This window comes from Tetrao urogallus (assembly GCF_951394365.1).
Source record: "Tetrao urogallus genome assembly, chromosome: 1".
Classification (NCBI taxonomy): Eukaryota; Metazoa; Chordata; class Aves; order Galliformes; family Phasianidae; genus Tetrao; species Tetrao urogallus.
Window position 1 is genome coordinate 74125099 of NC_136813.1, and position 58165 is coordinate 74183263.

At 37.2% G+C, this 58165-nt stretch overlaps 1 protein-coding gene across 1 annotated transcript; it reads right to left on the reverse strand.

The window, feature by feature from the left end:
- Positions 1–2983: 2983 nt before the first annotated feature.
- CTPS2 (CTP synthase 2) lies at positions 2984–54965 on the reverse strand (the record flags this gene model as incomplete). The annotated part of the gene is made up of 17 exons (XM_079545467.1): positions 2984–3053; positions 8089–8233; positions 11500–11596; positions 13202–13257; positions 14390–14486; positions 36705–36748; positions 37347–37409; positions 38718–38812; positions 39544–39632; positions 42936–43068; positions 43302–43453; positions 44743–44823; positions 49048–49131; positions 50468–50584; positions 52429–52529; positions 52824–52994; positions 54800–54965. 17 exons carry the CDS (start codon positions 54963–54965, stop codon positions 2984–2986), a joined length of 1761 nt encoding a protein of 586 aa, XP_079401593.1.
- Positions 54966–58165: the final 3200 nt, after the last annotated feature.

The window sequence follows — 58165 nt, forward strand, 5'->3', positions numbered from 1 at the left end:
CTGAAGTCCAGGTTTGCAATCCTACTTATTGCCCTGCTTCCTCCACACAGGATGCAGGACTTCACTCATCTCACAGTTTCTGCAGCCAACCCTGCCCCCAACCTTCATATTTCCAACAAATGGTTCCAATAACTAATGCTGCTAAACCTTGTACTAACCTTTTGATCACTTAAAAACACCACTTCACCAAGACCAAAGTGAAACATAAAGCTAGCAATTAAAAATTTTCTTTATAAGAAAGGGGCATTCCAGGCATTTGGGCCCACCAGTTACAGGCCCAAACTCTGTGACAGCTCCATTGTTGCAATTCAGCTCATGGGATCCAAGCTGATACAAAGTACAGCATATCTCATTGTCTCAGTGATTCTGGCTGCTGTGCTGGCTTTCCAAGCCTATACTTGTCACACAATGGTGTAAACTTGCAATTTCTAAATGAAAACACAGTTTTGTTTTACTGGGAAATGAGCCCCGTGACAATGGAGGGATCAATGGATGCAAGAAAACAAGGGTAAACTTTAATTCCTCATTACATTCAGTACTGAACTTAAATTAGTATTATGCAGCTGGATCCCAGAGTACACTCCAGCTTTCTGACTGGTTCTTCTACAACCTTCATGCAAGTGCACAGCTTGCATTTTAAAATATGAGCACATTTCCTTTCTCTATTATAAAATTTAAATACAAAAGCACCTTCTACTATCACTTCTGCAACTTGGTAGGTCAGAATTATGTTTGGTATAACCTTTTTCAGGGAAAACAGAGAAAACAAACTCGAACTGTGGTCAAAAGGAGTCACTTATAAAGTGAAGTGATATTTATATCCAACATCAATTATTACAATCACAGAGCTGAAACAGAGAAACAATTTCTTATTTGTACATACTGAGCAGCAAAAAAGAAAACTTTATATATACACACACAACAAGCTTAACAGAGAAGCAAATCTGAATCTGTTTTATCTATGAACAGTAAAGAACAACTTCCCCGTAAGTATTTTATGCATTTCTACCTCATACAGAAGAATGAATGTATTTTTTCTTACTGTCCTAAGATAGAAACATTCAAATCTTCCCTTAAAGCAAAAATAACTGTGAACTAGTGAACTAACACATATTCGCCTGAGATCACTCTGAAATATAGGAGAAGATGAAAAACGATTAATAGCTGAGTGCACAACAATTTATATCATTTTTTAAAGCAAAATATCATTCATACAGAACAGGTTTTGCTAAAGAGAATTACTGAAAACAGTGCAGGAGGAGATACTACAAGGACCTCAAGCAGCTTACTCTTCCACTTTCTTCACTTTGTGTTCAATATTGACTTGTTTCCAACTTTCTGTAACATAAAAAGAGAAGGGAAGGAAGAATGAAAGGAAAAAATAATGATTAAGAGCATTTCTTCTTTAACTCAGCTTAACTCATGATTGTTAGTTTCTCTCAAGTCCAAAGCAGTTTTATGACAAGTACTATAGGTAGATGAATTTCATACAGGTCAAACAGAATAAATAAATTTAAAAAAAAAAAACAAACCAACTAAATATGATCTACATGCATATCCAGCTCTGATTAATGTGGAGAATCATTCCCATGGAAAAAGAAAAAAACAAACAAAGTGAGCCAATGCTTCTATCCTTTGTTTATATCTGGATTAGTTATTTCTTTTTAGACTAATTATGTTGAATATACTTGGTAGCCACTAGTGATATGTTCAGAGAAAATGCACTTGACTACTTTAAAGCATCATATAAGAACATTCATGCAAGCACTGAGAATGTCACAAGTGCAGTGGAAAACAGAGAATTATCACTTGTAAGTTCTACTGAGAAAAGCAAGATCAAAGCTAAAGGGTCTATCCTGTATTATACAATCTAAAGAAATAGAGCTATGACGATGTTTGGAGGTAGGGAGGATGTGGGCAAGAGTGAAAAGGAACATTATGCACACTTATTTTTTGGTCATTCTAAGACACACGTCAGTATGGTATCTGTATGGATCAGATCATGGAATCAGTAAGCATTCTGTTCTCCTGTCATAACATAAGATGCAATTTCTAGCACCTCACACCAGTTTTTTATCGGTCATGGAAATGCATCATTCATATGCAGCCTTAATCACTTGTTTAGTAATTAAGCACAGCTGCTTAGTAGCTAAACCACACGAGTGGAATAAAAATCACAGGAGGCAAAGTTGTATTCTGCTTACAGAAGTGCTCTGAAATACTGGAAAATGTTAGTGTACATGGATGAGAGTACCACACCAGCCACAACTCAGATCAACGTATCAAGAAAATTAAGATTTACACCCAGATTCTGTGTTGGTCAGGTGGCTCACAGAAAATCTGATCTCCAAATTGAAAAGGACTTTATGGCTACCATCTTTGCAAGTGAAAGAAACAACCAGACCTACAATAAACATCAGTACAGCAAACAATACTACAATTTCATAAAACTTTCGTGTATCTATCACTACACAGATTAAATCCAACTATTTATCTTGGGATATGTTTTGTTACATAACAAGGCAACAAACAAAATTACAGATGAATGTTAAGACAAAATAAAAAGTCATGTTAACACAGTGTACTCAAAATGGTCCATACCTGCAAACTGAAGTAACAAAAAAAAGAATTTCTGAGTGTACTTTCATTGTATTATCAAACACTAACACAACTCACAACTCGATTATGTACAGCATCTTACCTATAAGCTGTACTCAAAACACTTAGCAGACTTTAATAATGCAATTGCAGAGTTAAGCAGAAGAGAAGGAGAACAATTAAGTGCTGCAGGCAAGGAAGAAAACATTGAAACAGAGAAACAATTTCTTATTTGTTTTCTGATGGGATTTGAAACAAAAGGGAGAATCAAGGTAACTTTGTCTCCTGTTGTAAGTAAGGAACAAGTAAACGTCATAAAGCAGTACCAAAACAATTCATTTTACCTCAATAGCATCATCCATTTCTGTGTTCTCATACAACCATTTTAGCTTGTTTCTGATTTAGGAAACTCTTTCTCTGGAGAGCTGTCATCACTGAGGTCACTGTAGCTTTCGCTGTTAAAAGCAATACATAGTTAGAAAACATGAACAGTGACACAAGTTTGATTTCAAGCCCTCCCACACAGATGATGTACATGACACACACTTTCCTCAAATGTATCCCATTTCCAGAAAACTATTTTAAACTAATGTTCAATTCTGGTATTTTAGAATGTATTCCTCTACAGGAAAGGGCTTAAGTTTGAAGTCTAGGAACTGATGAGGAACAATATTTCACCATACTAACAGGATATTCAATTCTTTTCTTTCCCCTGCTTGGATACTGTGTGTTCATTCTACAGTTTGCTGTGGTGTTACACACATGCGATCGTGATCAACAGCATGGAGAACAACAGGTATTCAGTGTTAGACTAACAGAAATTTCTCCTTCAGGATAAAGAAAATTATACTTTAACCAAGAGAAAAGTTAATACTATTTACTCAGAAATCTTCTATTTAAATTAAAATTATGATTCTCACTCTTGCATTTTCACCGAGGATCATTCTGACACTTTTTCCTTTCATTTTATCCCCTTTTGCTATATCTTGAGAAAAGTAGATTTTTTTTTTATTTTTTTTTTTTAAACAGAACAAGCTGCCATGCAAGTGATCATTTTATAAGTGGCTAGAACAAGGAAACAGTGAAGGACAGGAATCACCACAATGACTGAAAGAAAGAAGTGCCCACAAACCACATTCGTAGCCAGCTGGACAGGATCTTGTAGAATCTTCAATATTCAGTGATACCTATCAAGTCTCAACGTTTATTTCAACTCTGCACAAAATGCACCTCTCCACAAAATACTCCAGTCTTAGCTTCCCCCCACACCATGCTTCACCTCTACAGTTTGCTTTCCACATATATGACTTTCCCAAGATTAGAATTCAGCAAAGGGAGCCCAGGGAACTAATGAGTACAGTAATAGCGCTGGCCAGTTCTCTGATACTGCAGAGAGTAGCATATGGTTAACAGAATACAGGTGGAGATCTCTAACCTCATTCGTGTGGGAGCACCAGTACCAGCACTGGGTAGCACATCCACTCCAACCACTGCACAACTGCCTTGCCACATCGTGCTCTTATCATGCAATTTTCTCTCTCAGCCAACAGGACCTCAGTCATGTAACCCCCCAGCTCAGGTCGGGATCTCCCGCTGGGCCATCAAGAACATAAGCAGCCTATGACCTACCGAGACACAGCTTATCAGTTGATCTTCAGTAACTGCAGTGTTTCAAGGGGAACTATGTAATGCCATAGTTAGAGATCTTTGATGTAAACTCTAATGAGGAATGGTAAAGGAATTGCACTCATTCATACTGGTACATGACGAGTACTGCTTTCTAGCCCAAAGTTCACTCTCTCCATTTTGCAAAAACACAGTCAAAGATAATGTCAGCCATTTTAACAGAGTGCGACAAGAGAAATGGAACCAACTGCCATCTCATTGAATTTCTACCTCTGACTGCTTGGAAAGACCCCCACAGTTACAACAAATCACTGTAGCAACTTTCATAAAAGACAAGGTCGGTATTCCAACTACTCAAACAAGTATTAAGACTTTACCTACAGCATTCTGCCCTTTCTTTGCAAGACATTCACGTTGTTGATGCAACTCTTGTAAAGAGTGTGTCATATCAGACTAACTACAAATGCTTGATTTGATCACTCCACCAGCTGGCAAACAATTACACAGTTCAAGTGAGGAAAGTGCTGTTAACAGTATGATCAAGCATGCCAGATGCACACACACAAACACAACATCACTGACACTGTACTTACTTCTTTCTGAAAGTACGCATGGAAACACATGGAATAAAAATTCAGTATTATTAAACATGATTATATTTTCACATCAAAGCAAAATAGCAAAAATTGTCTACAGAACACAGAGTAAAATTGCTGATTGCAGAGGCATGCAGTTTCATGATAACTTTGGATTAAACCCAAAACCTTCAGAGAAGAGCTCCATTACGTTTTTCTTTTGTTGGCTCTGCTGCCTAGTGGCATAACAAAAACACGTGCCAGAGCTCCAAGCATCTTTACAAGGCCCCTGGAAATCTAGGTAAAAATGTTTCAGCACCAGTAAGGTGAATGGAGAAGAGCCCAAGTTCATCCCCAGGAGAAAGATGGTACAGTATAACATTTGATTCCACAACCCAATGAAGGGCTCTGGTCACTATGTTCTTGACTATTTTGCAGTAGCACCCCGAACTCTCTCCTAATTTAGAGCCCTGCTGGGTGTAAGTCAGTTTTATTTCTCACAGGCAGACCACAGTGGCAAGAAAGATAATGCAAATACTGAGGTAATGGTCAGCCCTTGGGTTACAGACTCAATAACTGTCATTCTCAGTTTTTGCTGTTTGAATCATTTATCTAAGCATCCACAGATAGTTGTGGCATTGTGTTAACAAGAACAATTTAGGCTCCCATAAAACCTGAACCACCTCAAGAGATGAGCTGCAAACAGGCACATGTGAATCTTGGCATATATATCTTCAAACCAATAATGATATATCAATTTCAAAAGATTTACTGTGATATAAACCATATTCAGCTGATAAATAATCTGAAGAGAAACTCCAATCACTGCCTCTCAAGAAGAAACATGTGCTTCTTTCCAGATTACACTAAGTTGTTACACAGATATTAAACACAAAAATCTACTACTATTATGTGTGATGTATAAACCTTACCTAAATGAGCTGGCTATGAAAGTAGTGAGGAGAAAAATAAATAAGCCTGGCCTCACAGGGCCTTATATTTATACTTCAGACCAAGAGAAAATCAGAACAAAACACTGAGTACGCACAGCATCACTACATCTAATCAATCATTTCAGTCTTCTAAGACAGTCCACTGAGTGCGTAGAGATGAAGAATTGTGGTCACTTCAACCCCTTTCTAATCTAGACATAGTTAATGGAAATACAGTACCTTAGCTTGTATTTTGCTTTGCAGTGAATTGCAAGAAGAGTTGCAGTACACATACAATCAGACTGGAGTTAGCAAACATTCTCTGCTGAGAAATTACATTATGGTTTTCTGCTTTGTTTCAGTGCTTTTCCTCAGATCCCCATCTTTTCACAACATAGCAATAAAATCAGCTCTTTGCATATTTGCATGCCCATTATTACCAAATCCACGCCCATTGCAGAGGTTTTTGTTCTACTGACAGAAGTTTACATTTACTATGCAGTCTAATGCATGGAAGGAGACAAGATAAAAGATCCAGTATGATATGAGAGGCAGCTGAAAGTTAGGGGCACAAGAGCTATCTATGGAGTGCTACAACACTTCACCTCAGCAACCAATCTCAGCTGCAAAACGACAAGAACAAACACTCACGAGTAACTTTAAATCTGTATTTCTCAATAATCTGCTCATAAGCTCCAAACTGCCTGCTTTCCATGTTTTTGTCACAAAACACGGGGAACCGTAAAAATGGGTGCTCCTTGTAAGTTTTATTTGTTTCACTTGGAAAATCTTTCAAACTCCTTTGAAAACTAAGTAGTTAACACAGTTTCAGAGGAGCATTTTTCATCTTTTTTTTTTTTTTTTAATATATAATTGACCAAAAAATCCTTTTCCAGGAGTGTTAGCAATTTAAACATCTGTTACAGCAATGCTAAACCAAGTAAAGGCAGGAGCTAAGCTAAGTGCATTTCCTCATCAATGCAAATCAAAGATAAATGTAATCACATTTAGTATAGGCTGTGGATGTTTGAAAGAAATAATTGTTATAAGCTTTCTAGAACCTAGTAAAAACAAATCTATCAATTATTATTATTTACCTCACACACACAAAAATCTGAATGATTAAAATTACAGCTATTAAAACTTTGTGCAATAGTTACAATTGCAGTCACCTCTATTCCTCAATGCGTATTTTCAAGCTTTTGTCTCTATAGAACAGTACTATCCACCATCAGCATTTGATTCTATGCTTCCATAAAGCACAATTCAATTAAAGAATCCCTTCATCATATACCAAAGTCTCCTCACTTCCAACATGCCAGACTTCTGCACTCACATAACTGGGCCTGGGATAAGGTTTTCATTAGGACACAAAATAACGAAACCTGCAACCAAGAGGCCAGAACATATCTGGTCGGATAAAAGTTCCCAATGTCAGCTGAGTCTCGTGCACAGAATTCCATTCACACAGCATCAAGACATCTTCATCTAAGCTTGATATCACCAGCTTCTTACCAGCCAATGGAAACAAGTACTTCTAGGGTATAACGCCTCTAAAGCACTCAACTATTAGGATAAGCTACTTGACTATTTAACAGAGCATATTCTCTGCACAAGATGACTTGGAGTGACTAGTTCAAAACTGTCTGTGATGTTCTGTGTGAGCTTTTTTGGTGGATACTTTTTTGTTTGTTTGTGGCAGTCAACAGCATAACTACAACTCACGTACTCAGTATAGGGTGAGGTGCGCAGAAAATCGTCTCCTCAAATTTGATTCAAAGTCTTGTTATGACATATCTTAGGTTTAATGTTCAATGACATCATTCCTATTCTGAGGTCTAACAGTTTAAATAAGAAATCCTTTCCACTCAGCAGGCGGAGAGTGGTTGCGCTGTAATGAGCAATGAAATTCCCTCCTGAAAGTTCTTCCTATGCAAATGCTTCTATTTTAGCCTTAAAGTGTTTTCCTTTTCTAATGCTCACTTTCTCTGGGCATAGCTTTCTTTTTTATTTCTGCAGCCATGAAAACATAACTGGGTAAGAATTTCATTTCATTGTAAATTAACAGAGTAGGCCAGAAACCAAAATTAACTTCACTTTGCTTTGCTAAAGGTTTTTTACTTCCTTCTGGTTGTAACAGGGATCAAACCCTCAGAACCTCTGTACATGAAGAAGGGAAGGAATAAGCTGTTTGCAGACACATTTACACCAGAGTTTATGCTGAGCATACACAGGAATAAATATATCAATATATGAAGAAATCATTTTTCTTTCCTGGTCTTCTGAGCTGATGGACAGAATACTCCTCCCTCCAATAACGTGGTTGAAACTGCAGGCAAATAAATAAGAAAGATTACCTTGGAGACAATTTACATCCACGCTGCAAGTATGCGTTAAGTGTTCCAGTTGCTGCAAGCAACAGCCCAAGGTATGGAGGTGAAGGTTTCATAGGTCTTGAGGAAAACTCTGGGTGGAATTGAACTCCCACAAAATATGGGTGATCTACAAGACAGATGTCATAGAGAAAATTAAAGGATCCAAGAAGAGGATACTAGAACAACTGCTGGAATAAAAATTTCTTGAAGATACCACATAAGAGTCAAGAAATCAGATCAGCATGTGTAAATTTAAGGATAATAACTTCAACTTTTTTTTTTTTTTTTTTTCCATGGAAAGCAACTGACAATGGCGGCAAAAGGTTTGTAAAGCAAATCAATGAAAAATCATCCCGATTCAACCTTAATGTACCCAACGATGTAATTAAAAGGTAGATTATAAATATCTACAGACATGTACAGGAGAAAACAATGCTATGTAGGCAACCATGATTTAACCATTTCCCAAGCTTTTTTCCTACTGTTCTGGTATCCAAAATTTATATTTATGCATGCATATTCAGAACGTGCACCTACATGCATCTAAGTGGAAAATGAAAAAGTTTGTAAAAGGCTAGGCACTACAATACAGCAACTATTTACATACTAAGAGATGAACACGGAAGCTATTTACACCGAAAATTGGGGAAAACAAGTTTCAAACAATTTGGCCTGGAAGGGAACTGCTGGATCAATAACACTGTTTTCTGCTATTGAATAAAGCTGCATCATGTAGTCTCACATACAAAGGCCAAAAGTCCTCGTAACAACCCCTAGGATTTTTTGCTCCCACAGGAAAGGTGTTAGGATAGTCTCTCCTTTTGCTTAGGAACCTCTTCCTAATTCAGAAGCCATCTTTTTTACAGACAAATTGCATCCATTTCCTACAGTGCACTGCTTTCCCACTGTATGTTCTGTGATGAAGGACGAGAATATCATCAGCATTTAGTGTCATTTATTACACTAATCAGTAGTCTTCTCTTCAATCTTCAGCTGCTTCTCCAGTCAAAGCAACTCATGAATACTGCTTCTGCACCCCTATCTTTCTTGGAAGGATAAGGATGGAACAATATTTTTGTGCTCTTTCATGCTGTGCACCTGTTCCTTCTCTAAATATCAGCTTAAAGGAGCCTAATGTTAACCATATCTACTACCAGGACACAAGATGAAAGTAAGTACAGATCTTTTCTGATTGGCCAATTTCCAAAACAATCCCAAACATTCAAGGAATTTCTCTGCCATATAGAATAAGTGATAACAAGAAAGTAGGGGGTTTTATTCTCTGAAGATAAACAATATAAGTATACTGCTCTTTGTTCTGTTGCTATGCCATAAAAAGAATCTGAGATCCTAAATTTATCCTAAAATTTCTCTCTCTCTGCTATGCAATTTAATTCTTTAAAGCAACAAAATAAGACAAAGCATCAAATATTTCCTGCAGGGATATTTTCCTAAAAGCTTTGCCTAAGCTATCTAGTATGCTGTTATTTCTGTGCTTCCACTTCAACCCACCCTCCTCTCCATGATGACTTTAGTAATCAGCCTCCTTGCAGCCCGTTGTGAAATAATTCCAGGTTTTACTGCTGCTTTCATTCTTTTTACAGTAACATGCAATTTAAAAAATCCTGCCTGATTTATTTAATGATGCTCTTTATAAAAGTTGTTTTATGCAGGACAGATAAAATAGTCTCCCAAACAGTCTCAGCTTGCATAAGAAAATTAATCTGCCATGACAGTTAACAGTTAATGAATTCATATGTACTTTTTGCTCTGAGTTTACTTTCTATGTACAGTTGCTTGATATTTCAAATAGATGTCTATACTCAAACCCTGGTTCAAAATGACAAGAATGTTCTTCAGCATACTATGGAGTATAAAAAGAATTCTCAGAAACATCTTTTCAGAAATAGCACTCTATAGAATGATAGTGTAGTTTTATGGTAAGTTTCTGTGCAAGCTTATCTAAATCAACGGCATTTGAGGTCACTTAAAAAAAAGCTTGTAAAGTAGCCCTCATGTTTAGGAGTCTGATACTCGCTTAGCCAATGGTGACTTAACAGTGAGGAATTACTCAAAGATTCAAGCAAAAGCTAAGAAGCTGTCTCTATGAGCAGAACTATGTAAACATTTAACAATAAAAAAAAGCAGCATGCTTTCTTATCATTTTGAGAGATCTTTTCGAAAAAGCATCTAGCCATACTTGGTGTAGCAGTCCAATCCTATCAGATTTTCACAGAATTAAGCCTTTTTATTTATATGAATTACTTCTGTGAAAGACAGGAGTTTGCTTTCTGTATGATTTTCATACTCCATTTTTTTTTCTGATTCTAAATGGGGGTAACTGAAGGAGACACACATTGAGTTTGGAAGGTACTTCAGTTTCTAGTCCTATCTCCTACTCAAAGCAGGGTCAACTTGAAAATTAAGTCTGGCTACTGACTACTTCACTTAGTCAAGTTTAGAAGGTCTCTGTTTGCAAAGATGGGGATTTATACAGAGATGTTTCTTAGCTTGGTTATACTGCATGTATACAACTCAGATAAAATAAACCAGTTATTGAAACATGACTGAGAATATCTGAGGGTACTTAAGGCCAATGTAATCACAAAGCTGTTTTTCACCTTTAAAAGGCCAACATGATCAGGGGAGGTCCCTGATGGCTAGAAAAAGACAGTCATCAATCTCATCTTCAAGAATCATTAACCTAAGGAACAGTACAGTCAACTTCAACTTGGCAAATAGCAAGATTACAAAATAAAAGCCACTCCAATCCATTTTCAGACACAAAGGATAGGAAAGGAATTAAAAATAATCAGTCTCTGAATGAGCAAAGAGCTGTAGCTTTCCTTTACCCTGACTTTAGCAAGACTTTTAACATGGTTTCCTAGCAACCAAATTGGAAGCTATGGAAGGAATGGGTAAACTACAAAATGTCCTAAAAATGGCTAGACTGCTGGGTTCAAAGAACAGTGGCAAGAAGTCCAACCAGTTGCATATTTGGAGACAATGAAAAATTTGACTGGATATGGCTCTTAGCAACCTGATCAAAGGTAGCTGTTTTGAACAGAGGGTTGGAATACACAACTTCCCAAACCATTCTGTGATTCCATGTAGCACTGAGCTAGAATTACAATATTTTGCAGAAACTGTATGTATCTCTCTGATAACCTAATTCATGCAGAATCCCTGAGGAGAAGACAGGACATAAGACAGTGGCTCTTGAAAGCCACTGAATCTTAATTTATTGTTATACACAAGTGGACTCAACAGTAACTCCTAACATGATCCTGGCTGTTTCAACAGGTAAGTACTGACTTACTTGCCATTTACTTACCTATAGCTTATGTAGTTTTAACAGATACAGAAAGTACTACAGACAAGTGAGACACTTACTCTCCAGTTCAATCATTTCCATTCTGTTTCCTTCTGTATCATGGCCAACAAATTTCAAACCTTTCTCTTCAAAGCAGTGAGTTAATTCTGGGTTCACCTGAAATATTGAAAACAGTTGTAGTTTTATTTATTTTTTGATGCAACTTTTTGATATAACTGTAATGCTTTTATTATGTATGCAAGAACAAAAATATTTGGAAAAAGAGCTGAGAATTTTTGCTTTCTTTGTTGATACTCGGGTAGTAGCTTTCAAAAAATAGGCATGCTTACATTAACATGAGATGAGTCAGTAACTTAAAAACTTAACAATAAATACAAACAAAAGATTAAAGACAGGGTCCCTTTTGCTCACTATCCTCCTGATCCTAAAGAGCATGTGTTCCTCATTTTTGAAATGGCCAACTATAGCAAGTGGAAGGCTGTTCAGTTCAACTGTCTATGGCATAAGCTGTCAAAAATCACCCAGACAGGAGCTCTAGAATAAAATGTTTCATCTCCTTGGTAATGTTCTACTTACTCCGTTAATATTCAAACAGAACACCCTTACCACCATTGCACTCTTTTCCCAGCTTAAAGGAAACTTAGCGTTGTTTGAACCAGATTTTACCATGCATACATCTCACAGTTTAGGCCCCTTTAGAGATACCTTCAAATGCCTTCTGAACCATTTCTGAACTAACACAGCATTCCCAACTACTGTCAGTTTCCCTAGACAATAGCATTTTGAATATGTAAAGATGCCTTTCCTCAGATGTTCTCACTGAAGAGGACCTATACCAGAGGCCAGTAGAATTGGGATAATTGCTTGGAAGCAAGTGATCTGGATTAGCATCTAAGTTATAGATGCCCGAAGTCTGCCTATATTTAGATTATAGCAGAATGTGGACTTTCTGAGCATAATCTAAACCCAGTCAGCCCAGGAGCAATACACTTAAAGATTATAAACCTACACCTTTCAAATATCTCATAGGAAGTCAAGTCAGGTAATGGTTAAAAAATAGTCTAAGAAACAATCTTGTCATTACATTATTCCCCTTTCTTTAAAACTTGTAATAACACCTCTGCAATACCGTGTCCAGTTTCAGGCCCCTCAGCACAAGAAAGACGTATTAACAAAATACTGTGAAATCTATAGGATGTCCACTGGGACGTTTAGGGGACTGAAGCACATATAATGCAGAAGAGACTGAAGGAGCTAGGTTTGTTCAACGTGGAAAAGAGAAGGTGAAGTGTGGAGGTGGTTGTTGACTTCAGCTATCTAATGGGATGGTATAAAGGAGATGTAGCCAGACTTTGCTTGGAGGTGCAAAGCAGAAGAGTGAGACAATAAAGACCCAAACAACCAAGGAATTTCTGGTAGATATAAAGGAAACATAGCTCGCAATCAATTGCTAAGCATTGGAACAAATTGTCCAAAGATATTGAGCAATCTCTCTCTCAAAAGAATTTCTCAGCAAGACAGGACAAAACCTTGAGAAGTCTGATCTAATTTCAAAGTTAGCTCAGCTCCAAGCACCTACGTAGGTGAACCAAAGCATGAATGTTCCTCACAATATAAATGACTATCTAAACATTAGTAAGTCTTGTTCTATGGTTATGTAAGAAATCTCCCACTGGCTTTAATAAGAGTCATGTCTACCGAGTGAAATACAGTTTGTTTAAGCTTAAAGTTTGGAGCACAAAGTCCATTAGCAGTGCTTACCTCATATCGATGCCTGTGTCGTTCCTCCACAAACATTTCATCACCATAAAGTTTCCCTGAAAATACAACAAGAAAAACTAATACTAATGCATTGCTTTAACTAATTATAAATATAGCTAATAATTTAAAACTCAGAAGTTTTTCATGTGGAAAACTTTGTAACAGGACACTTCATCTCACTCAAGCTTTCTGGGTTTTTTTGGAATCATTTTAGTTTCTACCTAAGTTTGTTCAGGATTCATACTGAGTATTCCTCAACTAGAAATAGCTTATAAGCTTCACAGTTTAAATTGTAAATGTCTAAATAATAATGAAAACAGACATTTGAGTGAAAAAGTAACATGAAATCCCTGCTGGTTTTATAACAATCATATGCAAAATGTGCAATGAAGTTCCACAGCCTTTTGCTAGCATTCCATCTTAACGGATTATACTCGGCAAATGGCATGCTCCTACTGACAAACAGAACATTGCTTTTCTCTCTGGTTTCTGATCTTTTTAGCAAATGACTCTTGCAGCTCTCTTGAATCCTCTACATCACAAACCAACAAGAAACAAGTTCACGGTATGCAGTAAACCAGAATTTAATTACTTCTCTCACAGCGACAGCCCAAACTCTGCTTTATCTTAGCATCATTAGGAGTACTGCCTCATTTAAGGTGTTGGTACAAGAACAGAGCTGCCAAAAATTACCTCTAAGATTCTGAAGAGTGATAATGCTGCAAATACTAAATATTAAAATCAGATTTTTTTCATTAAATGTACATGCATACTGCAGTGTGATCTCCTGCTGAAGTAGATATAACTTCTAAAAACTCAGAAGGATAGTTCCTGTAGGTTCAATATCACTAAATACGGTAATATTGGGGCACGGCAATACAGAAAATATATTTATTCAGAAACAAGAAATTCTATTTTACACAGTTTTAGTATCACCTGTATTAATGCTGTATAATAGAGTCCCAAATGGGCTAATAACAGATCTAAACATCATTGATTATTTCAAGCAGTGTAAAGCACTGGGTTCTAATTCAGCTTTTCAATGAGACTTCAGATTTTCTCATTTCACGGAAACATGATCAGAGTGAATAACATCAAGGAAGCTGCTTGCTTCAGGTTGTAATTCTTTAATAAAATCCTTTATCACCCTATACAAAAGGCAAGTGAAAGAACACAAGCGTAACTTACTTAAAATAGAATTTTGTGTTTTGAAAACAGTCCTCCTCTTCCCTAGTCTCATTGTTCCACCCATATCCCCAGGATTGTGTTCTGGCATGTCGATGACCTTTAAAGAAAAATTGTTTAAACACTGTTAATGTCCAGCAAAGAAAAAGAACAGCACAACAATCACATAACAGGCTTCATAGATTTATAAGTATTAACATCACTCAGTTTCCTGCCAAGCTTTTCCAATTACTATTTGCCTTCAGTTTTCCTAACACTTCATTCTCTCTGTTTACTAGGCCCTTTATTGTACTTTTCCTTATACTATTCTTTATATTCAATTTTCTTTCTTATACCAAGCAGCAGAGAAAGCTGTCTTGTTAAGACAGTGGAGCTCCTTTTTTTGAGAGGAAGAGGGTACGGGGCAGCAAAGAGAAGACAGCACTCACAGCAAGGCTATATAAAATTGTAAAAGCAGAGTACTAGAACTGGTGACCCCAGCACACGTGTTGTCTCAGATGACAGACATAAGTAACTTAACAGAGGGAGAAGATTAACAAAACTTCCCTCCTAAATCACCGTTACCAAAGACTTGGTTTGATTTGTTTTTTGCTGGTTTTGTTTTTCCAGAGTATGCAGTAACAACACTAGAGGCAACCAGAACAAACTTGTTCCCTCTGAATGCCAGGCAGCACTTCTGTGCTTGTGCAGGTGACAGAGCATCACACAGGCTGTCCAGAGGCTGTGGAGTTTCCTTCCTTGGAGATCTCCAAGAGGCGCTTGGCCATGGGCCTGGCATCCTGCTGTTCTGGGTGTCCTGCTGGGGCAGAGGCTGATGGACACAGTGGTGCGTGCCAGCCTCAGCCATCCTGTGACTCTGGATCATTCTGTTTCTCAGACTGCCTAAGAGTACACAGAATACTGGGCTGCCATACATGTAGAACATACTATTTAACATTTAGAGAAGAGAATGTACAAAGCCTGTTATTGTGGACTGAAACAGATGGATCAAATGGCTGCTTGTCGGTTAACTAACATGGTGGAATTCAGTGGCTGTGAGAAACAACAGCTTAACAGAAGTAGTGTAGTTTAGTTTTTTCAGTTTGAAAAACCTTGACGAGTCTCATAATTGTGCTTAGAGAAATTCTGTCTCAGAGAGGTAAAATTATTCTGAATAGTACGAACACATGAACTGAAACAACCACCCACATCCCTGTATTCTCTATGTACACTTCATGAGAAACAATTGACAAGGCGAGGTTCTAAAAATACAAATATTCACACATATGGGTAATCTGGAATTGGATTTTTATTAACCTTAATTTGCCCTCTGGGAGTAATGAAAATGTTTTCTGATGATACACTTCATAAACTGAAGTTATTCAATTTAGAAGAGATGGTGGAAAGTGCTTAGCCTTTGGCCTTATGCCAATGCATTTCAGCTGTGCAATTATCTCTGCATAACCTTATACCTTCAAAATGTTATTTATAAACTATATACTCATTATAAAATGTCATGAGCAGAAGCTGTGATCAAACCCCTAGGATATTACAAATCCTCTAATTGCCTTCCAAAAACATGAAGATGAGGATTGTGCAATGTGCTCAGCTTAAAAGTATACATACATATATATATATATATACATATATATACATATACACACATATACACACACAAAACAACACCAGCCCAAAAAACACACAAAAATAATGCAGTAAACCCACGTTACTTCAGAAATGGTGAAACTATCTGGTTTCCTTTCATTTACTTAGAAATAATGTTAGAACGTTTACAACAACCTGTGTATATGTCAAACACTGCCCTCCAAAATCACATACAAGTTTTCCAGGAGGTGATTTTCCCCCCGCCACCACTTGCCCAGAATTTTAAAGTTGCACTCCAGACTCTTGTCAAATGGATATGAAATGGTCACAAGCAGCTAAAAATGTTTCAAGTATGCGCTCCTGTTCCAATCACAAAGGTTCCACTTCAATGTCTGTTTAATGAATATTTAAAGTTGTCAAGAAAATTATTACTAGGTTTTCCCCTGGTTTTCTCATAACAATTTAGATTTCACAATTTCCTTGCTATTTATTATTTGCTGAGCTAAGATCTTCTATGAAAACATTATGAGAGTAACACAATGAATAGAAGAAAGGATGGGGATACAGTGAGGGAGAAGGATACAACTTAAAAGACATTGTGCAACTCGAACTTAGCAGTTAAAACACCGGTTCCAAATGAAGTGGATCTGCCTATCCAGGTCACAGGAGATTTCACTAAATTACTGTGCTTAAATGTGTTTTTCAGGAAAATTCAAAATCAGCCATTATCAAATGGCATAATGCCAGGCTACAAAAGCACAGCTTTATCTGCTCTGCTGATGTCTTTTGCTAAAATTTGGATCAGAATCTAACACAGGGCTACAAGCCCAACAAAAATTCCACTAGAATTTAGAAGACTTCAGCATTTCTCCCAGTTTGTCTTTGTCTTCTGAAAATACTGGATCCTTCTCTCAACATCTACAGTAGTGTGGTCGGCAACACACAATCAGAAGGGGATGCAGCCATTAAAGCTTGCACTATTATCTGATAAGTTTTAATTGAGGTATATTTCAAGAAACATTATAGAACAGTTCAATCTTGTTTTAACCAGTGGCAGATTTTCTGCCAATATAAAAGCTCTAATGAGTTTCAATATCAAGCAGCTTATTCTGTGCATCCAGGTTTTGTTGTAGGTATGTTGCATTATAAATCAACTCTTTCTTCCCCAAGATATAATGTTTATGATAATATAATTCTTTAGATATTAATTTTTGTAGCCAGGTAAGAAAAGGAGTCCTATATGAACACCACAGCTACTTTGAAACAAGATCTTTCTTCCTGATACGCTCCACGGCACTGCTCAACTTCAGCAGCTACCAGCACACAACTCTCAACATTTATACATTACATGAGTTTGCAATAACATCTGTGCAAGCAGCTTTCAAAGAAAAAGCACTACTGCTGCTCTACTAACCAAGGCAGTAATAAGAATCAGAAAACCAATTCATATTACAGAAAACTTTGCTCTATTTTACAGAATTTATTTGAACAGATAAAAGACAAATCATCAAGTGGCTGTTACTGTGAACAACTGACTGGATTCTTCAAAGAGATTGTGCTTTCCTCCATAAAATAAATCTTACCATGCATTAGCTCTTTGAAGAGTAAAGAATGGCAAAGGAGGAGAGGAACCACAAAAGCATTAGTAGGGAGGATGCAATACAAGATAAGACATAAGTCAGTCTTGTTTTTGTTTTTCAACCCAAATCTCTCAAAACTGTTAATACCACAGGGATTTTGCAGGGATCACATATTACACCCCTGACAGTCAACATCAAACAAATAATGAATCACTGACACAATACACCACATCGTAAATGTAAAACAGTCCAAGGGTCTTAAACCACACAGTTGATGAACAGCAACTTTAACTATCCATGAAATACAGTTTTCTTTCAGAAATCTACCACTTGGGTTGTTTCGTTGTCATTAGAAAACATATAAAAGTTAATGAGAAAAGCCGAGACGCTCAACATACAGCAGTGAAGGCACTGAAAATGCAACAACTTGTATCACTTTACTAATCACTTCAGGAACATTAATGCTTTGTCTCTGTTTTGTTTCAGGTCCTGCAATGTCACAATATCTCTACCTTGGCTACCCTGGGTTTTATTTTGTTTTCGATAATCTCTTCCCCATCCCATTGGGAGACAGGGAGAGAGTGAGTGAAGGACTGCATGATGCTAAGCTACCTATTCACCACGGTAAGCAAGCATTTTTTCATTCTATTTTGCTTATTTTAATAAAAGAGTATGTTTATTCAGAAAAAAACTTCCCTGTGCTTATTAAGTTTTAAACAAACAGCAACAAAAAATAGACAATTTATAGAGAACCACTGCAGACAGTTCTGAAAGCCAATGTTACACTAGCCCTAGTGCCAAAATCCTGTGACAAATTTAATTAGCTTATTAAGCACTCAGCTGAGTCCACTCTGCAGAACCATGCACACAAAAGAAAAACAGCTCAAGACAATCACTGTAACTTTAATTGAAGCAATTTGTTCTGATGAGCAAGTCTGTTTTCTTTTCAGCTCTTTTATATTTAAGCTACAGCTTTCTTAGGGTTCTTATTTTACGTTACAGCTCTCTCAGAGTTGTATTTCAAATACAACTCTGTGAGTTAGATTATCTCACAAAGAGTACTTTGTCATTACTGTCTATCCAACAGCTGTGCACAACCCAGTTTCAGAAAACCAAAAGGACTGATATATCAATTTCATAGCAAAGATTAATTACCCTAATTAAATGTGCCAGCCACTTCAAGGATGCTTCAAGTCTCATGCTCTACATTACACTTAATTATTTCCCGATTCATCTAGGTGGTGATTATCCACCTAGATAAGCTTTAACTGGCCAAAGACCATCTTGTGTTGAAGAATCTTAATTCTAGCAGATTATTTCTGACCTGCAATCTGAATTCCTTTTATTTAAAGCACAAGCCACAATGTGCAACATCCATACCGTCTTCCCCCTCTGTACTCCCTTCAAAAACCTTATAAACTTCACTGTCCAAATTGTAATGTAGTTCTGCATTCCTTACATCAATTCTCTAGCCCTCAACTTGAAATGACAAGAATCTCTTGGAATTTGCTTTCCTTATTTGCACCTACAGAGGTATCTGGAACCAAGTTCTGCATGATTTAAAAGAATTTAAAAGAATTTAAAAGTTGCTTGCCTAGCTGCATCCATACCATCCACTACAGGAGAGATAAAAGGTGACTCACTTCTATCACAATGTGCCTGTGAGTACCACTAAGATTCCTGGATTCAACAGTGGGCCCCAACCTAGAGTTAACATGACAGCACAGATATACTTGTGCACTTTTTGTTTGCTAGATCATTAAATCAAAGTAACTACAAGTCCACATATTCATTTTTATACACAGATATAGCAGACACTTTTAAAATATGAAATCCATCTCCAGAAAGTAAGAAGAAAAAGAGAAAAAAAAAGTAGATATATGGATGCACACGGAGAAACCCCAGCAAAAAGTCTAGGGGAAAAGGAGGCTGAGGAGAGACCTTATTGCTCTCTTCCAATATCTGAAAGGTGCTTATAGCGAGATCAGAGTTGGTCTCTTCTCACTGGTGACAGGATGAGGGGAAATGGCCTCAAGCTGTGCCAGGGTAAGTTTAGGTTGGATGTCAGGAAAAATTTCCTTACAGAAAGGGTTGTTAAGCAGTGGAATAGGCTCCCCAAGAAGGTGGTTGAGTCACCATTCCTGCATGTGTTTAAAAACCATTTGGATGTGGCACTCAGGGACATGATTTAGCAGCGGGTTGTTAGAGATAGGGTAGTATGGTTAGGTCATGGTTGGACTCTTATCTTTAAGGTCTTTTCCAACCTGAGCAATTCTACGATTCCAAAAAAGCAAGTGAGGACAAATAGGTCTAAAGATCATTATTTACTAACAAGCTTGTACAAGCTTATAGGAAATATTTTACGAACTAGTTCCAAAGAAAGTAACATCTATAGAGTACTGTCACCTCTATACTACGCAAATCAAGTAGGTATTTAATTAGTATGACATCAAGTGAACACACCCAAAATAATTCAGACATCCTCTGTGAAAAGTGTGGGTGGCAGGAGAGAGATCACTTCAGCAGATAATGCAACAACCCCCTCAAATGCTACGCACAGATGTTCACTGAGCAACCAGCAGAAGCACGCCAATATTGCCACACCACAAAAGTTCTAGGCTGTCACCAGCTGGCACAGCATCATACACAACATACAGCCAGCACAGCAGGAACTCTCCTACAAAGTATCACGGAGCCCGTACAATTTCTCAAAAGTAAGTGGTGTCCATACAAGAAATCATTTTTATCCTCCCTCCCACACTTCTAGTAGGCTGGGTCTAAAAGGGCAAAATGAGGTTAGATAGCATATAAAAAGTTTAAGTTAAAAAGAACAAGTCTTAAAAAAAAAAAAAAAAAAAAAAAAAAACAAAAAAAAAAACCTGCAGAGTTCCTTCTCAATTATTCAGTACCTTACTTTGCATTAAAGTCAAGGATGGGAGGCAAATATAGAATTAAGCTTTCACTTCTGGGTGACCTTTTCATTTTCCTTCTACCTCTCTGTCAGCAGACACTTTTTTTAAAATGTGCTGTGGGGGGCAGGTATTTATTTAAAAAAAAAAAAACCATCAGCTGATAGTCTTTATTCGTTATTCATTAAAATGACACAGTTACAAACAGAACTCATATCTCATTAAATACATCCTCCCACATAACTAGGCAACTGATCCGACTCCCTCACTTTTTCTTCTTACACTCTGAGGCAAGTGTTTGATTCCAGTTCTCACTCCTGGATGTCTGTGATGTTATTATGAACATAATGGGAGTCCTCAGCTGTTGCATAAAATCTCTTCTTTACAGGTATGAAACAAGCATGTTTCACCACCTCTATTCGGTATATGAGAAAACAACCAATAGAAAACTAGTAGAAACAGATACCAGGACTTCTGTGACACCAAACCTTGCTCCTTCATTTTAGAAACAAGGCTGCACTGGCTCTCTAATGTCACCCAAAGCAAAGAGATGATTAAATATCCTGTCACTTAAGCTCCAGTCAAAGAGAGGCAGATGTGTTAGAAGAAGGTACTAATACAAATACATTCAATACATGACAGGGCCAATGTTACCGAATTTCAACAGCAACAATTCATTTGTGTTTGGGAATTCATACTGTCCTGTAAGTGGTGGTAACAAACAAGAACGCAGAACTTGCAAGGAATCTGGTTATCTCTACTTTAAATACATTGTGTCGAGAAAGTTTAGAATACCTTCCTAAGACAAGGAAAAAAATGTTCACAAAGTCAAGCAGTGCAAGAAAGCAATGGTTGCTGACCTATGTTGTTTGCAGAAAAAGCATGTCTACTGCAATTTATCAAAACTTATTTTTCAGTTTACAGATTAAGCAATAGTGAGGTTTTGCCATTTTTGCCAGGTTGCTGGACAACTGTTAGGCTTCCTTCTCCTCAGACCACAGTTAATAGCTTCATGGAAAATTAATCTGATCCCTACATGGGCTCCCTGTAATTAGTCAGGCCAAATGATAATCCCAATGAGAAGCCACAACTAAATAAAAACATTATCTTTTAGCCACAATATAATAATCACCAGGTGTTTATATATAAAATGCATAACTCCACACTCTTTATACGCTGATTTTAGGACTTTTTAATCAGAGGAAGTGATGGATAAGAAAAGGTGAAGGTGCAGACATGGTGGGAAAAATTCATTTTAGTAACATCTCAGAGGAAAACCAACATTTGTCCTTTTTTTTTTTTTTTTGATGCTTTGCAAGTTCTGACGTACAAAGGGCCTCATAGCATGCACAGGTATCCTTGGTTCCAAACTGGTATTAACCTTAAGGCATAGTCCCACATGGCACTTGGTGCACACCTTTACAAGCTAATGGCAGTTAAAACTTCCTTATAAAACCTTCTCCATTCTTGGTTCCAAATCCAAGGAGTTAATTTTAAGAAGCAGCTACTTAAAGCTGTAGTTTGTTTCAGGAAAGAGGTGAACTTTGCTGTACTACTACTACTGGTGAGAGAAAAAATGCCTGTGTTGAAGATAAGACTCATCATCAATCTAAATTTAACTGGCTCTATGGTTGAACCTTACTTTCAACTTAACAGAATACAAATCTGTTTATTTGAAGTCCTGTATTACAATTCACAAAAACTGAAAATTTCCAAACTATTACTGATATTATTTATTGAAGTTGTGATCATCTGACCTTGATTTAATGTTATCTAATTAGAAACACAAAATTAGGCCAGATACATAAGCATTATGACTTCTGACTATAGTTTTCATTAAGCAGCAACATATTCCTGCCAGTAGGCTGTAATTACAAATAAGACATTTAGACAACTGCTCAATATTCTTAGTGCTAGCTAGTTCTCTCATCAGCCTGTCTATATTTCCTTGACTTAATCTTAGTTCTTAATCACATCCCAGGGTAACACTTGACTTCATCAAAAGGGAGAGGGCAAAATAAATTTAAAAAGGATTCTCTATCAGTCTTTTGCTTCTATTGTTCCAAATTCCCCTATTAGGAATGACTGAAACGATTATCCACGGCAATTTTACGAGCTTTCTGACAGTGCCTCTTTGGAAGCAAACCACTAAGTATCTACAATATTTACAAATCGCTTCACTGTAGCACTAACAAATAGGCGATTTGTATGCCACAGGTAAAACAATTGCTTTACAACATTTTTATTATATTTCACATAGGTAAAGAAAACATCAAACATCTCAAAATAAAACCAATAAGCTCTCTGTATGTGGCATTTCACACTTACAGACTTCTGTCTGAGAAGCAGCAATTAAGTGCTCTTCCTCTGAAAGTGAGCTCTAAAGCTCTTACCACTAACCACATACAATACCTGTTTACTTGTCTCTGCATTTTGTACTGCTGAGTGACTAGAGCAGCAAGGCTGATCTGGCTGTTGTAGCAACAGTACTGAAGAGATTTAGAGGTGCCTACTAAGGAAGCCTTAAGAACAGCCTTCATTTCTGCCTCCCTAAGAACACCTCTCATGGTTGCTGATGTTTCCCAAACTCATCATATCCTGGAGAAAAGTAAGAGCTTCTTTCCTAGAACATAGAAGCTGTGGTGCCTCATCCCTGGAGGCACTCATGGCCAGGTTGGATGGAGTCCTGGGCAGTGTGAGTTGGTGGTGGGCAGCCCTGCCCATAGCAGGGGTTGGGTGGGCTTTGAAGTCCATTGCAACCCAAATCATTCTAGGATTCTAACATGCACCTTTACTCAAGTATTGTGGCACTGTCTCAGAAACTCCCTTCTACTTCAGTAGCAAGGCCAGAATGGCTGCAGCAGGGTCACAGTGGTCCAAGGGCTGCTCATAGCACAGTTCTTATAAAAGTCTTCAGTGTCTGAAATCCTGGGCATTGAGTATTTTAATGGCTCTGAGCGCCCACTGTCCCCAGCCAGTGTACCTTCAGGCCTCCCATTCAACAATACACACTGCTACATGTGGCATAAAGTACATAATTCTCACTCTCCCAGCTCCTGATGTTTAAAACAAAATGCAAAATAGTTTTAGAAACAGAAGCCAGAACACATTTCCCATCTTTCCCACATGCAAAGAGAAGAGTAATCAATCATGTCAATATAGAAAATGCCATCTTCAGCTATTGTCTTGTTTTTAAAGAAAGGTCCTCTAATTCATGTAACATCAGGTCTCTTTTCATTAAAGATTAATCACCTCAGATAAACTGCAAGTGTACATTTTTTATTAGGTCTTTCCAGGATTGAAATGATCAGACATGCAGTTTCTGATTTCCCCTTGGACCATGCTGGATCATCACATACAAAGACATCCTGGACTTGCATGAAAGCAGAATGTATCTCTAGACAAGACTGAGGTTGGACAAAGCAGCTTCTTACTAATATTTTCAGGCTTTGGGATTTAGACATCTCAATTCCAAGTAATTCCTACACTATGTGACCACGCTGTTTAATAGTGTGCACATCTAGGCTTCTTTTGAATAGCCTGTCACCTTTCACATCATTGAGAACAACAATGCTTTGAAAAAAAGCTACTGAACCCAATCTTCACATTGCCTCATCAGCCTCATGTTCTCAAAGAGGAAGGGCTCTGAGGCATGACTGAGACATCTAGAGAGCCCCAGCATCTCCAAGACCAGAGGTGACTGAAAGAAGACCAGCTTGTCGGGGAGATAAAGAACTTTCTAATGCCATTAGTACAGCATTTGTTTTCTTATACTTGGTCTACTTGAAACTCAACAATATTTTACTCCTCAGTAAATACATATGTGCCATGCTGAAATGAAGGTTTCTACATTTTTTGAGCACTCTTAGGAATTAAAAAAAAACTTCATGAAGGAACAAAAAAGTGAGCAATTACATCAACTGTAAGTTTCAGCTGCAGCATACTTATGCACTACAATCTTAATGCGCTGCTGCATGTGTCAAGGCTCAGAAGGTAGAAGGATAAAACCTCTTCTTGAGGCATGTTCTCCCTCAGAGTTGTCTCACATAGCACGAAATATCTATATCACAGGCAGCTTCAGCAATATCATTGTTTGTCTGCCAGATGTGTATAAATGACACGATAAGCTGACACATATAGCTACAATGAACAACACATCACCAATTTAAAGCTGACTAAAAACAATGCATCATATTAAATCATTCATCTCTTAAGCAGCCGCACCCAGCACTGTTTAAAGGAGACACCTTCAACATGTATGAAGTATAGTTACAGTATAACAAGGATAACCTATAGTTCAGGTTTGTGAGATGAGACAACCCTTTTACACGTCACCACTAAAAGCTTGACAACAACGGTGGTTTTAACGCAAGGAATGCATCACTCCTGACACATAAAAGATTTTACAACCTGTCTTCAAATTCTAACAGTTTCATACCTCTGAGCGATGTCAGGTTCACCACAATGGCTGCAGTGCAGCTCTCTGAACTTCTCACACAATATTATTTAATTATTTTCAGAAAATCTGTTAAGTGGATTTGTTTTGTTTTTTTTTTTTCTCTCTCCCACAGCCTGCCCTTTGTCTTCTCCAACTGTGTTGGCAAGAACACATGGCATTAGCAACATTTAGGAAGCTCTACTTAGTTCTATTTAACTTCAGATGGCAACATGAGGGATTGATGTTTCACAACAGGCATGGATAAATGCGCATTGTTTATACTACCATTGATTCCATACAAATATTACTCTGCTGCTTTATTTGCTAAGAAATCTAACTTATTTGAGTCTTATGTAAGACTTACTCATAAAGCAAGTAAGGAACTGAGACCAACTTGTTAAATTATTCCATCATCTTTCTCCACTCCAGGAAGTAACCCAGTTTAACAGAGGGCTTTCATCTATTGACTGATGCCTGGAAGCTAGGGATGATGCACAAGCAGTATAAAAGCAGAAATAACTGAATACTAAGCACAATAGTGCCCACTCTCTCTTCTCACATACACAACATCCACAAATATACGCTCTCAGTTATAGCCAACTTCACCTGAGCAGACATTTCTATGCTGCAGACAGGCTGCAACATAAGCCTCAGATAAACCTCAAATGACTTTAAACTTGTCAGGGTTCATACGCAAATAACAGTGGGGACAGTACTACAAAATAGACCAAGGAAGCTGGAAAAATACCAGAGGGTTAGGTGTTAACCCATCAGCAGAGGATTAAACAGAATGACTGAGATAGTTGCTGCCCCCAGGTGACAGCCCCACCTCTGTAACATAGGCTGTCTCTTCCAGCAGTGTCAGTGGCATGGAAATCTACTGATAGACAAACCCAGTTTATAGTCCAACATGTTACAATTGACAAGTTGGAAAGATTCACCTGCCATACAGCCACCAATGGTGGCAAAAAACATGTGATAAGGACAAAAAAAAACAATAGCAGCTGAGTAACCATCCCACTTACGCCATCATTAAACATGCTTCAAGATCTTGTGATCACAATGCCATAAGTTCCACCACTCCTACCACTAGCAGTGGTACTCAAACTTCAGCCATCTCTGCAACTAGTATTCTCTCACACTCCAGCAAGATGGAATTGCTTGCATCAAGCATGTCCATACATCAGTTTACTAGGGCAATATACAGCAGTAGCCAGTGGAGAGAGAATTCTGAGTCTGCAGACACCATCACAGAAAGTGAAATATGTTCATCACAGGGACACATGATGTGTGTCCCTAAGCAGATTGACAGCACATGATCAGCTCAATTCTTTTTTTTTTTTTTTTTTGTTAATGGTCTGGTATCTAACCTACAGTAAAAACATCAGTTCCAAAAGGATATAGTACTTGCTAGTGTGATTTTTCAAGCCCAGGGCAAACCGAACTGAATTATGCCATGAGTCACAGGAACAATATAGACCCATGTGCCCAAGAAAACACAGGAAAATGTGTAACCAAATCTGAAATGCTGTTTCTGGACTAAATGTCAGCTTACAAAAATGTAAGTCAAGACTTGATACCAAATACTTACTGTTCTTCAGCATGGATAAATGCTGCTGCCTGCTAGCTGCACATCACCTGATTGAGGCAACAGTAATGTATTCAGACTTCTGTTCTAATTCTGGCACAGGGATCGCAATTTGTTACCACTGGAAACATTCTGCCATTGCTGGGTTGAGATGGATAAACTTTTGACCTGTATTGGAGTAGTAGTTGTGTCCTGCAAAGCAATCTTGGATAAAGAGAATGAACTGCTCATGCCTGTCAAACTAAGTTCCCTTGTCAATTCTGATAGAGAGCTCAGATGTGTCACACAAGTCATTGGAGGTCACTGTGGTCTAAGTGATAGAGAAGGACAAAATAACTTTGGGAGATCCAACTACAAGTCCCAAAACTGACACTGTCATTCAGATAGGCCCCTACAGACTACAGTAACTTGTGAACAAAGCTGATCTGAAGAACATGGACTCACCCCAAATACAGCATGTAACTCTTGTGTAACTTCTGAGCAGGTCACCTAAATTTCCAGACATCAGTTTCTCACTGCCGTGGGAAGATGTTTCAGTAAAACTTGTTACGCTATTTTGCAATCAGTTGTCCTCTTTAATGAACCTCTAGCAAGTTAACAAGGCTGATGTACTGAATTCCTAAAGTTGTGAACCCTCAAAATATAAATTATGCTTTTATTCTAATAAATATGCAGTAGTAAAATGCTTAAGACTGGTGATGTGCCTGCGGTACAAGTAAAGACAAGTCATTTGAAATTTAATCAAGAGTCCTGCAAATACAGGAATGTCAACAACACCTATCAGGCACATCAGGTTCCAGACACTGCTTCTAGAAGGGAAGAAGTGTTTTAAGGCTACTACATTCAAAAGCTATAGGCAAGAAAAATGAGCAGATGGGGGAAAGGGAACATTAACAGATCACCTGGTAATTCATCACTACTCAAGTTTCATCGTACACCAAAGGTGGAAAACAAGATGAAAGGAGAAGAACACAGGACATCCTTCACTCTGCTCATGGAAAGAAAAGAAAAAGAAACGAGGTTTCCTAGTTACCTTGTCATGAATAACCAAGGCACTCGGACATTAACAAAACTGTCTAATAATAAACAACAGATCTGATAAGGAGGCTGTGGAGTCCCCATTATGTAAGTCACTTAATAATAGGTTAACCAGATATCCAGCATAAGCAGCAGTGACCCCAATTAGAGGAAAGGAAAAAACAAATTAGATGATTTCTAGAAGACTCTCCCAGTCCTATTCTAGGAAGTGAGAACAAACACATGAAAGTGGGTTGTTAATGCAAATGAATAGACAATTCATTTAGTGAAGTTCACCAAAGAGAGTCTTCCCAGGAAACCACAAACTTACCTGAAATGTATCCTAGACCCATACATCTACAGTTCCAAACAATCAATCCATTTCCCAAAGACCCACAAACCTCTTGGTTCAGTAGTGCTGGTAAACCTTCTCAGTAAGTGACACAGAAAGTGAAAGATCTAGTAAGTGGGCCTGCAGCTAAACGCCAAAAAAGAGAACTGAAGACATCAGGTAGATTAGAAACTACAGCCAGAGGCAGCAACTCATCACACTATGCAAAAACAGCAGCAGTATTTCATTCTGTGATGGGTTGTGAAGCATCAGTCTGGGCAGAATATCACTCAAATATGCCTCACAGACCATCATCAATTAAACACTGCAAAACCTGTTGAATACAATATTCAGTTATGCTCATTTTTCAGAATCTTAGATTCATCTTTCCTATTTAGCACGGCTCCTTCTTTCTTCATTCCTATCATGGGGTGCTTTGATTTTTAATTTTGGCAACCAAAATTCGATCCCAGAGCATTTTTCTCCTATGCTAGGAAACAGCACCAAATTTGGGAAACTTTGGCAGTGGTAATTATCAATTCACACAAAGGGCACGTGATTCCTTCATATTTTGCATATATTAAAAAAAAAAAAAAAAAAAAAAAAGGAAAACTACGTTTATCATTTTCCACTTAGAAGAAATAGTATACGTATCTACACATAACCCCAAAGCAGCATTTTTAGGCTACTGGGGGTGTGGGTATACCTTCAAGTAAAAGATACACAAACTGAAGACGGAAAACCTCTCCAAGATAGCCTATAAAGGCAAAGGAAACCTACCCCAAGTACAACGATAGATGCTGACAGTGATCAATTTCAGAGATTCAAAAAATATATATATATATTACTCATTTACACTGGTAATGTATCCTATTCACATGACTACTGAAAACACAATAGGAGCAGTACACTGACTTAATGACAAATGCTGGTTTCATAATCAGGGTGGAGCATGAAAGCCACTATAAAGGCAGTTCCAATCTGAGACTCTCACTTGTGCTGGATACATTTGAAGGCTCTGTATTTTGAGTGAGGTAAGCACAAACTAAATATATTGAGTGTTTCTATTATCTTCATTTGATTTTTAAATTCCTACAAGAATTGTGAGTTTACAGAAAAGGTCTTTTCATCTAGTTTAAGTATCGATGATATGCTTGTGAACCAATGGACAGTGTCAGCTGTATTTCAAAAAACATTCTGTGCATGAGATGATTATTGCCTGCTTTGTTTCCAGTCATTCTTCGAGACAACACCCAAGAAACATGGAACATTTACTCAATGACAACCTTCTGAAATACTTTACTCAATATGCTTTAATGGAGGGTAGCACTAGTGCACTGTCCATTGGTGGGCTGAAAAATCTGCTCCAGAATCAATTTTCACAGTACTTGAAGGTAAGTTTCAATTGTTTTATTCACTGTGCTTCCTATAAAACAGATACGAAAAAGGGGATACAGGCAGTGATACTGCAAGGCAGATTCTGTGCTCAAATAGTTTTACCAGCTCCATAAAAAATCCTAATTAAGGATTAGTTTATGAAACTTTACTTGCATTAATGAACAATAGGGAGATAACATAACTAAGTGGGAAGTTTATAACTAAGACCTACAAATTTAAATGCAAAAATCTAATAAATTATGGCATTCAAATTTCACCTAGAATATTGCACCTGAGTTTTATAAAATAATTTTATTTCAATCAAAACAATGCATTTTCAATCTAGAATATATATAAAACACCTATAAATAAAGTAAATCAGTACAGCAAGTTTAAAAGTAAGAGGCATAGGCCAGTTTCTATGCAATCTAGTTCTCTACCACTGAAAATAAGAGAAGATTCATCACTTCTGAAAGATTCCAAGAAGAAAAAAAAGATATCAAACTAGAGGGAAATATCTACATCCTGAGGCTGAGGGGGAAAAAAAATTCCAACTTCTCTACCTAAGATCTTTCCTAAACTAGATTAGAACTCAATTTAAATTCTTTTGATAGGCAAATCCTTAAATACTGGTTTTTGGATTGCAAGACAAGACACGGGCACTTTTTGCTGGAGATCTGAAAGAATTGTATCTCAATGGAAAATTCAGTAGTTTAAGAACTACAGGAATACAGTTTAGTTTTTTATAAGAAAAAAAGAAAAAAGTCACCTAATAGAACGCAAGTTGTCTTCCCTTGTAAAGCCACTATCAGAAATCAATTACTAAAACTTTTAGGAAATGTGATAGTAAATTCAGAAAGATATTGCTTTTTACATTAGTTGTAGGCAGTTTAGGTGGCAGGACCCATTTCCAGAGATTTATGGAAATAGAAGTGCTCAAAAAAATACAGATGTTTTGCATCTGGATATCAGACATTGTCAACCACCCACTCTGTATGCAGAAATATATGGCACCATAATAAATCAACAAAATAGCAGGACACAACAGTACAAAACAGGCAAAAAGTACTAAGAAAGCATTTTAAAGACCTAATTTATATTTAGAACTATTTTCATACTAACTAGCCTGATCCGTGATGTTAGCAGAATACTTACTGCATTAAGATGTCACATGAATTAAAGAAGCTTATAGCATAAACCAGATTTATTCTATTAGCAAGAATTTTCTAGCACAGTATTCCTAGTAAAGAGAAGAAAAGGGGAAGGAAAGGGACCCTCAGGCCCAAGTCCACAGCCTACTGAAACATGTTTTCAATAGTGTTTTGTTGGTCTTGGATCTAATAAAGCAGCAGGTGGAATACATATTGAGGACTACATACACAATGAAGCTGCTGCACTTGCTGCATTACCTATGTTTCATAATGTAATCCAAACAAAACTTAGAAGACTGAAGTAACCTGAGTAATACTTGTAGTTGGGTGGTGACAGATGCATTGGCTTTTTCACACGTTGTATGCAAACGTCTTCATAGTACAAAACACATCCAAGTATTCAGGTTATTTCACATATTGAAGCTTCAAATTAAAAGCAAACAGCAGCTCATAGTTCTTAAGTAGTTATTGTAGCTTTGTTAACATTTTTGAGAGGCATTAGCAAGCACTGTAGTTCTAGTTTAACCAGTAAAACTGGTTAACACATCACCAGTAACATCTTCAAGGAACACTCTTACTGACTGCAACAATTCTTGGTAATAATCCTCACTAGAAAACAGTTGTGGCAATTCACTTCATTCTTTTTTCCCTCCTCCTTCCCCCTCTCCCCCAACAAAAACAGGATTCATTCTCACTTGACAACGTAATTAAGTTGTTGGACAAAAATAATGATGGAAGCATCAGCTTCGACGAGTTTGTGATGCTAATAAAAAAGATCACAGGACAATAAAGCATCTGCCAGAATGAGAATCGTTCCTTTGAGGGAGAAGACACGGCATCCACGGACACTATGTGTACCTAAATCCACAGATTTCCTTGTTGTAATTTCAAAAAATACACAATAAAGATTTATATGACTTAAGATTTGTATTGTGTTTCCTGTCGACTAGGCACAATTCCCAACAAAAGTGCCTCAAAATTAGTTCAGAGCTACTTGTCTATATTTTATGCTACTAAAATGCTATTTGAGAAAATGTCATCACATAATATGACATTTTGAAATGCTAAGTTCAATTTTTCTTAAATAAAAAAAAAAGGCATTTATTTTAAATAACAATATAAAATTACTATGATAAGCATGATGACTACAATATTCCACCTCAGTTTCAGGTTGTAGGTAAATAAGTACATATTTCCTGGGTTAGAATTTTATAAATGAGAACACACACACATATGTAAGAGCTGAGTGCTTGCTGCTGCAAATTAAAACATCCATTACAGCTTTTTTTTTGGTGGGGTTTTAATTTCTCCATTTCACAGTTCCCTTGTCACGCTTGCATTTGTCTGAGTAATTCATGGGGATTATCATTTACTGTAATAAAGGAAATGAATGAAGAAGGAAAAAGTAACTTCAACACAAAATAATTTAGAGGATGAGGCATTAATCATTCTATAGAACTCTCAATTTTGGACAGAATTTTATTATCAACATCCTCCATTATGCTGATAGAGCAATTAGGTCCAGATCTCAAGAGTTACTTAAGGACTTAGGAAGCAACTTAGTGATAAAGCAAATCAAGTGCATTAGAGACCACATACAAGTGATCCCTATACTTGGATTTCTTCCCTAACAGAGTGGAATCCAGTGCTGCACCACAGTTGCATGCATAGCAGCCTCAAAAATTACAATATTTAAACAATAGGAATGTTTTACTGGGCTCTTGGGCCATGCTTTTACACAAACACTTCAGCTGTTAAACTGTGTCACAAGTTCTGGAAGGCGAAAAGGAAATCATAGTACTTGGTACTTTTTTTCCTGGTATATTAAAAAATCATTGTCCTAAATTACCAATACACTTTGATGTCAAAACAAAATGTGCCATATTCTCATTTGTGTGCTAAGCAACACTAGCTACTTCACACAAATAATATCACAGAATTACAAGATGTTTCTTTACATAACACATAGGACACACATTCCTTTTCATTTGTTAGGAAACATTTCGTGTTTTAGAATTTAATCGGGTTATGGGCATCCTGTACAAGAAAAGTGGGCATCAATTCACAAACGTGTTATAAGAGTGTCACCTACTGGCAAAGTCTACTTCTAGGCAATTTCTTGCAAAACACAGATGCCATGCAACACTTCAAGCTTCACAATGCTACAAGAGATGTTACCACAGTTCTTTATGACCTGTCATAACAAGACTTAACTTAAAACAAATACATAAGAATCCTTGCTAGAACAGTTTCATTATGCTGCTGTTCTGTTTGCTTGCTTGCTAGAATGGTACTAAACAGCTGAAATAAAGTTTCAGCTTTTCATTTTGTTCTTTACCAAAAAAGAAAATCTAAGCTTAATACTAGAGGAAGTGAACACAAAAGACAAGGGAGATGGACACAAAAAAATATCTGTTTTTCCACCCAGTGAATCAACCTCATTAGCAGTTCAGACTGTACAGATTCTTCTTAAAGGAGATTTTAAAATTGACATTTGCAACAGAAAACTCATACTAAGCACTACTCTCAATGCATTATTTTTTTCTGAACAGTTATCTTCCCAGCAGAGAGCTGCAATTTACCTACTATTATCCAAAGGGCTGGAAAACAGAGCATATAATATATAATGGGAACATAACCTGAAAATAACGAGTCAAGGTGATGATAAGAAACATCAGGGACTGATCAATGATCATATATCTGTCTCATTTGCCTCAGGAAAATCAAACATACTTAAAACTAAAAAAAAAAAAAAACCTTAATACGTTATCCAATGCAAAAGGCATGGTTGGGTAAAAAAAGGTAAAAACTGCTCTAAAGATCATTATCTTTTTTTACTTCAGACTACACATCTTTAGCTTAAGACTAAATGAAAATACTGAACAAATAACTTCAAATCTTTCAAACAGAATTTATAACCCACAGTCTACTAATGTTTTCAAATTCTAGGTAGCAGCTCCTCTAAGTCTTCACTACATCTAATACTTTATTCTTTTTCCTACTGGATTTTAAAAGAATATTTGGGGTATGTTTCACATTATAAAGCCATTAGTTTCCTCTTTTTGTTTTATATGCAGAGATTATCATTTTTTTTCCTCATCATTTGAAATCTAAAATAATACATCTAGCCATTTACATGCTCAGACTATTAATAAGAATACCTCCCAAAACAGGCAATACAGGGTTTCCCTCCTGTATCAGGTTTCACTTGGATGATTTTGCAAAACCTAGGTCAAGTAATACTGTCATAATGAGTTAACAGAGCAAGAAGACAAACAGCTGAATGAAGCAGATATTCAGCATTTCATGCAACACTGCATTTGCACTTTCAGTTGTGTTCATTATTTGTCAAAGAAGCACAAGTCACAATTGCCTCATCACACTGAAACTTCTTACAACACTGTTGTTTTTTTTTCCTAATACAGCGTTCTTCTGTAGTACAACTTGTGCCACTGTTATTGAGAGACATTAACAATAGTAATCTCTCACAATTTCAGTCACTTGTATTTCTTCTGGAAGCTTAACTCCCAGTTATTCAACAATCTCAATTTTTATTTTTTATTGAAAAAGTTCATTTCCACAAATGTAAAGAAAAGCGTGAAAGAGAACAACCTGCAGGGACTAAAAAGTCTAATAATAAAGCAAAGTATCCCTTCATTTTTTTATATACATGCTTTAGAAGAGACTATTTTGGTATGTACTGTTCTGAGTACTTGAATGCTTAACAAATTAGCAAGGAATGCAAGAAGATGTATATTTTATGGTTGCCCCAGAATTCTCCTGATAAACACTGTAGAACATGTTTCCTTTTAAAAACAGAAGAAAACAGAACTAATGCCTCAGTAGTGCTTCTCCTCTCTCCTTCCAGCTTCCAAAAGAACAGGAATAAAATATATATATATATGCTGGTTCTAAGTCAGGACTCAGCTGAATCACGCAGTGGCATCACAAGATATTATCAGTGCTGACACTGTTTCCAATTAATTTTCATGGATAATGAAACATCTGCATCAGTCCAGTAGTTCACAAGCTTCACTGATCTGCTGCTTCTCCAGTCTTTTTTATTGATTTGTCATTACACAGAACACCTAAAGTTTTCAGCACAAGCTAAATAATCTGTTTTAGCAAAGTCTTAGCATTAACAGATATTGACAGTATAAATTTATTTCTTGGAACAATTTACAGCCGTTTCTCACCCAGAACTGAGATGTCAAAGATCAGATTAAGGTGCTGACCAGTATTAATCAACTTCACAGCCTTAGTGCAGCTTAGAACAAAAGAATCTGTTATACATACTGAAAGCATATTGCTTCCACTGTAAATACTGTATTAATCTTCTATGACACATACATTCGCTCTATTACTCTCTTCATTCAATGCCAACACAACTTTCTTTATAAAACATATACTTTGCTTGACTCTGATTCCTAACTGCAAATCACTCCATTAATTACTTGTGGAATAAAAACTTTGTCTAATATACATTATAATACATACTGCCATTTCAGTAATGAAAGAAACAGCCAGTACCACTGCAGACAAGCTTCTATATACCAGACTTCAGTTAACTGTTGATCTCTGCATATGAACTAGCAAACAATCCTCAGAATAATGGAGGCAAATGGGCAGTTCCACCTCTTCCTCAAGCAGGCTTCATGACCTGACTGCACTCCAAAAAAGGTATCTGAGCTGACCAGATGAAATGTAGTCATATGAAGCTATGTAAGATGTATTCCATATTACTTGATTTTAGGTCCCTGAAAATTATGAGTCTACCTTGCACCAGGCAGAAGGATCTCACATCACCTACACACCTAATTTAAACCACCAGCTCTCTGCCTCCGTCTTAGGCAGCACTAACCCCCCAAAAAACTGATTGTTGCTACAATGCAATAGCAGAAACTTTCTGCACATAGAAAAAAATCACATGTAAAGAATAATGAACTCAAATTGCCAGTGTTGAAATCCAAATGACACTCAAACCTTTTTAAAGCAGCTGATGGTGATTCAAACCCACAGAAAGCAAGGTATATCAATTGTTCAAAAGACTGAAAAAAAAAAAAAAAAATAGGCATTGATAGCATTATAACCTTTGCCAACTGAGCTTGAATTACCAGAAAAATGAGATAACTTTGAAAAACCACAAACATCACTTTTGGCTTAAGTTAAAAATCTTAAGGTGCCAAAAGAAGAAACTGTGCCCCACTCTACCCAACAACAGTAAAATATCCTGCAAACATAGAATTGTCACTAAAAAACCCTAAAAGCAAAGTCATCACAGGATCAGCCTCCTGTATTATCACTCTTGCTTCCCAAAACAATTATAGTAAGCTTTCAACAACTTCCACATTTTACAACACATTGCTATTTATGAAATGGATCCCTTCAGTGAAGAAGTATGTCTTCTCATACTTTCAGGAAGGCAGAAAATCTCACAATTAATGAAATTGTTGACGTCTCAAGTTAAGTTCAAAAGCTCAGACTGGATTATCTCTTCTACATACGTAAACAATGACAAACAGGTAAAACACTTCTAAAAACTCCCATTTGCATGTTGTAGATGAAGTAGATGTGAAAAAGTATTTTACTTTAAAATCCCAATAAAGCTCTTTTGAAGGAAGTTTATAAGCTATGTTTCTGTATCACAAGCAATGCACTTAATTCATCACTAAAGGATCTTACACAAAGGTACTACTTCATTTTCCACGTGTTCGTATCTGTCCTATTTCACTTTTACAAGCCCATCCCTACTGACCCATTTTAAGTTTTATTGTTATGGATAATGTGATAGTACATTCTCCCAATCTAGAACATACACCCAGAGGAACTCCATCCCAAAATACTACCATTGGCATCCCATACTGAGAGCCCTGGCTTACCTACAGCACTGAAATTTTTCTGAAAAGGAGAACCTTGAGATGAATGTGGATTGGGGGTGGGTTCAGCCGGAAAGAGTGCCTACTTTCCAGTACTCAAAGAAAGAAAAATTTTTCAACAGCTTTGTTTTTAACACTTTGTGTGTAAGTTTATATTTTAATGGCTTTGCTCTACACTTTCCAGCTTCTCTTTACATTTTATTCTCCAGTAAAACTAGTGTTATTGTCTACTACCAGCATTTGTTACAGCTAAGGAAACTATTAAAAACTTAATAATAAAATACTGTTGTGGCAAATTACAGAAGTGAGCAGGTGAAGGCAAGGAACTATCCAAAAATAAAATGCCTATATAAGTAAACGTGAATAAAGACAACGGACATCACTTCAGGTAACAGATCAACTGTAACTTCCACAGAGTTCACTTATTTCTAACACAAAACACACACAGGAGAAATATCAGTACTTACAACAGGGTTTTTTGTGTCTGGGTCAAATTCTGTAGAATTTGCATCTAAAAAAAAAGTTCAAAAACATACATCACCATTGTTCTACAAGCACTACAGACTCATAAGAGCAGTTCTGTGACATTTTTCTACTTGTCTGCATCTCCACTTCAGTCTTGCCTGCTGAAGGACATATTGTACTACTTTGGAAGCACTCTCCTGTGACCTCAGTCACACACACTACATTTCCCAATTCCCAAACTTTCTTCATCTCCATTTTTAGTGGTAGCAGTTCACTGGTGAGGTAAACCTCTTCAAATTACTGCAGCAATGGGTATTAATTTAGTAACTCCAACAAAGTATGCAAAAGCAAGCGAGGCCTAATTTTACATTTTAACTCTTGACCACACCTGTACACTCCAGCAAGAATGTTCACAAAGGTGAACAACAAGAGTATTGCAGAAAATGTGCTTAAGTCAGGAAGCAAGTTACAGGCAATCTGCATAACAGGAGTTCCTGCTCCTTTGTACGCAGGGTGCTTAGCTCTCGCAACATAACCATTTTGAAGGATAATCCTAGGATCTACCTAAAAATAGATAAATATTTCATGTATAGAATAAAACTCCATTTAAGCAAACCACATCCACACCAGCATTCTGAGCTCACCTTTCCAATTTAAACAGTTTCTTGCAAATTCCACAACTGCTAATTGCATTCCCAGGCAAACTCCTAAAAGACAGAACAACAACAACAACCAAAATTTAACAGCACAAAGAACAGGGCAGATAAAGTACTTACTGTTCCATCTTAATAAGACTGTTCAGAAACCTTGTGTATACACTTACCAGAAACAAAAACGACAAACTCTTCAGACTTGTAGTACTGTGAATACGTGTGAAACAATCACGCTGTAAACTCTTTCAAAAATTGTTCATTTTTTTTTCCTCCCATCTTCTCAAATAATTATTGCAAAGAAACAAAAGCTGAAAGCGTCCAAAATCTAATTTTATTTTAGCAAATAGCCAAATAGCCACTGTTACTTATAGAATTGTACCAAATCCAGAGTGAGGACCAAAGCTCCAGGGATTCACACACAAAGCATTTAGCTGACAGGCCATATGGAACTTTCAAGAATTGTTATAATAAGATATCAGACAAATCAATAAAAATTAATACTGCACATCTCCAAAGACGCTTGTTTTCTGCACACTGATTAGTAAGTACGATACTGATTTCACACTCAGGGGACTGGAGCACCTCCCCTATGAAGACAGGCTGAGGGAGCTGGGCTTGTTCAGCCTGGAGAAAAGAAGGCTGCAGGGTGACCTCATTGCAGCCTTTCAATACCTAAAGGGAGCCTATAAACAGGAGGGGAATCAACTCTTTGAAAGGGTAGATAACAGCAGGGCGAGGGGAAATGGTTTTAAGTTGAGAGAAGGAAGATTTAGGCTGGATGTCAGGGGAAAGTTCTTTACAAAGAATGTGGTGAGGTGCTGGAACAGGCTGCCCAGAGAGGTTGTGGATGCCCCATCCCTGGAGGTGTTCAAGGCCAGACTGGATGGGGTCCTGAGCGGCCTGGTCTAGTGTTGAATATGGAGGCTGGTGGCCCTGCATGTGGCAGGGGGGGTTGAAGCTTCATGATCCTTGAGGTCCCTTCCAAGCCTGGCCATTCTGTGATTTTGTGACATTGAGGTACACAGAACCTCCATGCAAAATGTGAATAAAGCAAATAAAGCCTTTGGAATGCAAAAGGTAGGAAAGGCCTTTTTCTTCCTTCCTTACATAGCAGCTGGAGTACATAACTATGACCCTAGGCATAATTTATAAGGCATATGATGCAAACAGCATACATACAATCAGTCCTAAGACAGAATCCTTTATTAGTATTCAATTGACAGTATTCTTCTTTTTACTTACTAACAACATAGCAGATGTCCACGCACCTGTTCTAGCAGGTTGGGAAGACTACTTTTTTTAAATATCAAATTAGCCTTCTCTACACCTCCAAAACACGATTACTGACACTAATGATCTTACCGAGGAAAGGTTTTTTCTTTGTTCTTGCCCAGGAGATAGCTTGGAGTTTGCCTTCTGTTCCCCTAATTCCAAACCCTCCTGGGACGAGAATGCCACTGTAATGACAGCCATATATAAAGCATCTAACAAATACAATCAAGTCACCAAAATAAGTCTCTCAGATTGTATGGACTTTTCATTACAAAAGAACAAAAACAGTGCACAAAAGATGTGTCCTACTACCATGCAGAATTTAAATGTGCGGATTTGTCTTATCTATCCATGTGAATTCTCACCTGACTCTTTACTACACAGTGAAGTTCTCACTGCTTTCTACAGCTATTAGCAGTGTACTCACTAAGTGAATATGTTTATTCACCACTGCAGAATCTTAAGACCAAAACTCAATGACTACTGAATAAAACTGAAAAAATAAACGCATCTAAACAAGTTACATGTCCTTACAAATAAAATTGAAAGACCAACAACAATTCATATCAAAAAGGTTTTCAGAGTGGCACCAGCATTTACTAAGCTTTTCTCCACCTTTCACTGTGATGCATGTCCACTGACTAAAGTCACTGACAAACAGACCTGTTCTTTAAGGAAACTATTTTGACTAGCTATCCAAAGCAACTAACAACTGCAGTATGTCTAAAGAGATTAGAACAGAGTTTGAGGATGCAGGGCAATTCCACAATTTGTTATGTTTCACTGTCTTGACACCAGTCATGCAAGGCTGTCCCATTCCGTAAGAAACAAAACTTCGGATACACTGAGAAGTGATTCACTGAAATAGTTTTCACCACATTAAGTAAATACCACATTCAAGATACAAAACACTCACTCTGCTTTGCACAGCTTGTGCCATGCCTGATGGTATTTCACTGAGTTCTCCGCTTCTGTAGAACGTTCAAGTTCTGTTGAATCTATATACTAAGGAGAAAAAAAAAACATAATACAATAGTATTTTCTTCCACAGAGAAAGCAGCACATACTATATAAGCAACTTCTCATGACACAACTACTAAGAGCTTCAGGTGAATTTCTCAGTAGAATACAGCAACTACAGTGAAGACTTAATGTTTGCTCTACTTGCTGCACCCCATGCTCCTTTCTTTGAACATCAGCTCCAGAGCTCTGCTCACCTCCAGTCCTTGTTTTCCTGCCCTCCAGGTACACAGACTTGCTACAGTGCTCAACAGCCACGTACCCAGCTTTAGTTTCTATGGAAATCTGGGCACCAATCGAGGGCTGGGGATGACCTTGAACTGACATCCAAATGAGATGTAACTAGGATGCTTATTTTACTAGCTTTTGGGTGCCACTGCTTATCTAATCTTTAGAATCATAGAATCATAGAATCACTAAGGTTGGAAAAGACCTAAAAGATCACCCAGTCCAACCGTTCACCTATTCCCAATAGCTCCTACTAAACCATGTCCCTCAACGCAACATCCAGTCTTTCCTTGAACACCCCCAGGGTCGGTGATTCCACCACCTCCCTGGGCAGTCCATTCCAGTGCCTGACCACCCTTTCTGAAAAGTAATACTTCCTCATGTCCAGCCTGAATTTCCCCTGGCGTAGCTTGAAACCATTCCCCCTGGTCCTATCACTAATGACATTAATCACTAATCACTAATGACTTTAAGACTGGATAAACTTGCATTGTCTAGCCTGTCAGAAAGACACTCACGTGAGTTGACTTGAAAGCATGAACTGTAGAGAGCAAGCCAGGCTCACTGTTTATGTCTTACCAGAGATCTTGCATTAGAATCAATACTGCCACTAGTAAGCATGGCTCCTGAGGCATCACTAGATTAAATGACTGGGGCAGTTATATACTGCATTAGAGTCACAAAATATCAGAGTTTGATTCATGGTTTTAACAGTCTTTCTGAAAATAGCATAGTTAGTAGCATCCTGCTGTAGTGGCCACACACTAAGAATCAGATTATCTGAAGTGACAGTATTCATTTGTTTGTAAAGAAATTAAACAGATATAAAGATTGGCCTATGATTTTCCAGACAGAGTTGCCTCCTAGCTAATATTTCTCCTTTTTCCATTCTTCAAAAAACATCAAAAACACAACAGAAAAATAATTACTACAGGGCTTGCTATTTTGCACTGGTACATGAAGACAAACTGAAAGGATGCTTTAACACACTGGGAAATTGAGGAAAAAAACTAATTACAGTTAAAGTTAATTGTAGTTTCCCTGCCAAGCATACAGAAGCAGCATGTTCAAGCAGCATCAATATTTTATCATTCACATATGTCAGATATTATGCTGCGTGCAGGATCTCACATACAACATTCAGAAGTTCCTTTGGAACACAGGTTTATATAGAGAACCTTCTGATGAGGAAAAAAAGTTGATGCATGCAGATAAATACAACAGGAATCCTTGTCAGCTAGCACACTTCAGCACCAAGCTGGAATGAGTTTTAGCAATCAGTTATTCCCTTGCTTGTTAATGGAAAAGCTCCACTGAACTCAGCTTTAGATGCAAGTAAGCCTTGTTAACCACGTACCTGCAAAACTAGGCATAATTCTCCAGGGATGGAGACCTCACAACCACTTTGGGCACACTATTTCAGGGTTTGACTGTTTTCACAATGAATTTTTTTTTTTTTTTTAAATTAAGTCAACACTTGTTACATTCTCTCAACCTTCTACTGCACACTTCTGGAATGAGCCTGACTTCATCTTCTCTTCACTCTCTTGGATACAGACAGCAATAAGATTTCCCCCAAGCTTTCTTTTCTTCAGATTGAAGAAACTCACTCTGCTCTCTTCATACATGTGCACTTCAGCCCTCTGATCTTTGTTGCCCGACTTCAGACTCAATCATTATGTCAGTACATAGCCTGTACTGGGGAGATGAAAACTGAATACCACCCCTCATACACAGTCTTAAAAGTGCTGAACAGAGGGGGAACAGTGATTACCCTCAGCTACCCTCATCATGCGATGCCACTTACTACCACAGTGTTGTGCAGGATTTTGGAGGCCTTCTTCAAAGCAATGGCACATTGTTGGCTCACACTCAACTCGTCATCTACTTGCAACTCCAAATACCTCTCCACAAGCTACTTGTTAGTCAGTCATGCTGCATCCTGCACTACTAATGAGGTTACTCAATGTCAGATGCAGGACTAGCATTTTCCCCTGTTCAATTTCACAACACAATTTAGCAGAGTGTTGTCAGAACTAGTGTAGTATGCTTAGGTTGCATAACCTAACTATCAAGTCTGATAATCTTTAAGGTGTTTTCCAACCTGAGCAATTCTATGATTCTAACATCAGCTCCTGTCAGCCCATTCCCATAGCCTGTTAAGGTCCCTCAGAGTAACAGCCACCATACAAAGAGCTCCCCTTAATTTAGTATCATCCTCAGACTTGCTCAGGTGCACTCCATCTCATCTTTCATATAATTAACAAAGGCATTAAACAATTTGTTTTTCTGAGTTTCTTCTGTTGGTAAGAAATATCTCTTTCTGCCTCTCTAGGAAATACATTAACACACTCCATTCTTTGAAATTTTTTTCTGTAGGGCTTCTTCAACTGCCCACTTTGATTGATCTACCTAATACCTCTTCCTCAAATCTCACACTAAACCAGCACTTTGATGCTGATACTTTGTGACTATTACTTTGCTATTGCAAGTTGCCAAAGTATCCTCTGCACCCATTCATAATGACCAATATACACTTCCACACTGCTTCTCTGCCCCAGATCTTCCCACCCCTAGCATCAAAGCCCTAGAATAGAAATGGATAGTTAACAGCAGTAACAAAGCCAACAGCAATTTCTCTGTGTCATTCAACTTTCTATTCTTATTTTAAGACGACAAATTCAATCCTTATACAAGGATCCTCACAGCAGATTTTAATAAGAAAATAAATTGCTTTTTAATTTGTCTATTATCTCGTCTTTCTTAAGCTAATCTCACTAACACAATAAGCAGTCCCATAACAAATGAAACCTAACCTTGAAAGTAAATCAAATAATCAGATCCAGTGTGGGATTATCAATAATATTTTCAGGTAAGTTTAGTTCCTAATAAAACAATTACATTTCTAAATGCTGCATTAAAAAAAAAAAATGTTTAGCCAATCTGTATTTATTCATGATTCATTTTCTAATTTTCATCTGAATAAAAGCTGCTTGACATGATGGCAGTTAGTAATGTATATTCAAAATATTCCTGAAAGCAAAATCCAGAGATCCTCACCATTAAATCCAGTTTGTGATTAATCGCCAGTGCAGAGTGTTCCAGAGCCTTGAAAACAGATGCATAGCAATCACTTAGTTTTGTGTACTTGCCAACGAGAGCTATGGAACACACCTTCAGCAACCTTTCATATCTGACAAAAACAAGTTTTTGGATTATTATATCCATTCTCACGTTTCATTTTTCTTAAACTTTATAAAGCATCTTTTAAAATCCCTAAACTGTCAATGTTTCTAAACCCTGAGTTTCCACAGGTATTGCAGCAGCAACATGCTACTGACCCCAGCACAGTTTGGTTGTTCCAAGTCAGGTAAAACCTAACCTGAATTCAAACACCTCCCAAAAGAGCAGCAGGAGTCAGCATACCTGTCAGCCATTTTCTTCCATTTCATTAAAAGATCACTTGGCTGGTCATCAATGGGTAAATTCAACCTCTGTTTAAAATACTTCATGATGCCTTGCTCCTCCAACAGAATTGGTACTCGGTAAGTGGAAGAAACATCATGGATAAATATCACCTGAAGAAAAAAAGAAAAGCACAATATACATACTTACCTAAATATTTCTCATAGTAAATACACATTCTATTTTTGCATACTATGTGCATTCCATATTCTGCATACATTCTACTTTTTAAATAAGTTTCTTTTGAGTGAGCAGGGCAGTTGTTGAACTTCAACTCCAACAGGCAGCTAAGTGCCACACAGTCACTCACTCACTCACCCCTGCAGGATGGACAGAGAGAACGAGAAAAATGAAACTGAAAAAACTCCTGAGTTAAGATAAAGTTTAATAGGTATGACAAGATACATGCACAAGCAACTTCTTCCACCACTTCCTGTAAGTAGGCAGATGTTTACCTATTTCCAGGAAAGCAGGATTTCATCTCACATACTTGTTAGCTGAGAATTCAGATGCCAAAACTATGACCTTCTCCCCCTTTCCATCCCTTAGCTTTAACTACAAAGAATCTCAGAATAGCTTCGACTGGAAGGGACATTAAATATCATATTGTTTCAAACCCCCTGGCATGAGCAGAAACACCTTCCAGAAGACCAGGTTGCCCAAAGACCCAATGTGGCTTTGAACACCTCCAGAGACGGGGTATCCACAGCCTCTCTGGGCAACCTGTTCCAGCGCTTCCTTCTAATAAGCAACCCAAATCTCCCTTATTTTAGTTTAAAAACATTCCCCCTTGTCCTATCACCACACTACCCAATAAAGAGTCCCTCCCCATTTTTTTTTTTAAAACCCCTTTTAGGTACCGTAAGGCCGTTATAAGGTTCCCCAAAAGCATTCTTTTCTCTAGGCTGAACAACCCCAACTCTCTCAGCCTGCCTTCATATTCAAGCAGCTGTGATGATCTCTGGACATGAAAAAATCCCTAGCGTTAGGGCTGGCTTTGTTTATCCACTATTCTAAGCATTTCAGATGATTTACAGACAATAAACCAACCACAGTTACAGCACTGGTTATTGCATGAGACTGCAGAGTTTTCACGACAACATATAGTGAAAGAACTATATATTCAAAATCTACTCCTTTTATTAACTTCTTTTTTCCCCACAGGCTATTCAGTAATTATTTCCAAATATAACACGCATTAAAATTGTTAATGACTGTTCAATATATGAAAATTAGCATATAAACTTTTGATGTTCTTAAGTGGTGAAGTGTACGTAATAGCAAGAAAAAGTCAGAAAAACAACTATAATGTAATGAAATAATCTGAAGTGGAAAGCTGAAAGGCATGGATGTTTTTATATGCTTTCCCACATATATAACTAACAATAACTGAAGTACTGACCTGTTCAGGCTCCACATGGCAGAACATGGAGATCTTTTCCTTCACTGCCATTTCTATAGGTTTTGCACTTCTGCAGACAATCTGTCATAGCAGAAGAAAAAAAATCTTGAATCTTTCCCCAGAAAAGAAACAAAAGAAGACTCTCAGTACTGTTCATGAAGAAGTTCAGTTCCTTTGGAAGCACAGCACAAGCAAATGCACTTTATCTTTCTGCACTCTTTTGGAGTTGTACAAAATATCACAGCTCACAAACATCTTCTAGCAAGGTAAAAGTATTCAGTTAACCTGCCCATACTGACCCGTTTTTATTAATCTTTGTCACCTTCTGTATGTATTTTGTTTTCTTCTCACTTGTAACTATTTGTAATATTCCTTAGATAAAGTGAGGCAGGTCTGTAAGTATAAATAACACACTGAAAAGAAATATTCTTACCAGCTAAGTTCATAGCAAGAATACTTGGCCTATATGCGTGTTTTCTATCATTTCAGTATCTTTTTTGTAGTTCTTAATTTGTACATAACAGTAAAAAGAAGGCTGAAAAATAGAAAACTGTTTCTTAACATTGTGGGTTGTTTTTTTTGTTGTTGTTGTTTGTTTGTTTTTTTTCCTTTCAGGTGCTATTATTATGCTGAAACATATCAAACTCTGGGATTTTGGAAAATACTGATTTTTTTTTTCCAACAAAGAAAATAAATGGGGTTTTGGTATTTGCTGGAAGAGATGTTTTATTTTCATTATGTAACATCAGGCAATTAACAAAGTATACAACTGCTCTCTGAATGTGCCTATTGATAACTTAACCTACCTCGAATTATTTTGAATCCTTGAAGTATAACCAAGTACAACGATACTGTTAAAAGTTTAATTCCCCATCTTTCTCATATACCCAACTACTTAACCCATTGACCTTTTGTTCAGAAACTAGTAGATGTTCTTCAATCCCATTGCTGAAATGCAGTTTAGCTACACTGATATTGATGAAGTCTTAAATAATTTCCCTTACCCTTGCAAAAACTTCTAGAATCAAGAAAATAAAGGGCAAATTTAAGGGAAAATGTTTGCTTAGTCTTATAAAAATTTAAAATCAAAATGAATGCAACAATTTGTACATTCTCAACTAAGTATAGCTTATATTGAAAAATTTAATTCTGTTTGAAAACTTTTCTCATAAATCTTGACAGCACAAGGGCACGATTAAATCCTCTTGGGAATCTGACTTCCTTCCTGAGACAAACTTCAATGCTCAAGTCACAGAAATTTAAAAAAAAAAATGTCAGAAACAGCATGAAAACAAAACTGCAGTAACAGCGGCTGAGATGCGTCTCAAAGTAATAATAATATAAACAAGACAACGGGTACAATTCAATCAAATAGGACAGCATGGACAAACATACCATCAGCTTTCAAGACACAGCAACATGAAAACTGCAGTCACAGTGTGTTCATTAAGCTCTTGGTACTCCCCAAGGAGAACAGAAAGGCTCCTTTATGCAGACAGCTGAGACCAGCACAGCATGCCACCTCAGGGAAGCTGCTGTTACCTGCAGCTAACACAAGGCAGCCTGGCCATATAGCTTATGAAGGAAGCCCTCCTGACTGCCACTTTTCAAGTATCACCAAGAAAAAGAGAGCAGCTATACATGTTTTATTCTGACAGCTTACTGACACAGCCAATAGGCATTGGTTGTGCTTCGATCCTCAACCAGAGCAACAAGGCAAAAACGAAACAAATGCACTGTGCTGCTGGCAACCCCTGTACTGCTCCAGACAAGGAGATATGTAGAAGTGACTCAACTAACCCACTTCCCTTTGATTCCACACATACATAACAAGTTTTTAAAATTAATTTGGGAAACAAAAAAAAAATTTGCAAAAAATAAAAGGAGGCACTGGCAGTTATCATAAAGGCCTATTAAAAAAATCACACCCAGCTTTCCATACTACAAGTACACATACGTGTACAGAGGTATTTTGAACTTCAGCCCTCAAAGCTCAGAATGTTGAGCAGTGCTGCACATACTAAATTCACTCCCTCCACAAACATACTAGTTACCCAGTGAGAGGTGTTTTAAGCTACCTAACACAGCATTCAAACATCTTATTTATAAAAAACAATTGAATGCATAGTTAAAAACACATTTGCTGATAAAATGCTAAGTCTTCTCATGCAATAAAACATGAAAATGAATGTAAATAAGTCCACGCTCTCTCCTATCCAATACAAATACAGCTATCTGAAAACAGTGCCTACATTACAAACACAATTACAGCTAATAATGTAAAGATTATCAGTGGCCTCATGAATTGCTGTTCACATTACAAGTATCAAAATATTCTCATGATGAAGCCAGGTTACCTGTTCCAACTGAATAAATACTTCATATTTATCTTCCAACAGTAAGAATGGTGGCACTTCTTGAAATTTTGAGGGGAAAACAAAGTAAGCGTGTAACCTTGTAACTTAATGGGAAAACAACGTTATCAACATGAAGTTGCCCTGAATCAGAACTTAATACCAGATACTGACACAGAACTTTTTTTCCATTGTAATTAGAAAATTACAAGTGTAAAACAGTGCTTTTATTTAAAAAAAAAAAAAAAAAAAAAAAAAAAAAAAAAAAAAAAAAAGTTAAGGCTAGTGTGGGGCAGATTGACTGTTCTCATTTGCAGTGTTGTATTAGCAAATGAATTAATATCTGGGCCAAGCATTACACGAGACCAAGTGAACTCAACTGCCCATACTGTTTAATCATTAGTTTGCCTATTTGTTTCTGCTTTGGATACTTCAAGCAGCTATTTGCAAAACAAGCCTGTTCAACAAGGGCCAGTCCTGAAGAAAACTCTACATTTCAAAAAATTGTGAAAAGGGGTAGAAAAAAGAAACTTATACATCTCTTTTTTTTTTCCCCCCTACTCGATGTGGCAAATTGTGCCACTAAGGTTTTTCTTTCTTTTTTTTTTTTTTTTTTTAAATGACATCTATTCCCACTATACCTCTGTCACTAATTCACGTGGTTGCACTCTTCCATGGAAAGTACCAACAAGATGAGGCCCTTAAAATGTCCAGACACTAAAAAAGGACATATACCAAAATAAATTCTTGCAATAGAGTTTATCACAGAAATCATAGAAAGAAACATAATACACAAACATAACTGATTTGTGCAACTATCCTTCCAAAAAATCACTTCTTTGTGAGTATACAAATATACTGAATCAGTGACTAGTCTCGCTACTCTTTCATTTCTGAGACAGGCCAGGTAGGAAGCCTTTTCTCCCAGTGGATTTCATGAGAAAAGTGCTCAGTGACTTTGAGAATCAAGTACAGAAAATATTCTTTAACTTAGGCAGCCTCACATAAAAGAACAGAATCTCTTCTGTTCTGAAGAACTAGAAATGCATTGCCTTCAGCTGTCTCAAAAAACTAAGAAGTCTAAGTTTGCACTGGGGCTGTATTGGCATTTGAAGGTGCACTGCCCTGCAACACTTCATTGCAAGCAACACTTGTACAAGCAGATAAACATCCCTCAGTGGAAGACAGGAATTGCCACAGGGAGCTGTAATTAACTTACATCCCTTCTCTGCTCCTTAGGTAAAGTGCCAGTGAGACAAACACTGGTAAATCTGGGCATTAAGCACATATTCAATACTAGAGAACTTAGGGGAGAGGATGGAAGTTAACATTTATCATCAGCTAACAACTCACATGAGGTGGAAATTGCTGGCTTTGCCTTGTCTATAATATGTGATATTAGTTCAACAAAAGAAAGTAATTGAGCAACCTTACTTTGAAGGCTTACCAATTTCCAAACAGCAACATTTCTAAATGGTGGACTTCACAGGTAGGATTGCTTTCCCTTAATCTTGTATAAAAATAAATTTTTATTTTATATATATATATATATATATATATATATATATATATATATATATTTATTTATTTAATATATATGAAAGAATGGTAGAAGGTTTTAGTATTCTAGGTCTTTCCATAAAATGAGCTGATACATCTGAACTTTAGATTATTTTTAAGCATTGCAGAACAGTTTTGCTGCAATGATCCCTTTGGACAAAGAACACTGCTAGAAGCCCCCACATTTGCTAAGAGTTACTGGATTGTGTTATCTTCGAGCAAATTCAAGCAATTTAATTTAGTGAAGTAGTACAGACAATATGTTGCTTTTCTTCTAAAATCCTCATCTCTCATAGGAGACTAAGGCTCATTTTTTGACCACTTGTTGCATGCAGATACTTCTAAGGCAATGTGTAAATATAAATCTGTATTTATTGACTTCTGAACTCACCAAATCTGGAGACAAGCCTAAGCCTCTCAGTGCTCGAACACTGTTCTGCGTTGGTTTTGTCTTCTGTTCACCAGTGGCATTAGGCTAGAAGGACATATTTTGAAAGCTCAAATAGCATTTAAACTATATTAACATAGAAGTTGTCAGGTAAAAGAGAAAATTAATTGCAGGTAATAATACTTGCAGGAAGTAAGCATATTGAAACAGAGCTATGACAACGCAGAAACTGCACCATAGTTATTATGCACATCAAAAATTCTGGGAAGAAACACATGACCAAGTCAGGTTTACTTTGTCTTGTTCTTTCAAAGGAAAAGTTTCAACATAATTGACTTGGATAAGAAAAGAATCTTTCTTGGGTTTTGCTAATAAATGGAAAACATCCAACAGCATAAACCCTTAAGTCCTCAGAAATAATCAGATGTAGTAGGAAGTTTAATTCTGTGTACTATTTGAGCATTAGCTGCAGTGGTTAGTATCTCTTTAACTATACAAAGCACAATCACATCAACATTATCAACCTTTCATTACCAAAAATTCCCCAGTGAAATTGCTGAAGAAAACCTTCTGAAGTAAAATTTAGTCTGAATGTAAAATACTTTCAGCTCCATACTACAAGTTGTAGTGGTCCTGACTGGAATATCATCGCATACCAAAAAGTTGGTGCTCCATACAGTAGTTAACCTGAGCAGATTCAGGACTGTTCTATGCAGCACATCCAGCCTGGCCTTGAGGCTGTTCCATTCTGCTCAAATCTCCTGGGCACAGGATATACTTAGCCACAGCATAAACTCAGTCAGCTCATGGCACCAGATGAGCCTGCAGGCAGCTATCACATGGTACCAGGGATAGCATCACCGGCACACTCTTCCCTGTATCTAGGAATGCAGCAACAAGTTTGATAAGAACATTATTTCTGCTTAACAGCAGAAACAACAGTTGTTTTCTTTTAAGAAAATCACATACTAGGTCAAATGACTAAAAGGGATCAGCCCAGTATGGTTCAATGCCACATTACCTGGGGTTTCCATCACCTTACAACATTAGTTCTAACAAACAGAATCCTAAATAACATCCTACAGAGGCTGGATGCCTTTCTTAACAGGATCATAATGTATGAGCACTTTCCAGAGCAAAACACAACCATATTTATGCTTCTAGACAAATCAGCATTGATAAAGTGTTTGTTGATAACTTAATTGCCTTATTGATGTGAGAATGTGTTTCAGTGTTCTAGCAAGGATTTTCTTTATCCCAGTGAAGCTGGCCGTCTGTGATTAAGAAGCCACCTTTTGGCCTTTATAACTCAACCTCTAATGCTTTCCAAAAACTCTTCTTAATCGGAGAAATAAAAAATACAAAGCTCTATTCACAGTAAAGATTACCTAATAATTAAAAACGTATGATTTTAAAAATTTACCTGTGGTACTAGACTAACATGGATATTACAGAAGTTCTCTCGTTTTGCTTTGAACTGGAATTGTCTAAATGCTTCCACAAATGGCATTCCTTCAATGTCTCCAATAGTTCCACCGAGCTGAAAAAGAAAGCTTGAATCGGTCAGTGGCAGAAGATAAATGAAAATACTTTTTAAAGAGTTTCTCCCTTACATATTCAACAAGTTACCTGAATTTTGTTTTAAAAAGAATACAAAGGTGAATGAAATTTGCAGGCATACTCTGCAAAGAATTCTCATATATCGTGTGCTTTCTTCCCAATGAAAACCACCTAACAGTTTTCCAGTTCCATTATACTCACTTTACACCAAGCATGTTTGGGAGATAGGGAGATATGTAGTCCTACAGAATAATACATGCTTTACTATTTTCAAAGTGGTGATCAATAGTTAATAAATAGCTAAGTTGAAGTATCTGTTTAGAGAAATCACATTTTCCTAACCCCCAGATTAATAAGCAGTCACAAACAATAAGATACCAATATCTAACAATAATTATATTAGCACAATTCAATTGTTCAATTAGAACAGCTTTCCAATACTGATAAATCCGACATGGACAATGAAAATTATATTTTAAATTGAAAACAGTTTGAATACTTACTACCAAACCAAAGTCCAACACTAATTCCATGATAAACCTAATTCAAAGACACGAGTTAGATATCTTTTAAAGACTCAAAGAGATGTAGTAAATACTCAGTGAAGCAGTTTAGCCCAGAAGTTCTGTGAAATAGTTTTATTTCAGAATGATCCTTCTGTGCCACCATGTGGCTTTCTACAGAGTTGCATATTTTTGTTCACACAGTACCAGAAAATGTTTCTACATTTCTTCTTGATACATATATTCAGCCTAGTGCTTTAAGACTTTTGCAATGGCAAAAAAAATACAAACCTTTATCCTTACAATATTAAAGAAAAATATCTTCATGAGGCTGGCACTATAGTGCAAAAACTTTTACACAGAGGAAACAAAACTATGTCCAAAGTTTGACAGTTCAAAGACTGACAAGGTCACTGCTGATTAACATGCTTGTGCAAATTCCGTATTTACTGGTTTTATGTTTGCATTAAAAGTTTTATTCACTGTGCAGATCATTAAAAAAATACAGCTACATGAACGAGTATATTTTGATTAAGAAAAATTGCTCTGTGTAAGAAACGCCGAGCAACTTGGTCTTGGGTCATAAAGTTTATCACATTGCTGATTATTGTGGTGGCTTCTGGCATTAAAACTACAACATGTTCTTCTGTCAGATTATAAGGTATAAATTTTTCCTGTATTTTTAACCCTAACAGTAACACCCAGCAATTACTGACCGCACTTCTCCAGGTTGTCATCATGCACTATTAAGTGTAATTAAAACTCATTAGATCCATCATGCAGAACATCACGGTTAAGTGATTAACAAAGTTGCTCACAGAGATCTTCAAAATGAAATTAGAAAGTAGGAAAGTAATCTACTTTACATAATGTTGAAATATATTCCTGCAAATATGACCACGAGCAGCAAGATGGAGCATTTGAAGCCACACGGATAGCTACAATTGTGTAAGTTCTCCTACTGACCATAAGGTATTTCAGATAATACACAAGTTTCCTTAATACCATTTATCGGACATAGCTTCAGTCAAACATCTGCGTCTCTGAATAGATAATCCACATTATAAAGTCAACTAGTCAACTCTTAAGCAGCTCAGTTCCAGCAGGATTTAGTCAAGATAACAAAACCTGTGGAGATACCACAGCCACGCCTACCGTTCTCAAAACAAATCATCAAGAATACACAAGAATACAAAATGTATTTGTATTACTGCTCTTTGTAAAGCTTCAGCCTTTTTTTTTTTTTTTTTTTTTAAGGCGGTAAATAGCAAGGAGAGAACAAGCTAGCTCTTTGTGTTCACCTGAGAGGTTTTATACTTGCCTCGATTACACAGATTTGTGGCTCTTTTTTGTCATCATCCACAGGAACTTTTGCCTGATTCATTACCCATTCCTGAACCGCATCAGTGATGTGTGGAACAACTACAAGACAAAGCAGGAGGGGTAAGGCAAGCACATCCAACTTTAGACTCACATACTCTTTTTTTTGTGCAGAAAAAGTGGGAAAAAAGGAGCAGAAAGTCAAATGGAATCAACAAGCATTTTCTTTAATATATTCCTCCTTTCCTTGAACCCAGAAGTCTTACATTACACAAATATGTCTGTATTTCCTAGATTGGAGAAAGGAGCAAGCTGATATAGCAAGCAGCAGCTTGTTCTAGCCACTCCTTCAGGAAGAGTGGATGGACTAGCATGCCACAGAACTGAAAATATCACCTTGAACAGTCTTTCCCAGGTAATCACCATGCCTTTCTTTATTGATAACATGCTGATATATCTTTCCAGTGGTGATATTGTTATCTTTATAGAGATTGATGTCCAAGAATCTCTCATAATTTCCCAAATCTAAGTCAACTTCTCCACCATCATTCAGTACAAAAACTTCTCCTGGAAAAAAAAAAAAAAAGTGAAAATATTAAAAATAACATAAGGAAAACTGAGGAAGAAAACCATGACAGACAGCAAAGTAATAAAATAGCTAAAATCTGCTAAGTACAAATCAGATCAAGAGAACCAAAAATGTATCTTCAAACCAAACTTCTTTTTTAAATGGACATATTGAAAAGATAAAAAGATTAAAACCACATGCTGCAACTTGATTTGTGGTGTCATTGTGTGACTTCATATTAAGTCATCACTTTTACCCTGAATGTCTATTAGACAAATATTTTTGAACACGGATTTAAATAATATGGTTAAAATATTAAGAGACTTAAAAACCATTCAACAGGTATTTCAGTAGCCCAATACAATCCTCAATCAGGAGAAAGTAACTTCCAGGAATCATAAATGTTAATAATAAATTTTATTGAATAAGGCTTGCACCAGAAGTAAAGTTATGATCAGCATAAAACGCTTCTTCAAACATGCTCACTATTTATTATTAAGTTGTTTCATCTCATGTATTTGGTTCACTACGCATAAAGCAATAGTTATTTCTGATCCTGAAAAAAATGAAATGAAAATATTCTTCAGGGCTCATATTTTCCTTAAATCTCTGAAAAGTCGCTAGCTTCTGAATCCAATTTCTGAAGAAATCATAACTGCTGGATCCTGACATAAAGGTAAAGGTAGAAAGCTCTGCACAAGAGTCAAAAAGAAGGAATTCTCCCTGAAGACGTGATGTAGACTACGAAAATATATATCCCATCCAGATACAACATTCCAGTGAACAGTTTAACAAAAAAAAAATAAACACCCTCAACAAAAAAAATATATCCTCAAAGTCTGAAGTCATTACAGGAGTCCTACAATCAAAAGTAAAGGCAGAATATCCTTGGAAAATTGCCTCAGTAGCACTCTGAAAGTGCAGGAGTACTGGGTTAGATCAATTTGGCTTTGAGTGAGGTTTGGTGTACTGCTTTCAGTTCACTTCCAAAAATGTTGATTTAGACTAAAACTAAGCAGGCAAAACTTGACAACTGAAATAAATCAGAAATCCATCTTGTCTGAAGGCACTTGGGAACTTTGAAAACCACTATTTTCAACAGACATACTAACACTATGCGGCACAGATGAATGTTCAGCATTATAAATGCCTATCAGACTGCTTTGCAGCTCATCAGTGTAGTCAATACAAGCCAACCAAACTAACATCTATTTATAAATAATAAGACCAGTCAGCTTTCTAAGTTCCACTGATGGTTTTGACCATTTAGTGCTAGGGGTGGCAATGGTGATGAGGAGACAGTTGGACTAGATGATCTTACAGGTCATTTCCAACCTTGTGATTCTATGATTCTATGACTTGACCATCAACTAAAACAAGAGTGTAAACTAACTCTCATGAAAACATTCACACTAGAGACACTGATACCCAGGTAGCAGCATTCACAGCTAATTGCCCAGCAGTACAGCTTCAAAAAAATTCTGCTGTACTATTCCAATTTTTTTTTGTTGAACAGAAGACAGCATACACTGAACAAGGCCCACAGCTAGAATTTTTCTCAACAAAGCAGAATTTCACAGAAAGTAAGCCTCTACTAACAGAGGTTTCTCCCAACAGCTCCTCTCTTTACTCACAGCAGACAACACCCTTGAAAATATAAAGGGAACAAGACTGCATTGCCAAATAGATGATAAAATGACTAATAACTACTGTATTATTGCTTTTTGTTTGGCTGGTTGCCTTTAAAACATGTGATTAAATATGCAAATATTTACTACAAAATGAACAGTGCTGTTCTTCATACCATGTTCATATGGTGAAAATGTTCCAGCATCTATGTTTATGTAAGGATCAATTTTGATTGCAGTGACACGCAGACCACATGATTTCAGTATGGTGCCAATGCTGCTTGCAATGATCCCTTTGCCAATGCCTGAGATGACTCCACCAGTTACAAGGATGTACTTCATTGGAAAAAAAATCAAATCAAGCACACAGATTTTGAGCTGGAAATCTAAAATGACAAAGAGATACATTTGATTAATGCAAATTCATCCCATGGAATAACATAGTCTCACTATGCAAAGAATTAAAATGACCTTCAGGAACAACAAAATCACCACTTTAGAATCTCTCCCACTTATAAGTTGCTATTTAAGCTTGATGTCTAAATCCTCTCCACAATCAGTGAGAAAACAGAGATACTAATTAGATTCATTGCCCTGCGGAGATACCAAAGTAGTTATAATTCATCTGACTTCTCTAACATGACAGGAACAGCCAACCACCTTTTAGAAGTTAAGCAAGACTAATCTCACCCTAGATTCTTCCTAAATTAAAGAAATGAATAGTTTCATCTGTGTTTTGAGAAGTTAGCTCTAAGACTGTTCCTTGCTACATTAGCCACAACAATCACATTCTCTCCTCAGTAGATCTACCTTCAAAACCTTCAGCACATAGCTACCAGTATCTTTGTATCACCCACTACATTTTTCAGAAGATTTCTCCTCCCTAGCTCACAGCATATCAAATATTTCAAAGGTCTTACCGTATCGTACACACCAATGGAATATAAGAGCAAAAAAGAAAAACTGAACCAAAACATCCACATTTACATGACAGCATATTAACCATGAGCCTCAAAGTCTTGCTTCACATATCCACCCATTCTCCAACAAATTACAGAGAGAAAAAAAAAATCTAAAAAGAAAAATCTAGCTTCACTAGACCATGAGATAAAGTTGATACTGTACTAGAAGAAAGCAATGTTACGCCAGTTTTAAGTTTCAGATTTAGAGAACCATTCAAAGTTATGACACACAAAGTCAGAACTACAACTTCAGATAGCAGAGAGCTGTGTCATATGGCCTTCAGTATGGCCAACTTCCCCAGGTCTTAGCTTCCTAGACTACAAAGAGAAATAAATGACCCTTTAAAAGGGGTAACTGCAATTATGAATAGTGTTAAAAACTACTATCTGAACAGAAAGCATGACAGTGTAGCTAGCAGGTTGATGGAAGTGATTCTCTTCCTCTACTCTGGCCTCACAAGACTCCACCTGGAGTACTGCATTCAGCTCTGGGGCCCTAACAAAGAGGTAGATTTCTTAGAAGAACAGGTCCAAAGAGGTATAGAGGGCTGGAGCACTTCTCTGTAGGAAGAAAGGCTGAGAAAGTTGAAATTGTCCGGCCTGAACAAGGCTCCGGAAAGACATGAGGCCTTCCAGGACCTAAATGGGGATACAGGAAAGATGAAGAGGGACTCTTCATCAGGAATTGTAGTGGCAGATGATTTTAAATGAAAGGAGACATTTAGGTTAAATGGTAGGTGGAAATTATTTACTCAGAATGTGATAAGGACTGAGCACAGGCTGCCCAGAAAAGCTGTGGGTGCCCCATCCCTGGAAGTATCCAATGTCAGGCTGGATGGGGATTTGGACAACCTGACCTTGTGGAAGATACCCATCCCTGTGGCGGGGGTTGAAACTAGATGATCTTTAAGGCCCCTTCCACCCCAAGCCATTCTATGATTCTGCAATTGCTTGTGTACATTACGTTGCCAAAGCTTCGATAAGAGGATGCAACACCATATTTCACAAGGCTACACCATAATTCTTGCATACAGAACAACAGCTATTCATACACAGAAACTGTCTCCAAAAAAAAAATAAAAAATTGACTGTTACGAAAAGCCTAGATAATTAAAATTGAAAAAAAAAAATCCACTATGAACTAACAGATTCAAATACCATACCAGGGCAATCATATGATTTTGGATGGGAAAAAAACAGTTAAGATACTCACACACCTATGCCATCTTGCATAGACGCAAGATTTACCTCTTATTTCCTTGGCTTGGTTATTCCTTTCATCTTGTACCACTCAATTGTTTGGGAAAGTACCAGTGAGTTTTTTCACCTTACAACCTCCAGAAAAGTACCAACAATATTTATTTAAATAAAAAAAATAACTAATTTTATAATTTTATTTCTTCACTTCAGCTTTCACGTATGAACAGATACCTCCAAACATTCTAAGTCACAGCTGATTACATACATTATGTGTGAAAATCTATAACATAAGTCTGCAGCCCTCCTGAAATAAGTGAATGAAGAATGCAACTCACCTGTAACTGCATTTAGATTACATTCAGGCAGATCTGGGGGCTAACCCTTGGAGTAATTCTAAAACAATGATAGCACAGCATGTCACAAAGCAAAAGGCCTGGGGGTCAAGAACAACCTTTCCTTACCTAAATATGCATTTTGTTCAAAACAACAGGCAATAGCATGTGATCTGAAAGCGTTTAAGAAGAATCAACTTGGGACAGTTCTCTAACCACTGGTAGCAAGCAGCAGAGAGTGAATAACTGCTCTTCTGATATTATTAGTTAACATAAATAAGGCCTAGAGCTTCAACTGGCAGAGGTCAAGAAGGTAGCAATGCTTATTTTCAATGCTTTTACAATGGATAGCAGGAAATTAACAGAGTATTAGTTCCTTACCAACACACACGAAAGGGAGACAAAAATCAAAGTATTTAATCCAGAAGAAAAGAACCCTTGGAATTTACTGTGAGCTGGTAACAGGTAGGCACATAGCAAACACTTGTGGAAGAAAAAAGAAAACAAGAAGGAAGCTTCCTTCCATTCCCCTTCACAACCTGCAAATACGCTAGTGACAGAACTTCAGAGTAACATAAAACAAGAAACTGATGAATGAAGAAATGGAAGATCTTCAACACGTGCCACTTCGAGACTCACAGACCCCACCACTTCCCTGACAGGAACCAGAACGAGAGCTGCTACCTTCAGAAGCCCAGATTTCCCCATTTCCCTGCAGCTCTGGAAGCCCACTGCTTGCTCACAGCAGAAACAACGCACGGCAGGTGGGTTGGGGAACCACAGGAGCTGCTGGAAATGGCAGCCGGCTCCTTTTCTCTCCCTAAGAACTGAAGCCACGAAGTTCCCCCTTCTCCTCCAGAGCTCCACGAGCTGAGGCGCGTCCTGCAGACAGCTTTAACTTCGTGCTTGTAACGCGTGGCTCCGCTTACAGAAACTACCGTAAGCGCCGAAGCACCACAGTACTCCCCAAAAAAGGCTTTCACCCCGTACCAGAAGCTGCGAGCGCCCCACACGGGACGGGGGCGGATCCGCGACGCACCGGAGAGCT